Source organism: Dasypus novemcinctus, chromosome 4 (assembly GCF_030445035.2).
Source record: "Dasypus novemcinctus isolate mDasNov1 chromosome 4, mDasNov1.1.hap2, whole genome shotgun sequence".
In the NCBI taxonomy this organism is placed as follows: domain Eukaryota; kingdom Metazoa; phylum Chordata; class Mammalia; order Cingulata; family Dasypodidae; genus Dasypus; species Dasypus novemcinctus.
This window is the reverse complement of record NC_080676.1, coordinates 117,691,514-117,763,602: the sequence shown is the minus strand read 5'-3', so window position 1 is coordinate 117,763,602 and position 72,089 is coordinate 117,691,514. Positions and strand designations below refer to the sequence as shown.

Sequence of the window (72,089 nt, the reverse complement as noted above, 5' to 3'; positions counted from 1 at the left end):
TTCACCTAGATATGGATCAAAGACCTAAATATAAGATCCAAAACTATCAGACTCCCATTAGTAAACATAGGGAAGCATTTTCAGTTGTGTTAGGCAATGGTTTCTTAGGCTTTGCACCCAAAACACAAATAACAAAAGAAAAAAAAAATAGATAAATGGGACCTAAGTTGTATTTTCAACACCTAAGTGAACATAAGTCACCCTGATTAAACAAGTCAATAATTTTTAATGATTTCATTTATTTCTAGCTTAATAAAAATCTCTGAAATGGAACAAATTTTATCTTAATATACAAGAGCAATACTTAAGAGCAACTGATCTTTGTACTGTGTTGTAAAGCCTGTAAAGAAGGGATATAGTCTCCTACCCCAAGAAACATATTTTCTAGGGAAATTTTATTGGGAAGGGACTTAATATTGTAGAGCAGGATATGAGGAAAAATGAGAGATAAAGTAGAGAATAGGATTTCTCTTTGTCTGTCAGCAGGGACTCCCCAAGTTATCGAGTTATACTGTGCTATCCTTTAAAAATTAACAATATAATGTTATGATAAAATATACATGAACTGGCAAATCAATCTTAAGAAAATATAAGAGTTCAGAGTTTCCAGCTTCATCTGAGAATACCCAAATATATATGACCAAGTCCAAGGGTGTCATTTCTTACTTACTAATGCCCTAAAATTAACACAAGAAACTTGACAAAGTTGCCTAACCAACTTGCCTCATAATTTTCTAACCTGTACCTTAACACTTTACCCCTGAACTCCAGCCATGCTTGTCTATGTCTAAAATAGATTTTTAAGAACTCATTTAAAGCTGTCATGATAGCAGTCAGATTTTCTACCTGTGTCTTTGAGCTGAGTTTAAAGCCTTGAGCTGACTCTTTTTTTCAAGAACTTCAGAAGTACTTTCCCAAACTCTTCATTACTTGTAAACATTGTCACTTTCATAGTAGCAGAGTATAGCAGGTTACTTTGCATCCTAGAGTCTCTATAAATCAGGTGGTTTATATGCCACTGAGTACTAAAATTCCCATTTCAGTCTGCAAGGATATCATTCTTGTGTGCCCTAACATGAGAACAACTCTATACTACAATCCTTTCTTGAAGATTTATTTCCTGGGAGGACTACGTTTTATAGAGAGAATGGTATCTGCCACATTTCAATCAGGTGCTTAAAATAGCAAATTTTATATAGAAATTAGTCACACAGTTATGGAAGAGCTAATCCATCACAAGAAGAAGATGAAGCACCCCAGAGATTAATAATATTAGGAAGCCACTATGTGATGGGACAAAAGGGAGGAGCAGTATTAAGGGTCCTAGCAGGAGCTGGAGCTACAGAAGAGTCAGAGCCACTGCCAGAGACACAGATGCTGCCAAAGATGCTGTCCAAAGAAGAGCAGGCAGAGAAATATCCTGGCTTCTCCCTGTCTCCTGCCATCATCCTCCAATCTCTTACTAGTGCTAGGGATCAATCCTCCTGTGATATACTGTGTGGAACATTAGATCTAGGTAAAGATCTGAGAGCAAACAGTGCCCAGGCCTGTAAAGAAACTGATGTGGTTGTTCTTTCCAAAACCAAGCAGCTTACTCAGGAGAACATCCGCACATCAGAGGCAACTGCTCCTACCCCTTTGAGCAACCACCACTGGCCAGGGAGATGGGGATAAGGCTTGATGGGTTCAAACTATGAAAAGCTATGAAAACTATGAAAAGTGAAAGGTGAAAATTCCATCTGCCTTAGGATATTTACTGAGAAGGAAGAAATTGAGGAGAAATAGATATTTATTCCTGAGAAATAAAGGAAATAAAAAATGAGAAATAAAGGAAATAAAAAATAAAAAATTGCTAAAAGAGAATGTTAGAGATCCAAACACATGAAATATCCATACCAAAGAGATTAAGGATATTTTTAGGGTATGGGGACTCTTTTCATCAACTTGCTTTGTCTAACATGCTGGATGGCATCATGAGCAGGTAGCAAATGTTTTGGGATTATGATGAAAAAAATGTTCTTCCTGATGAAAGTGAGAATGACTATAGATATTATTAAAATTTGGACACAAGGAAATTAAGTAGTCTATAAAATGTTTATTGATAATGAAATGCATCCAACTAATAATTTCCCAGAAGAAGACAAGGAAGCCAACAGAAATTGTTAAAATCAACTTGTGTGATTATTGAGTTTTAAAAAGTGGCTGTTAACAGGGAGTGAACCTGGATAATCTGCTTCTTCTTTAATGATATGTGTCTGTAATTTTGTCTATTGTGCTGTGCATAATTAGTTCTAGGAGTGCTGTAAATGTTATGTTTTTGAATTCTGTATACCTTTTTTCCATTATTGAGTAATTCAAAACAGCATGTGGAAAACATAGGATGAGCAAAAAGTCTAAATTACACACAGGTTTGAATGTTGGCTCCTTGAAGGGTAAACTGTGTTAAAAATATAATTTCCAGGATGTCAGATCCCTAAGGGAGTCATGTCTCTTTTGCTTTGTTTTCTCCAGATTACATAAATACCAATGGCATTTGTTGCAAAAGGATTCTTTGGAATCTTTCTTTCTTCCAGTCTATACAACATTGTCATTATTGAATTTTTATGTCTCAGACTTCCATCAAAGTTGTTAAAAATATTTTCCAATTAGGTTATTCTTTCCAAACTATTCTAGCTCTTGGAAAATGTTAATTCTGATGTCTAAATAGGGTATGGTATTATATTTAAGGAAATGCATGTAGAATCATAGAACTTTTAAAATGAAAATCTTAAAACACTATCTAGTTTCAGTGTCTTTATTTCAGAAATGAAGAAATGCACCAAGGTGGTCTAGTGATTTTTCCAGGAGCACACAGATTGTTAGTGACAGAGATGGGTCAAAATTCCAATTATGCAGATAACATAAGGAAGCATTTTTTCAATAAGACTTCATTATTTTAACCACATGATATATTCTGGACAGTGTTCATGCACAGATATAAACATCATTTGGTCTTTTGTATTGTTGAGAAAAACAAAGACCACTTTGTTTGTGAGGATAATTCATTCCTCACCATTCTCAACTTCAGGTTATTTGCACATAAGTTCCTCAATTTAAAGTCATGTTACAAACTGCTTTCTCCTTGTCTATGTTGACTTCCTTCCAAAACTCTTTTTAACTTTCCCTTCTGCCTCCTTCTCATGATCTGAAGCCTTTTTAAACTTAGCTATTTATTTACTGTACAAATATCTTTTGAATTTTGAAATTACAGTTTGATCTATTGCAATAGAGCAAAACCAGAAAATTAAAAATGAAAAGAAACAAACCAATGCCCTTGTAAGTCAGAACTTTTTTTTAACATGGAGAACATGTTAAGTGGCACTTGTGTAGGCAGATTTACCTTGATGTTCGTTTGGTTTTTTTTTTTTTCCTTCTTTATTTTCTTTTAAACCTTGATGTTAATTACACTAAAGCTGGGCCCCTTATTTCAAATGACTCCTTACAAGATTCTAGGACGACCCCTACATATTTCTTCATATCAGCATACATCTTCACAAATTTTTTGAAAAACAAACTATTTTAACAACAATCATTCAAAAACACTGTCTCTTTCCACTCGGATGTCACACTATCCCAATTCTGGGTGGTAGGGATTCAGTTAAGAGAAAGGTGACTTAAGAGACAAATACTAGTTTAGAATTAGTGGGGTATAATTATACCTTTCTTAGACACTTCCTCGTGTAATTAAGTTATTACTAACCATCTCAGAGTACGAACAGTTCTGAGGAATACTGTTTATTGTGCTGTCTCAAAAGGACCCAAGAGTGTCTCACACTATGAGCAGGCCCTATGGGTGTTGCACTACCCAAATAAGAGGATGATGAAAAAAAAAGTAGACTAGATGTTCAGAAAATAAAGCTAGTTGTTGGAAAACTAGAATATTATATCATAGTGAATTTTTAAAAATATTACTATTTTTTAAGATACTTTAGATTGCATACATGTTACTTAAAAAATATAGGGTATTACCATATACCTCACCCCTCTCCCTCCCACATTTTCCCCCATTATAAACATCTTTCATTAGTGTGGTACTTTTGTTACAATTGATGAACACATATTAAAGTATTGCTACTAACCATGGTCTACTTTGCCAAGCACAATTTTATAGGTTTTGACAAAATGTATAATGGCCTGTATCCCTCATTGCGAGGTCAGAGAGAACAATTCTAATGTCCAAAAGTGTCCTGTATTGCATGTCTTCTTCACTCTTCCTCTCTTCAGAACCTCTAGTGACCACTGCCTTTATAGCAATGTTGCAAGTTCTTCCATTACTAGAAAAATAATAAGTCTACTTTAGTCCATAGTTGCATCTCCCCTTATGTTTATTCATTCCTCAATCTTCAGGATTTGGGGATGCTGATGCCCACTTTGTTTCTGATTGACAGGGGTCTTAGATTCCATGGGGCAGGTAGGTGGAACTGTCTAGCTTGCAGTTGTAGATACTGTCTATTTTTTGGGATAGGCACTGCCCATCATCATCCTTTCATTAGTTGTCCTGGGCAAGTCTAATGCATTGGAGAGTAGGTATTGGTTGCCTACCAGTACCTACTGGTACTGAGTTTCAGGGCTGAGATTCAGGGCTCAACCAGCGTATAAACAGCTAGAAGATTTAAGTCTCTGGGATACACATTTAATGGGTATAATGCTAATTATAGGTTCAAATAAAAGGGGCATAAGAATCATGTGTAGGAAAAGTATAAATGAGTCCAACTCTGATACAATGGGGGGAGAAGTGATCATATATTCCCAGGTCAAGCCCACTGACAAGGATTGTCTGCCCGGCCTATAGAGTTCAATTGTCTCTAGAGTCCTCAGGAGCCCCACTATTTGAGGCACTGTTTAATGGGACAGTCAATGAGATCCTCTTAAGACATGAATAAGCTTAACCTCTGAAATGAATTCCCAACTCACTTTGAAATCTCTTATCCATAACAACTCATTTGTATTTAATATTTCCCTCTTTTGGTAAATGTATTTTTTCCAAATGCATCACTAGTTGTCTCATTCCTGCAAGTTATGCCCCATATTGGGCAGGTGGCAGAGGAGAGGTAGTGAGTTTGTATGCTGAGTTTGGCTTAGAAAGAGTCAACATTAGAGCAACAAGGAGGCTTTCAAGAGGTAGCTCTTAGGTAATATAAAACACTAAGTTTCATTTTGACAAGAATAAAGTTCCTAAGTACAAGCATCAATATCAAGTATCTGGCATATTGGTCTGTCCTTCACTACACTCTAGGGATTCTTGCCTCTCTTTCAGAGAATGGAACAGGACTTCCCAGGATGGGAATTCAATATTCTTTCAGTTATTATGTGTACCTCCACCTACCAAGACAGCACCCCATTACCTATTGATCACATTCATATTCCATAAAGGCATGCCCCAAGTGCACCCCTCCCCACCCATCCCCCCACCACCAACACCCTGTACCAGTGATCCACCCGGCCACAGTTGTGACTCTTCTGCAACCCAAAACCTCTCCCAAAACAAAGCCAAAATATAAATAAATAAAAATAAAGTGTTCTTTATTATATTCATAGCAGTTTCTTAGGCAATTAATCACTAAAAATTTTATTTTTCTAAACTTGGTGCTTGTTATATTTATCAGCTTTTCAAAATATGTTGTGATTTTGTTTCTCATTCCAAATGAATAAAAATCACTTTTACACAATTTAGTGCTTTGTTTGTTTTTGCCTATTGGTATTAGGGCTCTAAGTGCCCATTTACATTTCAAATAATCCTTTCTTTTCCCATCTGTTTCTTTTTTCATTTTCCCTTCCCCCCCTACACACACATTTAAAAAACTATCGAACCTAGGTAGCTTAAGAATTGCTGGGAGGAAGAAACTCTACCATATTAGGGCATCCTGATTTTCCTTGGTATTCTCCCTGAGCTGGTGACCCTTGGGGTAACATGGAAATCTAAGGATGCCAAGATATTCACATTGAGGTAGAGTTGCTACAGACATTGTAAAACAACTGAGCACCTGTATCAGTGGTCAATAAATGTCTTCCTTTTCCTTAATACTGCAAATAAGTTAGATTTGCATATGTCCCTTGAGGAATTAAGGGATGTATTGGGAATTTGATTAGCATATGTGTCCCAGTGTCTGGTTTGGGCACAAAAGAAGGAGAATGTAGGTTTTTGGCAAATTCTCTGGATAAGCAGGCATTGCCAGGAGGGTGTGATGGGTTCTAAACTAAAGCGCCCAGAAAGGGGAATGGGAACTCACTCTTAGACAAGGGAAGTTTTGTCTCATGACTCAGGTCCCAAAGGACTGTTTAGGAGCTTTGCATATGTGATCTTCTTTTTCTAACATAACTTCAGAGCTGTGGTCTGCAAAACAGGCATGTTGGAGGATCTACTGCATATGAGGAGAAAATATTAGAATTTCTATTTTTATCTTGTCTTTTAAAAATTTCCTTTTTTATGTATGTTTTATTTTAGTAAGCATTATATACATAGAACAGATAAATAGAACTATATGTTTATCAGATGTACATGTACTGAATCATTTTTTAATAATTTTTAATAAACATTTTTTAATAATATATGATCAAAAAGTTTGGAGACCACTGTTCTAGAGAAATTTTGACACAATCTTTTGAGGTTTGCCATGGACTGTCCTCTGAAAGGTTCTGAGATATTGACCCAGATCCAACCAAGAAGAAAGGCCAAGCTTGTGTGGAGAACAGTAGCACAGAAGTTTTGGAAAAGGCTTGGTGGTGAGTGGAACTTCATTGTCCCTGAGAGGGAGGTCTCCAGGAACAAGAACTGGGATGATTGTTGTTTGCAAAAGTGAGTTGACTCCTCTGAGGTCACCTACCTATGGCTCTCTCTCACCTGCTATCTAGGGACTTTCATTTCATTCTTAAATGAGGAAAGGGAATAATATTTTCTCAAAAGAAAATCTGAAGAGGTGGGAGACCTCAGCTATCCTCCAGCATGATTGAAACTGGCAAATTAAAACCTTGCAGATGGTCATTGGGTGTGGCTCCTCTTACTGGTTGCCTAACAGAATCCCAATTTTGTTTGGGGTAGAAATGTGTTCAGCTGAAAACTCCATTCATCAAGGTTTCCTGAAGGGAGGATGAGCATATGATCATATGACCTGGCTCAGGCCAATGCGATGTCAGCTCAAGTCCCTGAATGGGTCTTACCAGTGTGATCTTTCTTTTTCTTTCTTTTTTTTTTTTTTTTTGGTTTTGTTTTGTTTTCATTAGAGAATTTGTCGATTTACAGGACAATCATGATGCCTATATACCATCCTACCATTAACACATAGATTAGTTTTCACAATTTTATGCTTTTTCTTAAAGAGGTTCTCTGAGTTTTTATAAGTTTGAGGCCCCACAAAACCTGCATTTGTCCTGGGGTGATTAACTTTCCAAAATTAAAACTCTCAGGTGGTTCAGACCAACCTGATCCTGCTCACTTCAGCAGCCAGGGCTCAGCAGGACGGGATAAGAAGGACCTACAGTGAGTAACCAAAGAAGTGAAACAGGTAAGAGTTCCCTCTGCATAGTAAAAAAGAGGTCAATATAAGAGAAGTCTAATTCTGGTACCAGGTTTTAAGGAAGTATCATGGGGCCAGAAAACACAGATAAAGTTCAAAAGCTTTGGAGACCCTGAAGTAAAGCAGAGCAAGGAACAGTAGTTGCATTTAAGAAAATCCCCATTTCTAAGTCTCATTTGTATGCTGCCTGAAAGGAGGGTAGTTTGGCCTATTTCAAAGTATACTGACACTGTATCACTGTGGAAATTGTCAAGGGGAAGGATTTAACACTCATGCAACTTCAAGACCAGGAATTCCTAGGGATTGAAATCACTTCTTTGTTTTACTTGTATTAGACTTGTTGGCATTTTTCAGTGGCCCTCCAGGAAAACTAAATGGAGAGGAGAAAAAATACTGGAGATCAAACATTATAGTGCACTTGGGAATGGGACTTTAAAGACAATTTACACCCTCTTATCGTAGCATGTCTTCTTTTAGCATATATTATCACACTCATGAAAACAGACATATTCAAATATAACTTACTGGACAAAAAGTCCAATACAGCACCTATTCCAGGTATGAAAATTGATAAGATGAAAAGTGAAAGAGAAAACAGGCAACTATGTCATTTTAGGTTTTCTTTTAAAATTTTATGTTTGTATGTTCCAGCCAAGTTTAAGAGCACTTCCACTGTTATTTATCAAATGTGGACCAAAAAGACCATACTAGTAATTGTACATTAGTTCCATGGTGTTTTCTAATGGGGAAAATATTTGTGACATTCTATTTCTCCTCCCTTTGTTCTCTTGGTAGGATTGCAATTCCTCACCTCCTTTGAAGTCCACCATGATAATGCGACTTTCTCTAGCCAACCTAGTTTGAGTGGAAATGCCACTAGTAATGTGCCCAGGCAAAAGCTTTCAGAACCAGTGCATACTTCACTTTGCCCCTTACTCCTGCATAATGATAAGGCACACTCTACAAGATGATAAGGAACTTACTGTCTTTTTCTGTAAGGAACCACAATGGGCATAACCTCCTGCCAACCTACACTGGAGGAATGTAAGCAAGAAATACATGTGTTTTTTTAAGTCATTGAGATTTGGGTTGTTTTTGTTTTTGTTTTTGTAAATGCAGCCTAACTAAGCCTATAGCCATGGTGACTGATGCAAGTTTTAATTAATGTCTTGTCTTCAAAATATTTGGAAACACATCAAACTTATGTCCTTTGTCCTATTATACACACACACACACACACAAAGTTCTGGGACGCAGGAAAATTTCTGCTCTATCTTCAGGGGATTTGAAGAAAGAATAAAATAGGGATAAATTATTTCCCTTTTTCACAAATTTATGTTAATCTTGTTTCTGATGCAGAAATTGGATGGATTTTTCAGTTCATGATATCTGAATCATGATATCTGAATCATGCCATTAGCTGGTCAGTAATTGAATTCAGAGAGCACAGATAGTTTGTGATATATGCAGTTTAGAAGCCAGACATCCAATTACCTGGAGTAGGGTCTTTATACTCTTTCCTAGTAGTTTTTTTTTTTTTTTTAGATTTATTTATTTATTTATTTCTCTCTCCTTCCGCCCCACCCCACCCCAGTTGGGGGCACAGGATTGAAACAAAAATCTCCCTAGTCCGGCCGGCTGTCAATAAACCATTTTTTCTTCTCAAAATCAAAACAAACAACAACAAAAAATGCAGCAAATAGACACAGAGAACTTAGTCGTTTTTAGATGAATGCGAGCAAACAGTAGGTACTCAATTTAAATGGTTTAGAAGATTAAGAGGCAGCTTGGCATATAAGAAAAGACCTGAGATTTGAAGTAGTACAGACTGAGCATTCAACACTGATTTTGTTTTGGGCATGTAATTTAAAACTACAACTTGGTTTTCTCATCCATCACCTTGGAATAAGGAAACCCACCTTGGGTAATGGTGCTGGAGATTTGGTGAGGTAACTTTTGTAAAATGCCTGGCTATAGAGATGCCTAATGATTGGGGCCATTATAAATTGATACATGAAATCATAAATTTCCTAGGAAGTCTATCATTTGACAGGCATTTGCACATTTTCTCCTTAAATCCAAATAACCCTAAAATGTAGATATTACCATCTCTACAAATAATCAGGCAAGTGGGGGGTAAGATTAAAACCAAATCTTTTTTCATGCCTCTTAGCCTTCTGATAGAGAAGCTGCAAGTGATATATATCACCAGTTAATATAATTGTCTGATTTTAAATGATTTATTCCATCACCTACAGTCCTGCCCCAACACATTCTGAGGGTGTGAGAAATGAGAATACTTCAAAACCTTACCTTCATTATATATGTTTTTAAAATCAAGATCAAAATGTAATTTTGATTTTTTAACAGATGAAACAAGAGCTTGTCGCTTAAAGATATTAAGGAGTTGACTTTTTCAGATGAAAAATAGGATATCAACACAAAGAAGTTATAATTCTTCAAACCCATTATTCACTATTTTAATAAGAGTTGAGGTTGACCTGAGTAGGAAAATAACCATAGTCCTTCAGACCAGAAAAAAAATGTTGAATGAATTGATTCTGTAAACCCCAAGTTACAAATAATGTTTTACTATTTCAAAGTCCATCCATAACTTTGTTTGTCTTACCAAATCCACTTTACTCTATTTGGCTGACCAAATTCCCAATGTATCCTCCCCATTTTAATTTCTCCTACTGTCTGTTTTATTCTGTCTCAGAAATTATTAGAATCTATTCTCAGCAAATACATTCAGATATGACAATAGCAGCAACATTGCGGGACAGTATAATGTTCTGAGATTCTTTTGGGGATTGGCTCTGTCACTTGTAGCTGAGTGCACTTGGGCAAATACTTAACTGCTAATATATCTTCAATCCTCCCATTACTAAAACTTAGGACTAATAAAATGATTTGTGTATTAGTCCCCATAACAACTATATGAAGCTGTTCTTTTTTGCTTCTTTAAATTAATTTTTTAAAGAAGCTATAGATTATATAAAAGTTACATTTCAAAAAAGTTCTTTTTAATAGTTTCATTTTACAGATGAGCAAACTAAGATTGAAATGGTTAAGTAAATTACCCAAAGAGATATTTCTTTTAAATAGCATCACTGATATTCAAATCCCCATTTTTAAAAAATATTGCTAACAGCCTCCCAAATAATTTTTGCTATTTGTGAGAATTAACTGGGATAATTGACATAATACTCATGATATATAGAAGACTTTTAATAATTAGGTCCTATCTTCTGTATCTCTCTATTACTTTTGGTTTTCCCAAAGCAGGTTTACAATTTCTAGTTCATTTGATCTTCAAAAAACCCTTCATCTAACAGATAAGGAAACAGAGGCAATATGGCACTAAATGAAATCAACAAATTAGCAGTGTAAGAGGTCCTAGGACCTAGGACTTCTCTCTTCACATTTGCCACCTTCCACCATTCCAAATTATCAGTCCATCAAAATCCTGTAGGGACTACAATTTTAACTTCTTTGGGGTCCCCCATTCTATGATTGGTTCTGAGCAGAAAGACATATGCTTATTTTCCTAACTGGATGAGTATCTTAATGTTATGGAACCTGATAACACGTGTTTAGAATGAGTGCTCTTTACTCGTTGGGATCATCATGGCAAGGCCACTCTCAACAGGACTTATCCCTCTCCTTGCAATGACAAGCCTTGATGGAATCTGGCCGGTGGAGTGTCTGGGCTGTGTGCGAGGCTGGTGTCAGATCAAGTCCAAGCAAGTTCTTCCCTGAAGCTCAGTCTTTACAACATCGTGTAACTCAGAAACATTCCTTCAAAGCACCACCCACCTTTTCCAGTGGGAATCTACTAAAATGATTTTCTTGGAAGCAGAGTGCAAGTGGGGGGAAGGGTGTTAAGTATGTGCTCTCGGAGAAGGAGATTGTGGAGGGGTGAGTGGGTGGAGACGAGGTGGGGGGGAGAAAAATGACAAGCAAAGATGGAAAAAATAACCACCACTGCCACCAAAATATTCTGCTCATGGATGAGAGAGTACACCCTACAGCTGTTAGCACTGTTCAGCATATTTTGCATATTTACATATACCAAGTATTTCCAAACAGCCTTGTGTTTGTTTTAAAATCCCACACGGAGATGTCTGGTAAAGCTTTCAGTGTGGAAAACTTTTCTTGGTGTTGTTTGCAAAACTCTTTTCAAAATTCTGCATATATATCACAAACTGAGCAGAAGAGTCAATGTAATTAACCACATAAAGTGAATTCTGGACCAGTCTACTCATCAAACAACTCAGAACAAAATAAGAGCAAAAAAAGTACCTGGTTGATTGAAACCAATTGTATTTTTTCAGTTTTGGTTCAACACAAAATGCAACACAGACCACCACCCAGTGATCCTTGCTTAATCCTGGAGCCATCTAAGTGTGATTTTCTTAATTGCCATTGACTCTAATCCTTGATTTAGAATTATTTCCTTGTAAGAAAAATGATCACACTGGGCAGATTTCTCATGTAGCCATTTTCTTTTGGAAACATAAAACTCCACTAAACCACAGATGGTTCATTTGAAAAAGATTAGGGAACTTCCAACAGAAGGAATGGGGTAGTTTAAAGCTATATTTTCCTTTTAGCAAGATCCACAAGAAAAGGATAGAGTGTCATGCTTAAAGGGGAACAGATTTTGTATTTTTTGGCAAGATATTAAATCCTCTGTTGCTAAATTTGGCTCTCTGCAAATAGGCTCTTGTACAAGTGCAAAGCAAAGATCAATGCTGGAGTTCTTCATTCAGCCACAGCCAAACTTGGTAAGGAAAATACAACAATTGTGCTGAGTGCTGTTTCTAACATAGCCTTGCCGTATGTTTATTGATCAGCAGCATTCCTGAGCATGGATACCTACTCTACACGTTAAATGTATCAAAACACTTTTGCTTTCTCATAACATTTCTCTGCTACTTAACTAATAGCAGATGTAATGATTTAATCTGGACAAAAGTGTAAAGCTTCACTAAGTTAATGTGGTCTCATTAGATATTAACGTAGTGAAGCTTTACACTTTATATTGGTATTTCAGTCAAATGTGTATAGGCAGGTCATATGAGATGCTTGAAGACTTAAGACATCCCAGGATGGGCATATGTTCCCGAAAAAGGAAATAAAACAATTAAATGGTAGTTGGTTGTCCCCAGAGAAAACATACTTCAGCTAGGAAGAATCCGCACCAGATGTCCTGCTCTCCGCCCTCCTGAGTGCCTGTCTTAAATAAATACCATATAACCCTTTGGATTCCGAGGTACCATAATAACCACATGAAATATTTGAAATACTGACGGGATTTCCTTCAAATGCAATTATTTAAGTGAATAAAGATTAACCTAACACAAATGCCCATGCAAATATGTCTTGCTAGTTCTAGTGAAACATTGAATCCCCCCAGATTACAAGGCTGATAAATGATTGAATTATAATCCTGATAGTGGTAGGTGAAATAATGGTCCCCCAAATATGTCCATATCCTAATGCCTGGAACTGTGTTACCTTAAGTGGTAAAAGGGACTCTGCAGGTGTGATAAGAGATCTTGAGAGAGAGAGACTGTTTTGGATAACCCAGGTAAAACCAATATAATCACAAGGGTCCTTAAAAGTGGAAAAGGATGTGGAAGAACAGGTAAAAGTGATGAAATGTGAGAAGGACTCAACCAGCCATTGCTGGCTTTGATGATGGAAGAAGGGGGCCATGAGCCAAAGAATGTGGAGGCCGCTAGAAACTGGAAAAGGCAAGACAACAGATTCTTCCCTAGAGGAGTAGGAAGGAACGCAGCTGACACTTTGATTTTAGCCCACTGGGACCAGTGTTGATTTACAGAACTGTAATATTTGTGCTGTTTTAAGCCATTAAGTTTTCCATAATTTTGTACAGCATACACAGAAAGCTGTCACAGTAGTATAGTCTAAATATGGTAGAAGATGTGGAAACCTGTGACAACTTATTTCACTGTCTTCTGGAGGGTCTACTTATTTAAATACTGATTCCCAGGCTTTTGCACTGCCATTAAAATTTAATCTAACTTAAAAAAAAAATAGAAGACCCATGTAGGGAGACTCTAGCTTTCTTCGTAATATATGGTCTTGGAATTCTCCATTCCAGGTGCACCTCATCTTTCTTGTTAATGAACTATAGCAAAGTTTTTGTTTGGTTTGGTTTAATTTTCCCATAGTTTTTATGGCAAGTCAGAGTACTAACAAATGTAAAAACAATAACATACACCTCTGCTAAAAAAGTGAATTGATAACGTTAGAAGCAATGTTTTTAAAGTCTCAAGGTTCCTGTTCTTGTTTAATTATAATAATACAGTCCATTTTATTTTCTCTTCTATTCTTTTTTTACCATATACACCCCACTTTAACATATAAATTCTTTGGCTCTGGAAATTTACCTCATTAGGGAAAAAACAAAACTAAAATGAGGCAATTTCCAAAGATATTTGTAAGTTCCCTTGTTTAAAAGGAAGGAAGCAAGAGAGATTTAAGTTCTTATCAAGAATTGCAGGTGAAACCAAAATGCTGCATTAAAATACAAACATTAAATTCACATTAAATTATTTATTGAACAAATTGAAGATAATAACATGTTTTATTACAAAACTTTCATCATCTTATATCATTGACACATAGTTGTGGCACCTGCATTCAAAGACTGAATAGAAATGAGAAAAAGTTGGGCCTCCAACCCCAGACACACACACACCCACACACACACAAACCTGAAAAAGAAAAAATATTTTATAATTATCATGAAAAGCCAAAAGTTTTATGAATTATGTATTTTCATAAGTTCAGAATGACAACATAGCTAAGATTACTTTCTCTTCCTAGAAATGTAAAATTAAGCTAGCATAAAAATGCTTATAGAACAAATCATGGAATTTCATTGCATTTCAATGCTGCAAAGTAATATTTCTATTATTAAATTTCAGTTTACCTAATCAAGTGACAAAGTTTACTCTACTGCACATTTTTATGAAAGCATTTCACCTGACCTAGATTTATCTGAATGAAAACAAATTGAATGTATATTATCCCACTCATTATATGGAATTTAAAATAATACAAACAATTCAAACAAAATGCTCCCCTATATTGTATATCCTGAAAAATGTATGGAATAGTATTTTTAAATCAGATATAATATAAAAGATTGTAAATATCCTAAGAAATTAAATCAAGTGTGTATATAATCACTATTAACTTTTGCCCTAAACACAGCATACAAAAAATGTACATCTCTATTAGTATAAAGAGATGTTATTAGAAAAGTTCACATCTTCATATACCAAAAAAGCTAATTGAAGTATCCTGTATTCTAAAAGAGATATTTTTAAGTCAAAATTTAGTAGTCAAAAGTTGTTAAAAAGGAAGGTAATTAATATATGGTGACCCACCCTTTCTTAGAAGGTGTCGCTGCTTTACTTACACAACAGAACTCATATATTAAACTTAAATCTATTAGTATTTCTTGGAACTTAAAAAGGAAATCCAGGAAAATTTATTGGATCAAATTAATTTGATTATTATTTCAAGAGAATATTAGTTTGATCAAGTATTTGAAATTTAAAAAATTTTTAAACTGTAAAAAAAGCACAATGGGCAATAAAAGAAACAAGAAAATTAAGATTTTTTTTAAAATAATGACTATTTCTACAGATTGGAAAAGTGTATAAGATGAAATTCCCCAAGGAGTGCTCAAAGAAAAAAACTAGTAAAAAATTCCAAAAATGTAATTTTTCTTTGACCAATCTCCATGACCAAGTTATCATGATAATTAACATTTTGAACCTATTGAAACTGAGGTTTTCTTAAAGCAGGGATTCTTAACTTTTTTTGTTCCATGGCTCCCTTTGCCAGTCAAGTGAAAACCACGGACCCCTTCTCAGAATGTGACAGTAAATAGTTTTAGGACATTAAACTAGCATTGGGTCTAACAATTACCGTAATTTCGAAATATGGATGAGCATAAATGATTTTTTAAGATATGCAACAACTACAATGTAATATGAAATGAATACTACTGTAATTTACTGTATACATTCATAAGTTAAGAAAATGCTAGATTTCAGTTAGAGGTCAGAGAAAATAAAGATAATAATTGATTTTTTCAATTCAAGCTCACAGATCCCTTGAAAACCTTCCCAAGGACCCTTGGTTAATAACCCTTGTCTTACAGGATCTACTCCATGCTCCAGTCAACCAGAACAATCCTCTTCTGTGTCATTTTGTTCTGTAATCTTCCATGTATATATTTTTGATTACAAATTTAGCCTCATTTTTCTGAATATTTCTACAATATTTAAAAGTACTTTTAAATGATCTTAGGCAATATTTTAAAAAAAAAATAGGTTGAATTTCATCAATTTGTTTATTTTTTCTTTTTGGAGATACCACGGATTGAACCTGGGACCTCGTACATGGGAAAGAGACAGCTCAACCACTAAGCTACACCTGTTCCCCTTTAGGTAATGTTTTTAGAAATAAATTCTAATTCCCTGTTGAACAAGAGTACATTACAGTATATAAAACTGTACATTAAGTTGTATGTTAAAGTTGGCTGGCTGATTTCAGTCTTCCTCTTGTATATTTTCTACTGTCCTTCCATCTGTTTCGAAGGTGATCAATCACAGGATTTCTAACTTCCATCAATACCCCTTTGAAACTGCAATGGTTCCAGTAACTCTTTCCATCTTCAATAACTGACAGTGTCATATCTGCTTCCAATAAAGTTGTTTCTTTTTTTCTTAGAGTAAATCCGCTGACTGAGAATGTAAAGTGTTGTTTTTTTACCTCCCCCTTTTCATATGTAGGATTTATTTCCACCATATTTTGTAACTTTTCCTCCAAGGCAAGTAAAAAATTTAGATAATTTCAAAAGCAATATTTTTACTCCAGGTGGCAAGAAAGCCCATAGAATAATTGAAAAATATAAACTTAGATAATTTAACAAAATGGTTGCCTTAATTTTAGAGAAAACAATACATAGGGTGCTTGGTAAATACAATTTTGGAATATGTAAGACAACTTGGAATTGTATCTATATACTTCAAAAATGGTTATCTACTTTCCTTCATAAGTGGCACATTGAACAAATGGGAGCTAATTAAGAAATTTACACTCTATGGCACATATTTAGTAGGAGGCTAAAATTCTCTTTACAACATTATTGATGGAAAAGCATAGCCATATAGATATATAGTCACACATGATATATATATATATATCAGTGCTGCAGAAATAGGATATGGAAAGAGGAAAGGGACACTTGGAAACTCAATTTTATGATCTATGCACTCAATTGATAGATTTGTGATAGCTGTAATTTATTAAATACCTACTAGGAGCCAGCTGCCCATTATATACCATATAATTTCTAACCTCCACAGCTACCCATTAGGCAGCATCACACTTTATTGATGAGATGAAATGAAGCCTGAAATCGCACATCTAATAGTGACTGAGCCAGAATTCAGAGTATGGCCTGATAGCCAAGCCAATGCTCTTTTCCATTAATCCATTCTGCTTCTCTATTCATTCCTCAGTATGAAAGAAGTCTAACATAAATACTTTCCTTTTCCACAACTTAATGCTACTGTCCCAATATCTTAATACCGAGCAAGTACTACACAGCAAAAGGGCACTCAAGAAGGGACATACTGCAGTTTCCTGAAAGACTGTTTCTGATGTCCATTTTAAATTACAAAGCTAACTTTAAACCAGATTGCAAACTCAAAAGCAAGAGGCTGTCATATATTCTGCAGGTCTTAAAACAGGAATAGGCAGGTACTATTTGCATAATGAACAACAAGCTCTTTACGGAACTCTTTTTTCTAGGGTCTAGAATTTATTTATAAAATGTTATAACATTACAGAAATTCCTCAAATATTCATAACCTACTAGTAATCAGTTCGTGTATTTAAGAGCAGTCTTAGCCATTTTTGCTTGAATATTGTAAATAATTTTAAGAACAGAGAGAAAGGAGAAAAATTAGAGGGTAAAGTTAGGAGGGGATGATTAACCTTAAGAAAGTAAATTGATTCTTAAAACTTGTAAAGGCTCTTTCCAAATAAGCAACGAGGGTCAAATAACCTGTTAGAACTCTAACTTGCCGACATCATGCATGCCTTAGCTGGTAATAGTTTAGTGGTAGAAGCATAGATTAGATTTAGAATAAATGAGATCATTTTCTAGTTTCTAGCTCACAGATCTTTACGAAGTTTGCATAAAGCCCAATCTGTAAACCAGTCAAAGGTAGAGTGGATCTATTCGAAATTGGTGAAGAGGATAGTGGAACCCTCAATGAAGCAATTTCAAAATTCACGAAGTTCAACAGCAACAGTATGATGTAAGATAACATGACCTGGAAAATGACAGCATTTTCAGTTTTAAATAAGTTCAGAATAGTGTGTTAAATTAGAATTCATTCTCTTTTATGACTTATGGTGACAACAGTAAGGAAGTCATAGCAAGGGGGTATCAGAAAAATATAGAGACCTGCTCATTTTACTTCTAACTTGGACTTTGATCTACTCCTTGGGTGGCAGTGAACCAAAAATACCTGGCTCTGTTCTTGAGGTGAGAGCTCACTTTGCTACATACATCAAAATTCAGATGTCTAACTTTTCCTGGGCCCAAAGAGATAAGAAATGCTTTATCCAGTAGTTCCCAGGAATGACAGAAAGCAGAATCAAAATTCAGGGTGAAGCTAGCTAGTTTTCTGCTTTCTCCTTCAAGTCACCTTACTGGGGAATAATGAAAGGAACAAATAGTTAATATTACATATCCTCCCCTCTAACTTAGGAAAAGCTAATTGAATGACTTGAAAGAGTTCGAGTAAAACACTCTTTTAAGAGAAATCTCAAGGAGAGTTAGCTGGTTCCAAGGGAAGAGAAAGTGTATAATTCCCAGTGAGCCATCCCATGGAAACTGCTGAATATTTGTCTTTTAAAACTTATGAGGACCCAAAACAAAGGCAGTTTTATAGATTTAGTCATATCTGTGCTTCACACATTTGGACAAATTACAAACAAAACAACTTAGTAAATATTTGACCCAAACAAATGCAGATAAGTTAACGAAGTCACACTCTAGAAATTTAAGTTTATGTAATTAGTAAGTGGGAAATACCTTAAGTTTGGTAAAACATTAGGTAAAAATGTGAATATTGTGCTAAGGAGGGTCATTGTATTATTTAATATGTTTTCAATGTTCACACACACAATAGACAATTTAAGATGGAATGTGAACTTTATATTTCATGTGGATGGAGAGACAGGTCAGGGGAAAACTTGAGAAATATTTCTGTCAATCTAAAACTTCTATATAATACTAACTTTTTATGATGACTCATCCCTGGGAGTAGTTGAAAGAACTTTGACTGTAAGTCCTGACAATATCAGTGACTGACTGCTGCTTTTATTCTAATACTTTCCTAACAGGGTCTTAATAATAATTCAAACTTCACCTTATTTAGATCCTGAGGGATATAAGTGAAATTCTCAAAATTTTAAAATTTAATCTATTTCCAATAATTGTGGCATAAACACCAATTTAAAGTTCATTTTCATTTAAAAAAAGAACAAAAAGAATTAACAAAAACCAGATTTAAACAAAGAAAGAATTGCAAAACCCTATGTTTAAAATAGTAGACACAGATATATTGATTTTTAGTTTACAATGATGGGTAATGTTGTAAGAAGAAGTCATTTAGATTTTTTTAAGTTATATAGTACATTGCCATATGCTATCCCTTCCAAATCTCTCTAGGAAAAATAAAATCCACTTAAAATAATGTCTTTTAAAATTGTCATGAATGGATAATTAAAAACAAGGAAACTAAGTTACTGGCACTCACAGGTAGACATGCTTAAATGATTTCCAGTAGTTGTATATAAACTCTGGTTCCATTTATCAAAGTTGGATGGACTAGAAAGAGAGGTATTATACTCTAGGCAAACGCTCTACCTGATTGAACGTTTATGCAAACTTTCTTAGTCAACCTTTAAGTACTCTTTGGGAGAAATTAAAGTAATGAGATATCCTTCTTTTAACATTTTCACTTAAAAAAACTTCCTTTCAAGCTACACATATGACTCAAAGTTAAGTGAGCTAGCATGGAATTAAACTTTCACTGAGATTTAATGCAAAAACAATACTGTATTGGCTTGGCAATGGTGCTACTTTTGTAAAAAGGAGAAATATCAAACACTTGAGGTAACCTAGAAAGCACAGAGCATATCACGGACATCTTAAAGATAAGCATTTTAAACATTTTGCCAGTGCTTCTCTGAGAGCAAGTTCTTTAAACAGAACTTAACAATTTTTACAATATAAAAAAAATACATCCCTCAAAAATAGCCCATCAATGCTAAATCAAACTTTCTGTATTTCTACAAAAATAGGTGCACATAGAGCTACAAAATGGTATTACTGAAAGAATGCACATTTTCATTTGTGATTCTTTTTTTCCTGACAAGGTGGTTGTTTCAAAAAAAAAATCAAAATGAAACAAATATTAAATCATGTAGTTAAAAAAGCAAGGGGAAAAAGAGTTGCACAGTTGGCAAAGGCTCAGATGAAGGGAAAACAAACAAAAATGCTTTTCTTCAATTGTTAGGGTCCATTCTGCTTTATCAACAAAAGGATCAAAACCAAAGTCAGCGGACTAACACTTTCTCTTTTTCTTCCATGTCTGTTTTGTCTCATTGCAGAATGGAAAATCCTGGCAGCATCTTTTCCCAGTGGGCCCTTGGATCCATGCTGCAACCTGACTTGCTAATAATGTGTGTTTCAGTACCACGATGATTCCTTGCTCTTGTCTTGATGCTGTAGACCTAAAAAAGATGAGAGTGGAAAAAAGCAAAAAGCATTAATATATAAAATGGCTTTAAGCCTGCAACACATTGGATATAGAAGCAAAAAAAAACTAATCCAGGCAACTGTGAGATATGACCTAAGGGCAGTCTCTAAGGAAATTCTGTGCTTGAGGTCACAACTTTCAAAAAGCCAAAAGATGCACTATGTAACTAAATCTAAAAGATTAGAGCAATGCTGGAATCCTACCAGCACTTTGGTACAGTATATGCAGTATAAATTTTATTTGGTTTCTAATTTCTTGAAGTATAATTGAATAGCAAATAAAATAATATAAAATGCAACTTTTTTGCTATTTCTAATTTCAAAAGAAGCTAAAATTGGGGAAAGAAGACATAATCAATCTTTGGGTCATTCAATTAATACTCACTAACCATGAAAATGATACTTCTGTACTATAGTTCTGAATCAAAACCTTTTTTCCTTTTGAATTTTAATCCTCGGTGGGATTACTACAAATTAAGGTGAGTAATTACACATGGCTAAAACTAATCTAGTACTATAAGAAAAATAAATATAATTGGTTTATAACTAATAGTGCAAACCCATATTCTATTGATTTTTTATCCTACCTGTCCCCAGAAAGTATTTAAGACAGCTTACCAAAAAAGCCCATACTATATAACAAGTAAATCAAACTTAACAGTTAAGTTTTTCAAAAGAGCAACAACAGGAAAATGATTTGAACATGTATTAATTCCAACTCAAGCTAAAAGTATTAGGAAGATATAACTCTGATCAGGGGCTAATACAGCTAATTGACTAAATTTCTGACATGGGAAACAGGTATAGCACCTTGTGCTCACAAAGTACCTAAGACAGACTTGCTTGGTTAGAGCAAAGGCTTAGAATAATGGTTGCCTCTTCAGTTGTTTAGAACCAAATACCAAATCATGAAGCAGAGCCCTTTAAAGAAATAGATGGAAAGGCAGTGTGATTTGATGACATAGGGTTACTGTGCTCTCAGGCTGTCTTCCTGACCCTTGATGGAAAATTGTTTTATGTCAAAGCTGGATGTCTAAAGTTGAAGAGCTCAATGAGCCAGCATGATTTAAAATTTTAATTGTTACCAAAAAAGCTGCAGTGAATATATCCCTTGTTTCATCCACTCATCAAAGAATTTGACAAAGCAATGGTTACTATCACAAGAACACATTATTTACCCTCCACAAGAGACATTGGCTAAATAAAGGGAGAAGAAACAAATAAGTAAGAGATAGTACGCCTCTCATAGAACGATAAATACTATAGCATGTCAGAACAAGTGCTGCGAAAATGAAGCTCTTCCTGAATGCCAAAAGATTGATTCTATTTTTTTTTTCAGTGTATTGATATTGTGTTTAGATGCAGAGTTAATTTTCCTTTTCCTTTTCAACAGAGGAGGAGGAGGATGAAAAGAATGAGGAAAAGAGGAGGGTAGGAAGAAGAATTAGAAGAATCTGGGATATATAATTCAAACTAAGTTTGCTTTATTCATTTTCAAATGATTTTGTGGTTAGAAAAATTTGTAACCTGATAGTCTCTGTTGGGTGACTCTTATAATCTAAACCACCTTTACTGACAATCTGCTGACTACATAAATATTTTTTTTCATTATTAAAATGCCTCATCTTCTGTATGACTCGGTATTTCTACACTTAAAGACTACATCAATCTATAGGATGTCAGCACTGCAAGTCATGAATACTATTTTAATCATCAAGTGGTTTTCATATCTTTTCTTCCTCCTAAATAAAGGCAATCCCTCTTTTGTCTTGCAAAAACCTTAGCCGCCTCCTAACACATATTAGCCTTTATCTGTGGATAAGGATTGCCTTACTTTAGGCAGCTCCGAAATTTTCAACCAGAATAACAGAAGTCATTCTCTCGTTAGAATGTCATCTCTTTAAATTTGTGTTTCCTTGTCCCTCCATCAACTCAACACACACCTAAAACAAAAAATATTTTGTCTCTTACCTGAGATTTATTAAATATTTAACGTGCTTGTGGTTTAGATTGTTAGTGGCGCATGAATCAGATCTTTGCTTTAATAGTCAGAAATCTATAGCTGCAAACTTCAGAATAAGTATAGGTAAACTGCACACACACACACACAAAATGAACTGCTAACAAAAGACCCTTCTAATAAGTTGCAACAGAAAATCGGGGCTATAATGTTTTTATTGGGTAATTGGTGAGGGTGGTTCATGATATTTGAGAGTTAGCCAGGGCATTTAGAAAAAGGTAACCCATTAGCCTTATTTGGTTTACATATATTTAGGATTACCCCAGATTTTATTTCCAGATGACAGAATCTGTTCTGATACACATTTTGCCCGTATTCGGGTTTTTTTGCTTCCTCATATCCCTACACCAAACCTACACAAAAGTAATTCTTAACATACTGTCCAATTTCCCTACAGGCTGTCTGAAATCAACTACAGTTAGCTTCGTTGTATTAGTAACCAGTTTTAGTTTTACTGCATAGTCTATAATATTCCCCATAAAAAGGAAATGAAATAAAAATGAGGTTGGCTAACATTTGCTTAGTGTGTGAATGCACCAGGCACCACGCTAAGTGCTGTAGATGCAATGTCTCATTTAAAGCCCTCAGCCAAGTTATGGTTTAGGTACCATAATAATAATGGAAAGTTATACAACTATTAGGTGGTGAAGCTAGGATTTACAAGATGCATGGATGTTCGAGTGGATGGTTTTAATCACAAAAGATATGCCTCCCCTTATCTTATAGACTATATTGGTTTAGGCTGAGGCACTGCCTATACTTCCCCTACTTCACAAATCGAAATCCTCTCATCAGAATCGGGTCATGGAAAAATTACTCAGTTTTTCATATTCCTTTTCATCCTGTTTGGAAATAGCCTGATTTAACAGTGCTAATAGAATTAACAAAATATCTCTCTTTGTAATATTTTTAAGCTATGTATCTGTAATGTTTTTCTCTATGATGTAGTGAACAATTCCATAGTCTTTGTTATATACTTTTGATAAGGACCCCTTAAATTATGTGATATGACTCCTCTGCTTCAAGCCTGCTTTAATAAAGAGTTATATTTATTGCAAACCTAAATATACACAACTTTGTGTCAGATTCTATATTAAAATATCCAACCTTCACCAACTTGCCATATAAACATTTACACATTGACAAAAGATCGTAAACAAAGAGATGCAAGAGACAGTCATATTACTTTCTCCTACCTTATGAAATTATCATTGTTAACAACTGCATTTGTTTGTCTGAGCTCTGGAACAATCAGCTTAAATTCTAGTTAAGAATTTCCAAATAAGATCTACTAGGGGGTAGTACTTTAACACTAACATAAGAGAATAAATAGGTTTAAAAGAGAGCTATCCAGTTTGGGGACTATAAATTTCACTTCAAGGGAATATCCATTTAGATCATGCATAACCACCATGGAGCACTCTGTTCTTTTTAAAACATCTTGATTTTCTCGGATTTCAAAAAATTAGAGATTTCTTGTTTAAAAATAAAGTTAAATCATAGTTGGAAAGTGAAAGTTCCACATAATGTCCCCTTGTTACCAGATAACCATACTTAATACTTTCAGTATACCTTTGTACATACCACAAGAATACTCACATCACAATTTATATTGTGCTGCATGTTGCCTATTCCACTAAAAATATTACCTTGGAAAATTATTTCATGTCAAAATGTGTAGATCCACTCTATTTTTCTGGACGGTTGCGCAATATTCATTCTGCAGTATACCTTGCTATTCATTTCTCTTTAAATGTACATTATTTGTATATACACTACACAGGCATACATCTATATGCATACTTGTAACTTGTATAAATATTTTAGCAGACAAATTTCTGAAAATTTGATTGTATAATTGCAAAGCCAAATTATGTGCCTAGTTATATATTTAATTGGGTGGCTAAATTCACTCAGGAAGTTTTTACTAATACACTGTTCATAGGATTTTAAAAATAGATTGATTATTAGATAAAAACTGTAACTAATTGTGTAAGTTTGCATTTCTTTCAGTAAAATAGTGAAGCTGAAAAACTTTTTGTGGAATTATGCTTTTTCTTCTTTTTTTTTTTCATCTTTGACCAATATTTTATATTCTATAAAAAATCATTTCCTCATTGATTTCTAAGTGCTTTTCATAGCATTTTCTCATTTATTGAAACTATTTTTGCCAATTTGGTGACTTACCTCCATACTTAGTACTTATATGTTGGGCAAAATTTTTTTAAAGTCATCACACATTGGAAAATGCATTCTTCTTGAACCAGACCAAAGATGAAACGACACTTGAATTATAATTATCCCCGTTACCATTACAACTTTTGCACACTAAAATAATAGTTTTGAGGTGCCTAGCTATGACAATGTGATAATTTATTAGCAGAGAGATTTTTCTGTGTGTAGAGGAAATTCTGGAGACACATTTAGTATTCACCTAAGATTTTCATGTGGTAGTCCTATCAGAAAAACAATGAGGTGAAAACTGTCTGAACTTGTCAAAATGTCTTTAAGTTCAGATCAAAAACAAGGGTAGAAAGGTAAAATCTACTGAACCTGACATTACTAGCAGATCATAATTTATTATGTTATTGTAAGAAGCAGAGCACCTGCATACCTGAGGCAAACCTTACAGGTGACAAGCAGTCAGTACCCAGGTGTTTCCCGTCGCTTTTGTTTTCCCAAGCCCAGGCAGCAAGCCACCTTACCTAGTCTCCCCTCTCAAAACTTCCCTCCCTCCAAAACCACAAACTCTTCTGTGCACGGAATCTCCAGCCTTTGCCTTTAGCAATGTCTATTTCCTCAGACTTGTGCGTGTTAAAATGCCCAGTTGGAAGGTAAATCCACAAGTACTTTAAGCATCAGGATATTGAGTTACAAAACTGAACCAGTCATTTTTAAAACTGTACTTGTGGAAAAAATATAAAGTATAAATCATAAAGCTAGGTACTTTTTAAGATCAATTTACTATGCTGAAAATTTTAATGTCAATATGATAGATAATCTCTTGGGTGATAGAAGCTGGGGGCCAGCAGGCACAATATAGAAATTGGACACTGCTTACCATTCAGTGGCCTCAAACTCAAAAGCAGATATAAAGAAACTTTGAAGACAGAAACAGAATAAAGAAAAGCAGGAGTGGAGAAGGTTGAAATGGAAAACCCTCTGTAATTTCTTCTACAGATTTCCTCCCAGAACTGGAGAAGAACAAGAGAGAGAGAGAGAAAAAAAAAAAAGAGCTTGGATCACTTTGTTGTAACTGAAACCACAATTTATACTACTCTCAAGAGATTCTAACTACCCAGACATCTGTTGGATAACGAATGCAGCCAAACATGCATCTTTAAAGAGGTTTCTAGGTTATGCAGTGACAGCTTTACGATTCAGAAAATAGATAATCCAACAAGAAGAAGAGCTAATCTGGATCCTTTTTTTACCCATAGAAACATAATTAGGGACTTTACACCAACACAGGAAGCACTGTACTTGGAAATAATGAGTTACTAAAGACTCCTACATTTAAAAAATCACTTCAAAACTTCAGATATACAAATGTATTTTTAATTACTATTCAGTTTAAGTAATCAATCTCTCCATTAAAGCAAAACATAATGGAAAATATTCAGTAAGAATGAGATACGTTATATCTGTATCTATTCCTATGCTGACATGAATAGCTTTTCATCTCACTTGTACATGACATGAACACAAGCTTGCTCTTTTATATTTTCCAGAAATGTATGTTCTATCTAAGCAAAACTAAATGGGACTTCAATGATTATAGAAACACTAGGTATCACCTGATACTGCTCCAGTACGCAGCCATAAAAATAAGTATTATAGCATATGTCTGGGGGCAAAAACTGTTATAGTCTCTAAAAGAAAAGTGGTCTATTTTGCCTCTCATCAGTCCCTTGTAAGACAGTTTTTGGTAATCTTTTTGTCAAAGAATTTAGAACATGTTGGCCACAGACTACTGTTTGTGAAACCTTATATTGTAGATAAATAGAATAATATGAGAAGAGTTAGGCAGCCTGAAAGGAAAAAAAGAATTAGTAAATTCCACAGGCCATCCAGAATTTTTGTGTGTAAAGTTTTGTAGCCTTTTTAAACACCGATGAAAAATGGGGACACATTCTGTTACAGAATTCTTCATGAGCTGCTCCTTTTAGATGTACCCCTATTTATGGTACCAGAAACAGCAAAACATTACTGAAAATATTTGCTGATACAGAAGACAGTACTTCCTGAAACAGGCCTTTCAGTCATTTGAAGCAATGATTTTCCCTTCAGAGTCACACCAAAATGACCTATGAGTTTTTTCAACTCTATAGCTCCTCTTCTCCCAGGAGAGCACATCAGCTTCACTTGGGAGCACTTGTAGTTTGGAAAAGCCCCCAACTCCTAACAGCAGCTGGTTGAAGGCAACTCCTTTAAGAAAACAGCAAAAGAAATCATGGCATTTATTCATTTTGCTGCACTTTCCAAGAAAACATTTCAGAAAGCAAGAGATGCTATCTAATTTATATAGCCACCAATAGACTCTCTTTTATAAAATGAACGTTGGATGGAAAATGGATCAGGTTTTGTTCACAACTTTTAAAAACTAACATGTACTAATGGAGTTTTGGAGAGTAATTATATGTGATGACTAAATTCTTCATTCTGCATTTAAAATTTCCTTTTGATCTACATGAATGACAAAGAAGAATATTTCAACAGTACGTAAGTATGTTGGGCATGCTTTTAATACCCTCTTATTCCACATGGCAGAGTGTAATATAAGGGAAACAATAATATGTTCAAAAATGTCTTAAGTTATATACCCCGATAAACCTCCAAACCCTTATCTCCCTTACTCTTTATCTGCACCTTTCCTATGGTCTGTCCAACCAAAGCAAAAACACCTAGTTTTCATCATGTGATAATTACCGGCAAAACACTACTATTGGGAAATCTAGAGTTATATTGTGCCAACTATCGTAAATCTCCAAGAACACAAAATAATATAGCTACAGTAAGAAAGTGGAAAAGCTTGCATCTCAAGTATTCATGATGCCTCACGTTTCCATTGTGATTTGTTTCCTTTGAAATGCATATTAAGGACAATGACAGCATCAGTTCTGTACCATGTGTCACCACCTAGAAAACACCTCCTCATGCATTAGTGCATTGGACTTTCCAGGCTTTGTAAGAGTAGGTAATTTCTCCATTTTGCAAATAAGTAAGATCACTGAGAGGTTTCAGAACTTTCTTAAGATAATACAGCTAATAAATGGTGGTATGGGTTGCAGAATCTACTTTCTGGTTCTTTGTTTTTCCCATACATATTTCTGGATACATAGCTCTATATCTTTTTTCAAAGTTTAAAGTTCCCTAAATTGACCATCATTTTTCTGGGCCCCTAAGTGACTTTGGGATAAAGTAAATTACTAATAAAATCAATTACTCTCTCCTATATTGCTTTCTCTTTGTCTCTTTCGCTTTCACAATCTTTGTTTCACACATATACAGGCACATATGCATCTATGCATAAACATACATATATAAATATATATATATATGAGAATACTGGACTGAAGTTTATGAATGTTTTTAATTTTAATGCATTTTCCAGTTTATGTTTTATAAAGGCTACATCTCTTCAAATTTCTACTAGCAAAAGAAAAAGAAAAAACATTTCTACTAGCAATATGTGAGAATAGCATTTTCCCTTAACCAAGACGCCCTACAAATATTAACATTTACACAACCACGATTATTCATATTATTATCGAAATGCAACCTAAAACATTCACAATCCTCACAGAAGGCCCCTGCAGGTAGGAAGAGGATGTGTGGCAAAATCCCTATGTTTTGGCCATTGCGACATGACAGCACCATTCTACGGAGGAAAGCTCAGGGGACAGCATGGGCCTGATCTCCCCATGACCCTGAGTGAGCATGAGACATTCATTTAGTTCCCAAAGAATCCAGCTATGGATACTGGAAACTGACAGCAGTACTCTGGACTGCATTTCTCTCCTCTGATTCACCAGCCAGTTACTTTTCATGTAGATCTCACTATCTGGCTGAGATCGCCTAGCGTTTTGCATGTACCTCAAAAATGGTTTCCATTACCCTTCTGGCCACAAAATTGTCAGGCTGGACATGTGCCCTATACAACAAACACCATTCAAAAGTGTGTATAAATATTTTAACATGTCTTTCATGTTTTTGCCCTCAGTGGAAAACAGACTTTTAAGCCAATAAAAGAAGAAAAGTTTAGCAAAAGTGTGAAGCAATCAGTGATTGATTACTAGAGTTCTTTACTGTCACCAGATCATAAAGAACTTAAAAAAAAAAAAAAAAAGTCCAGACAAGGGTATTTCCATTAGTTCTTAAACATTCTGCTTATTATTTTTTCCATCTTCTTTTAAAATCTGTGACCATTGCCTTGTGAAGTTTGAGCTATCATGAGAAAATGCTCTCAAAGTGGATGGATATACAGGAATATATGAATCTTTATCGAACAGTACAACTTCCACTGAAAAATTATATAGTCCTAAGATCAGCCTCTATACAGAACTCTATATAGAAATGTTTTAATCTGTCTGCCCTGCTTAGATGAAATGATTAGAAAAAAAGGCTCTATTTTTTTTTTTTTTGAGGCGGTATTGGAGATTGTTGAACCTGTGACCTCATACATGGGAAGCAGGCACTTAACCACTGAGCTATACCCACTCCCCTCTTTTCTATTTTTCAACAACCACTAAAGAAAATTTCATAACTACCTCAGCATTTAAAAAACCACTGAAAGGGCTTCATTGTAAACCTAACTAACACTCTTGTTTCAGAATTCAGATGACGGATATAAGTTCCATGAGAAGAGATGAAACGAAAATGGGGGGAACTGCTTTTAGCTGAACACCTATAATATACATTACTTTAATGACTCTTCTTTTCTAAGGTGAAAAATACTTTAGTGCTTTAACATTTTAATATAAAGCATATTGTTGTTAGTCATTATTGAGGCTTTCATATGATTCCTCCCAAATTTACTATATCCCTCTTTCATTGTAAAGACTGGAATTAAAGCAGTAAAATATTAATATTAGAGGGTCTTGGATTAGTAAATCTTGGTTTGTTTTAGTAATTTTTGTAAGTGTAAATATTTAGAGATAGGAATGATTTCCAAGAATTTATTAATTTTAAATTAAAGTCCTTAATTTTAACCTCTTTAACACCAATGAAATTCAAAAATTAGTGACATTTTAAAAATGGATGTGAAAATACTTTAGCAAGTTTATTCTGAGGACTTTCAATCAATCACAATCTGTTTTGTTAGATTTGTCAGCACCAGACCACACACAAGAAAGCAAGGATCTTGGGATGTAATTCAGAAAGAGGCCAAACTTACAAACTGGATGGAAAAGCAAGTGGTAACTAAAGGTACACTTCTCTTTCATGGAGAGAAACTGCTTCTTGATTTACCATTCTAGTATATTAGCTCTTTTTCACACTGCTTTTTTATTTCTTTTGTTTGATAAGACAAATATTGATGTTGACACTGCTAGTTTCATTGTAAAGCACCCTCAGAATATTGGAAAGGACTGGTTGGTCATCATTATCTTAATCGCTGAAGTATTTGAATTAACTTATTTAGAGGGATTACCACATAATGCTGAGCAAGAGTAATTACTGCTTAAATTCCATAAAATACAATTTTTGAGACAAGTGAAGGAGTTTCCTTTCATTAAATGTTCAAACTAAACCAGAATTTTTAAAGAATGTAGTTTACTGGCTTTACATCTTTCAAAATTTAGAAAACTATTTCACATTATCCTACTTTTATGATACCATCAGACACAAATTATTTATAAAGTGACAAGAATAAATAAAGAGGATATTTGTTTCTCCCATTTCTTCTCCCTAGTGCCCAGTGCTCCCTATCTAATAACATAATTTACCTTCTCAGGGAAAATTTTCTAGGGTTTCTGAGCAGAGAAATTCTATTCACAGGTTAGAGAATCAAGCCTGCTGGTAAGAAAGTCTCTTCAGAAATAATTTAGTTTCTACCCCAACATCTAAAAGAATACTAGAAAACTAGCCACCTGTACTTAGAAAAATTTTCACTACCTGCATTTAGCAAGGAATTTGTGGACTCGGTAGTTAATATTGTTTTTTTTTTCTCTAGCTGGCAAAGACCAATGTGCCTTTGTTTGATAGACAATCTTGATTTCACTTGGTATCTGAACATGCCTTGGATGGTGAGATGTGAAACATACAACATTTAATATCTGACTAAATGCACAATTTGGGGTGGGCTCATATAATGATTTGATTCACCTACTGAATCCACTATTAGATAGCTACTTATAGAATGTTCTGTCTAATGCTCATAAAATGAGTTTTTTTAGGAGACAGTCCGTATATCAACACATGTGAATTCCCCTTTAGCTCCAGGTTTCCTGAATCCATGGTATGGGAGAGAATGTTTTTTTGTTTTGTTTTGTTTTGTTTTTTAACTACCTAAATGGTAACAAAATCTTAGCAAAAAGAACATATATACGTCAACTCTAAGTTTTTTATGCATATTATATATTGAGTTATTAAGACATTCCTCAAAGTATAAAAATAATTTTATAACAAAATTGTTACTAAAATAACATGAGGAATCCTGAGAAAAATAAATCTGTGGATTTACAGATGAAAACAATCTCAAGTCATGAGCAGATTGTGTTTATAGAGAACAAGTCATACCACAAAGCCTGACTCCTTTTCCTGTGGGTAAATTTAAATATAGTGGATTAAGTGGAACTTATAAATAAAGTCAACTTTGTGTTTCAGTAGAAAGGCCTCATTAACTAATCTTTGATGGAAAAATTAAATTGGCCTGGATGTGCAACATTGTATGCCTTATGTTAGGTAAATTATTGGCAATAAGAGGAAATGAGAATGACTCAGCATTTCAGTGAAATGCATTGTATGGTTATGACCACAGAAAAGTGAATACTAGGTCAGAATTTATTTAATATCATCACAAAAAATCCTGGAATAATAAGAAGAGTTATATTCTTGCATTCATATATGCAAGTCTAGTAATACTTTGTATTGCAATCACAAACAAATATTTTCACCTTTAAATCACTTCTTCAGGACACATAAAGGGGCATAGAACAATACTCTGAGCTTGCTGTAGTCTTTCTTCCATGTCCTGTGACCACCTTTCCTTCATCATTCTCCCCTTCTGGATGTTACTGTTGCTTTTATCTTTCTGCTCACGTTTCCTTCCTAAGCCATACCACTTCACTATAGCTTAATGCAAGGTAAAAAGTTACTGATAAAAGTTACATTTAAAAAGCTAGGGATTTATTATTAGGAAAAAAAAAATTAAGTGAAATAGCATTTCCCAAAGAGAATTCTATGATTACTTAATAACTATGCTAAGAACAAAATGTACCCATAAGAAAATCAGTTTAGACAACTCTTACATTAAACAAAATTTTACATATTTCTTTCCTGAAAATGCATAAAATCCCTTTATATGCTAAAGAGATTTATAATTTCTAAGAAAGGTATACAATAGGCAATGTTAACAAATTCCTTTTACCATAGACCTTTTTCCAACCTAGCTCCTATTTTCACATCCTGGAATTACTGTTCCCATGGAAAACATGGAACCCAGTTTTGAGCTTGCTAAGGGAATGGGAAGAAGCCTGAAGTGGGATTTGTGTTAACAGCCTCTTGGTACACATGAGCATTTTCTGGTGGAGGGCAGGTACAGAAGTGATCTTTTTTTTTTTTTTTTTTTTTTTTAATTGACTTTGTAATAATATTACATTAAAAATATATATGTGAGGTCCCATTCAACCCCACCCCCCACCCCCCCTCTCCCCCCCCCCAACAACACTCGTTCCCATCATCATGACACAAGAAGTGATCTTTTTAACACAGGGATCATTCCAAGGTATCTGCTTGTAATACCTGTTCAACAGACAGAGCAATAAATGCCAGTGAATCAGGAATGATAGAAAAGTAGAGCCAGGACTAGGGTGAGATGAGCAAGGCACCCAGCAAGTAAAATTTAAGGAAGCCTTCACTTATATGACCTTGATAATTACACACGTCTTGATATTTTGTGCCTTGGGTACTTCACTGACCCCATCTTGGCCCTTTAGAAAAAATGGGCCATCTCACTTCATTCTTATGGAAGAATGTTGCCTACTAAACCTCAGACTCTATTCTTCTTTTAAAAATTAATTACAAATATAGTAAGTGCTCCTGAAAATAACTTCAAAAAATAGTGTACTAAATAAAGAATGAGCAGTTCCACACTTAGGTATACACTCAAGAGAACTGAAAAAATAAGCTCAAAACAAAAAACTTGTACATGATTGTTCACAGCAGCACTATTCATTAAGAGCTGAAAATAAGAAACAAGCTAAAGGTCCACCAATTGAAGAATTGATGAACAAATGTGGTATATCCATACAATGGAATAATTTTCAACCAAATAAAGGAATGAAGTTCTGATATATGTGACAACGGATAATATATCTTGTGACTATTATGTCAAGTGAAAGAAGTCAGACACAAAAGTCCACATTGTATGATTTCATTTATATGAAATGCCTGAAACAAAAAAACATAGAGAAAGAAAATAGATTATTAGTTGCACATGCATGGGGATGGAGGCGGTATTGGAAGTGACTGTGAACAGAAATAGGCTTTCTCACTGGGGTGACGGAAATGTTCTGGAATTAGCCAGAAGATGTTTCCACATTTTGAAAATGCCAAAAACCATTGAATTGTACACTTTAAAATGATGTATATATTTTTAATATGTGAATTACATTGCAATAATTTTTAAGGTAAAAAGAAGTGAGGGTCTGTCTACCGTCAGTTACAGAGCTAGCTAGCATTTATCATGTACCTATTATGCACCAGGCACATCTGCCTCTTACTCAATTAACTCATCTAATCTCTTTAACAACCTAAAAACAGATATTTCCCAGAAAAAAGAAGAGATGTTAAATAACTTCCCCAAATTCCCACAGCTAGTCACTGACAGCGCTAAGATTATCAATACCGGTGGTGGTTCTAGTTTCAAAGACCAGATCATCCACTAACATACTAGAAATTGCTATCATTAAAAGTTGATGGTTTATTATACTTCCAGGTAATTGTATTGAGTGTGTGTGGCTATATGTAGATAAACAATGATTATACACATGGGACTGTACCAAGGGTTGGTAAACTACCATCCACAGGCCAAATTTTGTTCACCACCTATTTTTGTAGAGTCCATGAGTTAAGAATGATTTTAACATTTTTAAATGGCTGAAAAACAAAAATGAGAGTAGTATTTCATGACACACAAAAAGTATATAAAATTCAAATTTGAGTGCCTATAAATAAAGTTTTATTGAAACACAGCCATGCTCTTTTATATAAGTATTGTCTGTGTCTGCTTCCACATTATAAGGGTCAGATTATTGGAGTTGTGACCACATAGCACCACAAAGCCTAAAATATTTCTATCTGGCCCTTTACAGAAAAAGTGTCCCTGTATTATGCTATACATGATATTCCAATAATATAGTGTTCCAATAAACACTATATTATGTTAAACCTTCCAGATTTCCATCAGATGTCCTTACATTTTTAAATGGCAGCAAAATTATTTTAACTATTTGTCTACTGATGAAAATTTCATGGCCTCTACCAAATTACTCTCAAATTGGATTAATTTATTTACTTTTCAATTGTATGTGAAAATGACCTATATTATGTTGGCCTAGGCACTGGACTTTAAGAAGTTTGGTTCCTGACACTCTCCTTGGTAGCTCAGGAGCTATTCACCACTGATGCTGATTCTTGACCTAGTGACTGTTCTGGGCTGCAAAGTCATGGAAATGTGGCATAGATTGTGAAGAGGAACCCAGCTCTTGCTCCTCTCAACCACCCTATCTTTTCCTTGCCTGGGTCTATTAAACAGGAACTTGTGTCACTTTACAAGGAGCTGGAAGACTAGAAGAGTAATTACTACCCTTCTCATTGTTTTCCTTGTAGAGATCCTTTCCCCTTCAGGATGATGGTGTCCATTCTCCCAGATGTTAGTAGCTCATGACTTTCAGTTGTTTCTCATTTTTGGAGTTGCCATTTAGATGAAGTTGTGCCCCCTTCCCAATCTCAGATAACACCCAATAACTTGGTCAATGTAGGGCTATAGAAGTGCAACAACCTTGAATCAAAGCAGAACTACTATGGAGAGCAATCCAAACTCTTATTTTCACTGTAATGGAGGCTGTAACAGTGGAATAACAAAGATGTCTATAGGACTCTTCTCTAAAGTCCATATTTGCCCTTGGATTGGGCCTCCCAAAATCTAAATTATTTGAAGGTACTAGGAAGTCCACCCATGTTAGTAAACCTAATCTACAATCTACAATTCTGCCTGATCAATAACCAATTTTTTCTCTATCTGCTTAATTCTTTTTCTTAGTTTTTTTTTTTTTCCAATTTGGCTAAAACTCATTGGATCAGGATGAAGTATAAATATCATTCTAAGATGATACAAAGTAGCACAATATCCATCAAAAGGGAGAATCCTTTCCATTACTAACCATTGTAGCAGCTTAATTTACCTCTATATACAGGGATTTGCTACATCAGGTTTTATCTAACCTCAGTTCAAATATTAGCTTCAGCATTTAATGCAATTTAGATAAACAGGTTTCAAAGAAGGAAGTTAAATTTCAGTTTATTTGTAAATGAATCCAACAAGACCCATCTCAGGTATAATATAAGGATTAAGAGCAATAATATATACTTCAAACAATGAATTATATAGTGGATACATAGTAAATGTTAATTCATAACTTAGAATCAATAGCTATTTTATTAAATACATGTTGGGGATTGAATCATGTCCCATACACATGAAGAAAAGTGTTCAGATCCAAACCCCCAGTCCTGTGGATATAAACGCATTTGAATATAAGATCATTGAATATGTTATTATTTAAGGTGAGGCCAAAACAAATGAGGGAGGGTCTTAATCCATTATGACTGGAGTCCTTTTAAGGAGATGCCAGAGTGGGAGTAATAGAAACTAGTGGAGGAGACAAAGAGGCAGATCACTATGTGATGGAGGCAGAGATCCAGCCACCACTAGAATGCTACAGACTTCAGAAAAAACATGGCCTTCTGATACCCTGAGGTTGGAATTCTAGCCTCCAAAACTGTGAAACAATAAATCCCCGTTTAAGCCAGCCCATCCTGTGGTAATTGTCATAGACAATACTCAAATGGGTCCTCTGTAGATTTTTCGGCAATAATAGAACAAAAATCCTAATAAGCACTTAAAAAACGGGGATAGTGACTTTTCACTCCCATAAAACAATGAATCATTGAAGAACACTCACACCAAAGTTCCAAGTACAAAAGTAGGTAAAACGTATCAGAATTAGAAACATTTACCCGTTTATATAACCCCCTTGCCTTCAAAGACCATTATAATCTGGCTGCATGGTACCACAGAAATGAAACTGCTTGCCCGTGACGCCGTTTACAAAATCAGGACTCCAATCCAATCTGGCACCTGCCTCAGCCAACACTGGAGTTTTCTTCATTCTGCTAATATGCGGCAAATGAAGAAGAGAAATCTGGGATGGCTAGCTCCATCATGCTCTATTCTCTTAGGGAGGGGAAAACAAAGCAGCTTGGGATACACAGACTCAATAGGAAGCTGAAATAAGTGGCAGTGACCAAAATTAGGAAAGCTCAGTGAAGAACAGGTAACCAAAATAAGAATGCCCCATTTATGTCAGTGGGAATACAAATTGGTGAGTGCAAATTGGTGCTGAGGGTTTATTATTTTGGGGAGTTCTCTACTGTAAATCAGCATTCAGAGTGAAAATCTTTCCTGCCACAGAAAAACTAATGGGCAGAAGAGTTTCTTTAAATGTCTGGAAATGAATTTCTAGTATATCACAAAGTCTTCCAGGAAAAGAACCTGGAATTGGAAGTGGGTGACTTTGGAATAGAGACTCGGGGGATGTAATCACTGACTTAATTTGTCTTTTTAGTCTCTGGTGTCTGTGATTTCATGAATTTAGAATTATTAATATGACTAGCCCAGTTCAAAAATCAAGCACAAACAATTACATTATGACCTTTTGAAGTAGTGATTTCCAGTGAAGAGCTAAAAACTCTGCAAAGAAATACTTCTCTAACTAGTGTTTTTCTTTGAAATACAAACTTTAGAGCAATTTTTTGGACTGGTATTATTTAAATCAGAGAGAAAGAAGGGGAGAAGAGAAGAGAGGAGAAGGGGAGGGGAGAGAAGGGGAAGGGAAAGTAGCAAAACCCATTTCTTTAAAATGTGATCCATAATTCTTTCTCAAAAGGATAGACTATGGACTATATTCCAGAAAGCACTTTGTTCTGTTGATCATAAATAAGAACTCACAAAAAAGAGAGAAAGAAAACTTAATGAGACATAATACTTTCTGAATTCTATTAGATATTACACATGGTATAGTATCAAGCACAGAAACATGGGGAGATTTAAGGAATGTGCTCGATTCTTTGTAAACATAAGGGACCAGAGACTCCAGTTCAGAGGAGTAGATTACTAGCCTAAGAGATGGGAGAAACATTCTGAGATCTTTCTCAGGCTGTACTTCATGAGCTAGTCATACCAGTTTCCACAGGAATGCAGGAACTTCTGCAAAATGGTTAGATTTTATAAACATATAGTCAAAGTGTAATTTCACATGCATGAGAAAAAATATTTCCAAGTATTCAAAATGTCCACCATTTTTAGCTTTTTCTCTTTTTTATGGCAAGGAGGAGACCCACTGGCTTACCTGTTTCAAACCCCACACTTGGCACTATATCCACTGTTCCGTGGAAGGCTCCAGCCCACGCTGAGGTAGCAGTGGTGACTGTGGTTGGATTTGTCTTTGTGATGTCACACTGGGGAGCAGGAATCCTGGCTGCACGCACTGACGGCATCAGCAGGGGCCCATAGGGTGGATCCAGGGCAGAGCCAGCCGAAGGGTGGTGGTGATGGTGGTGGTGGCGGTGGTGCATGTGGGCATGGGGGTGGTGGTGCCGCAGGTACACATCATGCATGTGGCTGTAGGATGGGCTCACCTGAGATGCCAAAGGGTAGTGCCAGGACTCAGACACAGGAGGGGGAGGGGCTGTGCCAGTCTGATGCAGCCCGTGTCCTGGCCAGGGGCTAGGGTCAGCTGCGGTAAAGGTACCAGGGGGTGCCGTGACCTGGAAGTCAGGATGGACTCCCCCCAAACAGGATGCAGGTGGGGGCTGGTAAGAGCTGGTCCAAAAAGAAGTTGGGAAACTACTCCGTTGGCTTGAGAGAGCTGAGCTGTCTGAGAAGACAGAAAAAAAAAATATTTACATAAGATTCACTTGTGGGATAGACTTGCCTTTACTTGTCCAATAATATTTTACAAGCAGGCGAATTCATATGCCCTCTGTTTCGCCACACACGGGAGTGAAATGATACCAGGTAAGCCTTTGAGCTCCCATGTCAAGTCAAGGCACAGGGTTGAAAGTGGTGAATGAGTCCCCATCTCCTTGCTTGGCTTAGTCTGTGATAGTCTGTGCTGAGATTTGATAGTGTGGGATTCAAAAGCTTCATTTCCTCCTTGGTACCTTGCTGTCATCAGATCTAAGCAGAAGTCATAACTACATAGTTCAAATGTAATGAAAACTTATGACATAGATGTGGCTTAAAGAGTTGGAGATTGTTTTTTACCAACTTTTTAAAATGCAAATATAATTTTCATTCAAACAGAAAAAGTCAAAGCAAAAAGTAACAAACAGAAGTAACACCACATTTAATTATACTCACCAACACTCATTTTCCATCAAGATGACTGTATTCCAGCTCATTTTTTCTTGGAAATCTGGAGAGTCTCTAAACTAAGAGTAATCCTAGCTAGCATTTAATGATAGCTAACCAAATGCCCAACAAGAGGCCAGAGACTTCTCATGGATTACCTCATGGAATCCTCACTTCAGTCCTGTTAAATAGTTATTGTCATTAGCCCATTGTATGGATGAGAAACTAAAGATAGAGAAGCCCAAGGCTTCATAGTTAGCCAAAGTACAAGACTGGGCATGATGGCTAATTTCATGTGTCAGCTTGGCTAGGTTATAGTGTCAAGTTGTGGTCAAGTACTGGCCTGTTTCTTACTGTGAGGGTATTTCACAAACTGCAGTTTTCACATACAATTGATTGCATCTACAATCAACATTGCCCTTGGCAATATGGGGAGTCTTCACAGCCAATTTATCTGGAGGTCTTAAAAACCAGAACTGAAGATTTCTAGGTAGGAAAGGAATTTGGACTCAACTTCACCATTGGCCACTGGAATTTCAAGACAGATAATTCCCCTGGGGAATTTAGACTAAAGACTAAAGCATCACTTTTATTGGAGTTTACAGTTTTCAGCCTGCTCTACAGAGTTCAGACTTGTCAATCCCCACAGTCATGTGAGCCAACCCCTTACACACACACACACACACACACACACACACATTCCATCGGTTATTTCTCTGGAAAATCCTAATACCCTAGATAACCTACCTCGAAGGCCAGCACTCTTCATACTCTGCCACAAGAGAGGAGAATTGTAACTATAACCTGAGCATGTAAAATTTGGTGAAAATTCTGTGGGAACTGAGTGGAGGATATTCTAGTAGTGATAATGGATTTGAGGGAGTGATGGGAGGAACAATATCAAAGAATAGCACTTAGAAATGAATAAGGAAGAAAGAGAGAAGACCTTTCCCAACTGCATTGATTCAATTTCTCCATTCAATCATAACATTTATAGATGATTTACTATGTACTGAACACAGGGATTCAAGGATGACATGGTTTAAGTCACAAGTCGATGGGGGATAGAGAGGTGTGAAATGTGACATGGTAAGTGCTCTCACAACCAAAACACAGAGAGATAGCACCAAACTGGCCTAAGAATGTGATGGCTATGTTGAAGCCAATTGGGTGAGTAGAGGCTAGAATTATGAAGGGGTAGAGGAGAGTATTTTAGCCAAGCAGAACAGCAAGCTTAAAAAAAAAAGGCCATAAATTGTCAAGGAGAAATGCAGCATTTGAATAATAAAAAGAGTTCATTTGTAGAAGGTGGTAAAATATGAGACTGTTGGCCATGACATTGAAGGTGGGCTCTATCCTGAGGCGGATTGCCTATTTGTGAGATATGCATTTAGAAGAGCAATACCTCCAGCTATAGCCTATTGCCTACAGTGTGGCAGAGTTAAAGGAGTACAAAACTGGGAGTCTAGGGAGCTTGCTCTGATCATTGCTCTCACCCTATCTCATTTTATGATCCCAAATGCATCTGTTGATCTTTCTTAATCTGTTTCTTCAACCAAAAAATGAGGCATTTGATCTAATTTAATTCCAGTTATTTTCTAGCTCCATACTTCTCTTATTCTGTGAAGTGACTATGGATTACTTCTATCTACAGACAATGATAAGTTCCTAAAGATATTAGACGTGCATGTACAAAAGACAGATTGTCGTAACAAGTTCCACATAAAATAACCTTACTAGATATTTCCATTGAATAAAGAAACCCTAAGAAGTACTTTGAAATAAAAATATTCAAAAAGTCTGACAAATCCATGTTCTCATTTTGTAAATATCCAGGACAAAATTTTATTGCCTCGGGGAAAGCTTATATAACTTGAATCAAACACCCCACATGCCATTTGACTAACATAGTCAGGCTATCATTGCGGTGTTCAAACATTTCCTTTCTCCAGCTTCCCCAAAGGCTATGGCACTAACACTGCAAACTCTCATTCTCTCCTCCGCCAGTCCTACTCCAGAGCCATCACCATTCACCCCATTTATCCTTGGAAAACAGCAAATCACAGTCTCACATTCAAGTCTCTCACAGTATCACCATGGATCTGAAAACCCTTGAGAAAACCTAAGAAATGATGCTCCTAAAGAGTTAATGGATGGAAAAGTCATTCTGTCCTTCAGAACTTCAAACAGTCTGCACAAAACTTTAATAGAAGTTCCCTTTGTCACAACTGCAACCTATCTGAAAATGGCACTTAAGAGGAAACTTACTGGCATGAAGAGCAAGATATGTTTTATTTAACAATTGTCTTCATTTGACGTATGAAAAAGGACTGCTAATGAGAAGGACAATTATAGAAACTGTGAGAAGAAATTTCAATTTGCCTTAAATGATGACAATTTGAGAAATATTTCTGTCACACTAAAAATAAAAGTTGCTAATGTTTAAAGTTTAAACCCATAGAGGCTCCTCATATTACAGTATGGTTTTGCCACCACCAAACAACCATTTCTTTGCTCTCACAGCTCCAAATTTTGGGAATAAACCCCTTGTTCTCCTAATAGTTTAAATCTCCTAGTAGGGTCAGAATCCCATTATGAAAACTGCTGAACCCCAACCCACAAGTATCTGCCAGAGAAAGAGTCTTTCAATTAAATGTCAGGAGTATAGAGAATATGTTATTTCTCTGGATATTTTCTTTTTCTTTTCATTTATATATACATGGAACCAATCCAACCTATCAGATATGAAAACACAAATGTGAATAATGGACAAATTCCTTACCAAAAAAAATGTTGTCTTATTTATGAGGTATTGTAATGTTATTAGTGAACATATTATCATTTGAAGTAGAAAACTGTTTTTTAAAGTATAATCCATAAAGATGGAAAAAAAACATTAAAATACCCCAGAGAAAAATAAAATTAGAAGCAACTTAATATTTCCCATTCGGTGTGTCTCCTGAGATTAATATAAAGTTTGCAGAAATCTATTTCAAAAACACTGCTGCATTTTACAAGTGAGTAAAACAATACTGAATAGAAAATATGTTCATGAACAAGCCTATACCTAAAAACCACTATTTGTTATCCTGCTAGTTTAGAAAAAAATCTTGATACAAAGGAACAGATGATCTGCTTTGTTGCATGCCTGAGAATCAGTGCACTTATTTCATATGTATGTAAATTTTTTCATTACATGACTCTTTGCTTACAAGTACTTAATCACAGCCACATTTGTTGGATGAAAAAGCATATGAAAAACCGTGCAAGATATATTTCATGCAATATTACTTTTTAGGTTAGGGAAATTCAGAACTGAATGATATTAACAGTCCCTGGTGCCATTGGGTCCAATGATAGTCAATTTTCAGATGATAATACCATCTAAAATGTATAAAAATCCTAAGTATACTTTAGTTCATTTTGCATTTAGGATTTTAAATCATCATATACATACACACGCATGCATTCGTGCATGCACACAGTTTTATTTCCAAACAACAAGAAAACAAAACTGAAACACTACCCAATACAACCCAAAGCATAAACAAAGCACCTTATTTATACCAGCAATATGTCTTATGCACGTGGGAGAGTATGACATGGATCATCAAGTGGTTCATTCATTTCCAAAGTGACTGGGATACAATCTATATTTACCCAAAATGTTTCTTTGAACAAATCTAAAGGCAAACAATTTAATCAAGAAAAATTTACAATTTAAAAATTAAAAATTTTGCAACAATGAAAAAAAGTAAAAATTATATTTAAAGTACAAATGGGGCAATAAATTGTTGTAGAACTTCTATTTTAAGTGATCTTAAAAATTTATTCTAAGAAGACATTCTTAGAATAAATACTAATTTAAAGAAGAACAATTTTAAAAGATAACATTTACCATTTTATTAAGTTCAGCAAAAAATTTCTACTCAATGATCAATCTAAAGGGTGGGTGCTTTAATCCCCATCCTCTTGTTCTGCTTCCTGTGAAAATAAATTGTTGGGGCATAGGTAAAATCACTTGTGTCCCTACTTTTTCTGTCACTTAAGAATTACACATTGCTATTCTATACAAAGCTTGCTCTCTAACTTGTGCTAGACTTTCTTCAAATGGGCCACAGGGTTCTAAAATGAGTTTCAACAGGTTATGTCAGACCCCATACTCCTTGGAGGGAGTAGGATTATGTAAGTCAGGCTTCACTTTTCTCCCAAGCATTTGTCTTAAACTTTGTAGCAGTGATAACTTTCAGTGACTTCTGCTAATTCAGCACAATCTCCTTCACAATGTCAGCCAGCTCATGAAACAGAACCTCCTTCTTTACTTTGTCTTTCTTTTCTGCTGCTGTTTAAGGTTAATACTCACTTTGAGAGATTTTTCTCATAAGAATTAGTTGCCCTAAGCAGACTCTGTAGATCAAACAACCAAAAAATATTTACTTTGCAATTACAACAAGAAAAAGAAAAAACAGTATCAGTAACTTTACCATTCAGTCTTTTTTTTTTTTGGTCAGTGATATATTTTGCTTTGCCTAAACTACTCACACACACTCACACACATATACTTTCTGTAATAATATCTGGGTACTGAAATTGATGTGTCACTATACAGTTTCACTAGATTTTCTTATCCAATAAACTCTATTCAATCTCTGTTGGAATGCAAGGTAAAAACATGATTAACAATAATTGATGAGATGCGCCAAATGAAGTACAAATAATAAATTGTACTCTATTAAATTGTTGGCTTAATAGCTGCAAAACACCTAAACAATACATACTCAAAATATGACCATTAGTTGACACACTGTCCTTTGTCTAAAGATTATAGTGGAAATATATTCTGCCATAAAACTTAATTCCATTTTTAACTCTTTTAACGCTGCAGCATTTGTTGTAACACTTCCAAAACTTAGAACGTTTCCTTTAATACACTTGGTCCATAGCTTCTGTATCAAATATTGCTCTGCCTTCATCAATATTATCGATAGCTTTGAATGTTTACTATCTCCAAGGCCTTGTGTTGTGTTCCAGAAATACAAACTTCTAGAAAACAGTGTTCTTGATAGACTCAAGGCTTGTTTTCTATGAGAAAAGTGGATGGAAACTTGTGTAAGAAAGGGAGAAAATGCATGTGACCTTAGTTAAGCACTTTGCGGCAAATCCTGTGCTAAATTCTTTATAGTCATTGTCAAAAATTATAATAACCATAGGAAATGGGTATTAATAAACAAAAATCTATAGTTAAGGAAGTTGAGGTCAGAGAGACTTAAAATAATTAATCCAAGATCAAATCATAACAAGAAAATGATAAAGCCAAACTTGAACCCAAGATAACCAAACTCTAAAGACAGTACATTTTCCAAATGTGTGTACCCTTGGCCATTAATATTAAATTATCATTAACTTTCTTTTCTATACACAAAAATCTCATTTTATTGTAGCTCTTCTTTAAAAGATTATTGTCTAAACCTTTAATTGCATTGCATGGTTCTTCCATGAATCTTACCCAAATTTATATATTTATCTAAAGCTGATTACTCAAAACCAGAGACAAATATGAAAATATTTTGTTCACAAATGGAAAATGAATAATACATTTGGAATCACAGAAATTTACAAGAGAAAAAATTTCAGTAATCATTTAATTCAACATCCTTATTTTATAAATAAGAAATTGTTCCCAAGGTTCCATATAACTTATTATCAATAAATTCTCTATTAAGGATATTTTTTGTTTTCTATTCCTAGGTACATGGTTTGAATATGGCTCATTATTTTAGTCATTTGATCATTGAAGTCATATTTATTTCAGATTTGCCATACAGAAATGTACTGCCGTGAGCATCAAGAAAAATTATGTAAGATAACTAGATATCTTTGTAACTTAGTGGGGGAAGGAGATGGAAATTAGAAATTGAAGAGCATGCAGTATTTGCCTTGGCTGCTCTGCTAAACTAAACTAGCATAAAAGCTCTAAAAAATTCTGGTCTCTACTCTTCATTTGACTCTTCTTAACCAGCATTTTTTCTTCTCATTGAACTCTCTAAATTTAATCCTTCAGAAACTTGGTACTATTTGGTACTATTTGCCTAGAACTATTAGATAATCACATGATAAACATCCTCATTTCCTTCAGGAAATCATATGACTAGCTAGAGGAAAAGAAATGTAATGGTCTCAGAGAGGGCTACCATTGTCACCCTAAATAAAATAGCACCACCTTGCATTGCATTATATATTTACATATTTCCTGCCTTTTCCCCTAAAACATCAATACTATGAGCATAGAGACTTGTAATGTTATGTACATTCAGATAAACTTCCAGTATCCAGAACAGTGTCTAGCACATAGTAGGAGTTTAATAAATATTTGTTGCATAAGTAAATGAAAGAAACAGGAGACAGATTTGAGGACTCCATTTAAGACAATGCAAAGAAAAATCAAATAATAGCTATGAAAATATTACATTGTCCACCCTTTCAAAACTTATGTTTGGCATCTATTCAACCAGAAATCTTCTCTATTCCAACATGCAGATTATGGAAAAAATGCTGAATTTTTGTAGGGATTTTGCACATACACAGCACCACCTCTAAAATTATATTGATTATGATAGTATAGACAATCATTCTCATACCTAGGTATAATTTTGAGGTCTAGTTCTAATTCTAGGTTGAAGGATCACTAGGTTGCATGTGCTAATATGCTGAAAGAATTGACATAACATCTATTATTCTCCTGGGACTGATTATCCTGATAGTATGTATTATTGATATATCATACTATTTCCTAAAGCCAGCTAACTCAGTGAAATTTCTCTACTTTCAGCCTCCATAGATTATTAAAGTATTCCCATGTGCTCCCAAATAGGACACTGATATCATGGGCATCTTGGGCTTCCAAGGACTACATTCTCAGTTCCTGTACAAAGTAAGTAATATTTACTAATCAAATAACCAGTATGCTTCCCAGTTTGTTACCATCAAGGTCTCCATCACTTGAACTTGTTTATACCCTTTGCCTTTAAAGTAAACACTGATCTTTGTGTTTTTCATATTTAATAGAAAGAAGGAAAAAAAGAGGGGTGAGAGAAAGAAGGGAAGAGAAGGGAAGAGAAGAGAAGGGGAGGGAGGGAAGGGAAGGAATGGAAGGGAAGGAAAGAAGGAAATATTTCATCTACAGCTCAAGCCCAGCAATTCCATGTGTAGGACCTCTGCTACAATGGAGCTTCTTGAAGAACCATTCCTCTGAGGCTGAGTGGCGACCACTACTCACGGCTCATCTGCCCCTTTATTCAGTGACCACCAGCCACTGGTCAGGCTTTCCTAACATGGGGCACTTGTAAACCATGATTCCCAGGGCCCTTCTCTGGAGATTCTGTCTCAATAGGTCAAGGGTCAGGGGACCTACAACCTATATTTTTAACTAGATCAATGGTTATCAAACTTAAGCCTGTATCTGAATTACTGGGAGGGATGGTTAAAGCAAAGATTACTGAACCACACCCCAGCATTTCTGATTCAGTAGATCTGGGATGGGACCCAAGAATTTGCATATTTAACAAGTTCCCAGGTGATGCTGAAACTCTGGTCCAGGGGAAACACATTGAACAACATTTTACTACACATTTCTTATGAATGGTTGAGTTCAGGAGACAATTCTGTAACACATTTTTCTGAAACAATCATTGCAATATGTTGCTTTTCTTCTAACCTTGTGGTTATCCCAAATGAAATGTTGCCCACAATTTTCTGCAAGCCAGAAATCAGATTCAAACACCTCAGTTCAAACCACTTCTGTGACCTCCACATAGAGACCAAAAAAAGGGGGGCAGGGGGGATGGGGTGAGAAGAGGCTCAGTCTACTGTTTTACTTTACTTAGGGTAAGAGCAATAAACCATTTGATACAACCACTAATGCCTACAGTGTATACTACAAAGAGTTAATATTACAACAAAGAAGGTACAGAAAGTTGTCAGGAAAACACAGAAGGCTTTTTAAAGTCTGTATCCCTGGGTCAGACTCAGATCTCTGCTATATCACCACGTAGCACATAGTGGAATGAATAAGAATGAATTTTTAAAAAGCTGATTCAGGCACTCCTATTACACAGAGATCCAAACTGGGCCATCGGGGCTTCAGAAATGGTGCTTTGTAGCTCGATCCTGCCACTATAAACTCAGGACCGGTTGCATCACTACTTTCCATGAGGAATTTAAGGGGTGTGACTGCATCCTTTCCAACCCTGCATTCCACATTTGACAAAACTGATCCAGCTGTTTGTCTGAAAGAAATTCCTTGCTGTCCTTAAAAATTAAAAAGCAAGTGGATATCCATCCTCCTGGGGCAAGTTTCCAGCTGGAACCTGGTACAGGCGGTTGCAAAACAGAGACAGTGCCCGGGAGAGCATCTGCTTTGGAATTCTTACCTCGCCATAGGGGGGTTAGCCCCATCTTGCTTTTTGAAATGGCAGATTCTGGATGGAGGGTGCTGGCTTGGCCCAAAGCTCTTGAGAAGTGTTCATCCACTACTGACCCAATGTCTCCCTGGAAATAAGTGAAAAGGACACAGCGAGAGTTAAGGTACTCCATCTCGGCAGGCTGGTCTCTCTCCTCCTCCTCCTCATCCTCCTCCTCCTCCTCCTCCTCCTCTTGTTTGCTGGGAAGGGTGACTTCCAGAGAGTCCTGCATCTTGCTGTATACCGCTAACTTCTTCTGGGATGGAATAAACAAAACACAGTATCAAAGCCAGTTTGTACAAAGGCATTAACTATTAACTTCTAACTTTTCAAAATGAATCTAAAGAGTATCATACGGCGGCAAACTGATTCTTCTCCATCTGCTTTACTACATCTTTCCCCTCCCCAAACCAGCCTTCACCTTCCCACTCTATGAAAAAAAAAAGTCTGTTATTCCAAATATGGGGGAAAAAATAGTCCATTATCAAATGGTATCCTTTCAGAGTGTGTAAGGCAAGTTTCCTTAATCCAGATATATTAAAAGAATGGCTTTTTTTTTTTAAATTTAGGGACAGATTCCTTCTATTTTTCTTCCCCTTTTCTGTTTATTTGTGAAGATATAATATACACCAACTTTATAAAAGCAGAATAGGGAGGCACGGGGGACAGAAGAACAAAGTGTCTGCGGGAGGGGTGGAAATAAAAAAGAGTTTTTCACAAATGAAATAAACTAAAATAAAAACAGGAATGTAGCATCTTATGAAGGGATCTGGCAGATGTGCCAAACTTATTTCTTAAAAATCAAACCAAAATGAAAAAATAAATCTGTATGAAGATCCATTTTGCATGGAACATATTTTTCAGATGCTCCATTTACCACCATCATCATAGAGGGAAAATATAAGTTATTATTATGGCTTACTGAAAATAATACAAGAAGCAAGCAATGACTAATTTTTTAAATAAAAATGAGAAAGATATGCTCATTTTAAAATGTTAAAACATAAGAGCATAACTTTAATAATAGTTTATATTAAGTCAAACACAGTTCTAAAAATTATTTATTATATCATTTAATCTTCACAATTCTATGGTTATTACTATACCTCATATTTTAAAGACAAAAAAACTAAGGCACAGAGAAGTTAAATAATTTGTCAAAGGCCACAGAGCATGTAAGACAGAATGCATAAATAAAAATATCCTGGCGTATATATGTGTGTATAAATGTAAGGTGTACAGTGGAAGGCGGTGAAAGGAGATATATTTGATTTGGGAAAAAAATCAAACTATTGTGCATTGTATTGTTTTTCTGGATGGTAGATTTGTAATTAATTCCTATATTCTAATTCCTGCTTTTCAATATTCCCAAATATTTTTCATTGAGCTCATATTACATTTATTATCAACAGCTTCAATGTAAGTTATATATATATATATGAAAATAGTCAAAAGATTATAAAAATCATTATCTAATGACCAAAAGGGCTTTCTATATCATCTGTATATCTGCAAAGGCTGATCCTTTTAATTTCCTTATTTCAGAAACAATGCATATTGGAAAACGAATGTGAGTAGAGGAAAATAAATCATTTTAGAATACTCAGTAAACACATAGTTTTGCAAATATCAAAACACCTAACCTGACTCTACATTTCTGATGCTTTTAATAGCTGTAAAACTGTAATCGCAAATTATAAATGGATCATTCAATAAATTAAACCCTTTTCTCCTAGCTGTGGGTATGTTGCTCTTCTGTAAAGTATATCCTGAAATGTTCAGACATATTATAAGCTTCTGGTTACTATTTAGGAAGCGTTATTTATAAATATGCATATTGTTTTTTATTTAATATTTATTATATATTTATCACTTGTTGATAAATAGAGAAGCAACTTAGGTTAATGAATATGGCTTGCTGATGAATAGGTAATTGTAATGACTAAGTAGTTATATGTCTCACAATCTGCTTTTGCACATATTTTAAAATATTTATATTTAACGTCAATAGTAGAAACACCACAGTAACATAGGTTATGTATAATTAAGGATTTGAACTAAATTCCCTCTAAACTTCTAGTTTTTAAATTCCACTATAAAATTAAATTAATAATACAATTTATTAGTCAAATCATAGTAGTATTTCTCTGTGTGTATGCGTATTTACCCAAAATATATGCCATTTTAAGCATACACACACACTTCCTGATAAATCGTCCAGCTTTTATATGGAAAATAATTTAAAGCTGAGCTTCAGAGTGACTTTATTATTATCTATGAAACTAATTCCTTTCCCTGTTGAAGTCAAGCTCAGCATCAGTTTGTGAGTATTGGACTTTGCATATAATTGTTTCATTTATTTAATTTTGTTTAACATTTATACTTTAAATGAAATAGCCCTGGTTGTGTTAATTATTCAAACAAAGGCAATATTTTATTGTACCCACAACTGAAAGCAACTAACTCTTAGATTAATTACAACTAATTAAGACTGTATGTATATGTAAACTATTTGAAAACTGTAATTCTTGTTATAAATGTAAAATAGTATTATCCTCAATAATAGCAATAACAAAATATCTTGCATTTTAAATAATGGCAGTTGAATTCAAGCTACTCTATAGATTTTCAATTTATTTAATAATATACAATGTTTCCAAATGCCACATAATTTTGCCTTATCCTTTTTCTACCAATTGCTGAAAGATTGGACACAAATTAATCCAGAAGTTAAGCACTTTTCAATCTGCAAACTCTGTATCAAAATACCTATCATTAGTCTTTTTCCTAAAAATCATTATTCCATAAACAGATGCATTGATTCTTTATGTTTTTATAAATGCATCATATATGTACATAAATATGTATAATGAAACATTACTTTTTGATATTGTGAATACCTGCAGTTCTATAAAAATATCTATGTTAACTCTTCTATTTAAAAATACATATATTTGAAATGATTACAAAGTGTACTTTTTTACTCTCTCCCAACTCTTTAAGGCCTGTTTTCTACTAATTAATAAATTTGCTTGGAGCCTATAAGAAATAAATTGAAAATGAAAAGCCTATGATATACCTACCAAGAGACAGGACATAAGGCTTATCTATCATTACCCTCGCACTTTGTTCAGATAAAGTTGGGTCAATTTTCACAAATTGTAAATAGTGAACCTGTTTAAACATGTAAAAGTGCCTCTGCAGGTAGAGAGAGATTCATCATTTAAAACACCGTAGCACACACACATATACACACACATATATTTATAGCTTCACCATCAGTATCACCGATTAGAAGAATCCCAAAGTACCCAAAAGGCCTGAAAACTACCTAAAAGGCTATGAATGAACTCTCATACAATTTTTACCATTAACTTTGAGCATCAAGCAAACAAAAACATAGTATTTAAACAGCAATTGATTCACATTCTGACATTCACATCATCCTAATTTTCTTCTCCATAGACTCTTGAGCCTTAACTACTTTCTAATATCTATACTTTCATGACTGTAAATCAATTATTTGCCTTACCAAAAAAAACTAAGTGTATTATTCATGTACATTTTTGCCATATTCTGTTTTCAATTGATGTTTGTTCCTTGTAATGAAATTTCCCCAATACTACATTCTTTCTTGGGGATAATATATAAAATTCAAAGTGTTAAGATTAAACCTCAAAACATTAAAACCTATCTTTCCTGAATCAACTTCAAAATGTAATCTAGTTCACATTTTTTCCAAGGTGCAAATTCACTTCCTAGAAATACCCTAATCCCTAGAAAAGATCATGTTTTTCTTAGGAGACTGAAGAATTGTTAACAAAAATAAAGAGGTCATTAAAAGAAACTTCAAAGAATGCAAGTTTGTGTATTTAATGTACATTAGCTGGCTCATCTCATGTAATCAGAGTGATGATAATTTTTCCTCAAGTAAAATGACCCTCAAGTTTGGTGAAACAAAGAACCAGTTAATAGCCACAAAGCTAAAACTCTCTCAAGAGGTTAGAGTGTGAAGGAGCATCTCCTAGGCTGTGCAACTACCAACTACCTCAGAGCCTGCCAAAAGGCACAAGAGAAACGAACTTTAACAGGAATGTGTCGGGGAAAGGATTTGTCTGACAAGAGAAAGACTTCCATGTCAGGAGCCAAATACCACTAACTCCCCAAGGCTTAAGTCTACAAAATTCCAAATGATTACTATGCATATGTGGAAACTTTTTTTCCTAAGGAAAATAAAAAGTATTGTAATGAATCATTGAATATTATTTCCTAGCTTTTTTTTTTTTTTTTTTAATGTCTACTGCCTATCTTCTCTAAATGGAATGCTTTTCTGTTCAAAAACATGGTTGGAGTCTGTAAGAAAGACCCACTAGGGTGGATGTTATGATCAATTATAGCTAGGTGTTTCAAAATTATAAAGTCCATTAAAATAGCATATTATTCTGATCATATTTTTTTCTTAATTTATTTGCATAACAGACATTTTAAAATAGCTCAGAGAGATTTAACATTTTGATTCTTAGCCTATTTGGAGGGGGATGAAAGGAAAATCTAAGTCAGGGAGCTATATCACAGACTTTATATATATTTTATTACACTTAACCCACGCACTCACAAATATTTTGTCAGAATAATTATTTCCAGTGTTCATATGCAAAAACTGATTTTCTTGTCCAAGATCACCTAGGTAGTGACAAAAGAAAAGCTATTCATACAATTTAGGATCTCACAGCTTTATTGAGAGATTAATGAATCAGGCAGCACCCCATTCAGAAAGTAGAAGGAAGCTCCATGGAAGGGTGAAAGCTGAGCAAGTGAGGAAGTGTTCTGATAGGTTGACATTGTTTTCATTTTACTTAGGGGTTGTCTTACAAAATGGAGAGCAGGTGGTTGCTTAGGAATGAGGAAGTTAGCTGGAAATAACTGATCAGCTGTATTTAAACTTGGTTTCCTGGTGAGCCTTTAGAGGAAATAGAAACTAGCTGAGGTTTTCAGTTTAGTTGGTGTGGGTCTTAGCATGAGCACCTCCATTTGGGGCCTACTAGGTTGTATTTATTACTAGTAAATGGCAGAGATGGAATTAGAACCCATTTCTGTCTGAATACAAAGCATGTGAGAAGGAAATAAACTAAAATGGAATGAGCGTCTATATAACCTTTATTTTAACTGAATGAACAAACATACCCCCACAGTCAGCATGGCATCACATGCTAACTAATGATAGTCTAAATTTATTGATAACAAAATCTTTTTAAAGATGTAAGCATCTATCAGAGGAACAGCATATAATGCAGTGCTGATAGATAGGTAGGTAGGTAGGTAGGTAGGTAGGTAGGTAGGTAGATAGATAGATAGATAGATAGATAGATAGATAGATAGATAGATAGATAGATAGGAAACTTAACTTCAATATCTAAAATGTATTGCCCCTTGGCAGCCAGATACATAATAAAATTGGCTACAAATTACCTGGAAATGTTATTTAGGAAATGTCAGTAGAGCCAATCTGTGTAACACAATTAGTCACACTTCAAAAATTTGCATTGTTTTTGTGGTTTTTTTAGTTTTTTTTAACAGGGAGGAGCAAACTAAAAACAATATTATTTAACATGATCAAATACTTTTGCGCACACTTGACTCTCAATGATTCTGGTCATTATCAAATATCAAACCCACCCATCAGAAGGATGAAAATTTTCCCATTTTTGAAAACGTTCAAAAAAATGTGCTTAGAGGCAATTTCAGAATTTGCATTCCCAAAATGTTTTAAGCAATGATCACATTATTAGGGTATGTGTTCTTTGTTTCTCAAACTGACTACTTTGAATGAAACAACAGTCTCTGATGTATAAATGTCCATTTTGTTTATATAATCCTCCATCTAGACTTAGGGTATGATTTCATTTTTTAAAGCTTTATCTATTATCCATTCATCCTTAGACTGTTCAATTAATTCCAATTTTGTGTCAGTAATTGTGAAAAGACTCGGGGACACAAAGATGAATAGCATAGCCAGTTACTAAACTCAAACTGCTCATAGTTAGTTGAGACATCATTTAAAGCACAATGGAAAATAGAGACTTGTGGTTCTAGCAATAAGGATAATTGTGTTATTTCACCAAACAGCTAATATTCCTAAATTTAAAAGTAAGAAGAGTATGAAGATAACATTAGGAGAATCGCTAATTGTTTTCATGTTTTTAAAGAAGCCCACCCGGAAGGGCACACGGTAGAAAGGAAATGGCAATGGGAAAGAGGATTTGACCAGACCTACTTCCATGAGTCTAGGTAAGTCACTGAAACTTCCAGCCCTGAATTTCCTCCTCTGAAAATGAATAATTTTGGCTTAGTTATCTCAGAGTTTCCTCTAACTCTACATACTAATAAACAATATGCCAGAGCTCTAGATGAACTCACAAAATTTTGTTTCCTACATTGGCTGCCTATTCTAATTCTGCAGGAAACTAACCAGAAAAATCCTGCAGACCACTGAAGACTAATTCATGTCCAGACATGGGTCATCTAGCCCAATTCCTAGGAATTAGTTATGGTACTTACTTTTTCTATCTTCACATTAGTGAGAAAAGACACATCCTTAGATTCTCTCATTCCATCCCCCAAAGACAAGTGTTTCCACATATTAAAATGATGTAGTTTTAAAGGGAAAGGACACCTGTTTCGTTTAGGTCATTCTTTTTTCTCTGTCTCACTGTTCTAAAGCAGGAGACAAGTGAAAAATAGTCCAGTTACCTCAGTTCAGACCACACTTGTAAATTACTGGCATAAATCTAGCATCTACTAAATATCAATAAATATGGCATTTATGAGTTGTCTACCAGCAGCTGTTTGTGTCTAATGGTTCAGCGCACTCTTTGAGTTCCCCTAAATGAGTAGTCAAGACAGGAAACTCACTGCTTAAGGAGGTGTGCTTGAAAGGCTCAGAGCAGAGTACTGCCCAAAATTATTCCCTTCACTGTCTCTGATGTAGACAGTGAAATTCCACTCTTAGAGAGTTTGTTTCTTGAACAAAACTGTGGAGTTTTTTGAAGATAGCACATTAAATTATAACTGATTATTGATTATATTAGATTAGAGAATTGTTCAAAGTTAGCTTTAAACAAATCCTCTACATATGGGATCCAAAATAGCCGTCATGTTTTCGAATATCAGTCTCCTACTTACAAGTTTGCTTTAGGATCTCTTTTAGGCATCATGAGCATAATGTTTTTATTCTCATTGAAAATTCTCATTGCACAGATAGATTTAACACAGAAATACACTTATTGCTCCTGCCCTGGATGGCAAGGCTTTACTCTCTTTACTCTCTACTCTTTTTTCCTTGCTGTAGCTTCTGTCTCTGCCATTTCCATTCACGTGAGTTGTGAGATTTACTAAGTGGTAGGTGAAGTAACAGTTCCTTTTATTTAACCAAAATACCCTTCACTTAAATTCCCAAAGGTTGTCTTCTTGACCCAGCATTTGGGGTCTTGGTAAACATATCCTCACTATGCATGATTTTATGGATTTCAACCCTGTCCTTATCATTATTAGTATAACCTCCATTCTGGCTGATTAATAGAGACAAAAGTTCAGTTTAGTTATTTTAATGCTTAACTTTTCCTCCAGCTTTGAATTTTCTGGTTGGAAAGTTCTTAGGAGCATGAAACTCTGGGACACTTTAAATGTCTTAGGTCTCTATAGACAAGTTAATTTGTGTAGTGTGGAATTATAGGCTGTTCTTGCACAAAGATTTTTATAAATCCACTTAAGTCCTTGCTTACAATTGCAAGAAAATAGGATCCTCTGACTTAAGTAAGTTGAATGTGATTTCAAACTAGTTAGGGTATAATTGTATTCTTTTCTCTTAATGAATCTAAATTTATGTTGGAATAGGAATGATATATGGGACACTTAAAACTGCATGCCAATATCACTTCCTCTATTTTAAAAAATAAATAAATGTTCATTTGCTAAGTGGATAGTCTGCCTCATCAACAAAGGATGCAACATGGATAGCAAAAGTCATTAGCATAATACAAATGCTTGCAAAAGGCCTTTGGAATGCTTAAACTTAAAAAGTACACTACCAAGGACTTGGAAAGAATTTCAAGCTCCAAGGCCAAAGGATCTACTGCGTATTAATCTTTTTCATAAAAAAAAAAAAAAGTTGATTCAGGGTGCTAAAGACAAAAATAAGCCTATTGTGCAATATCAAAGAAAAAGCCTGGGAAAATGATTGACACTGTGGAAAGACTGAGGAGTAGAAGACCTGGTGGTCTCAATTTTGCCACCAAATAGCTTTGAATTCTTTAGCCAGGCATTCCAGCTCTATGAACATATATTTTCCCATCTGTAAAAGGGGTTGAGCTATGTTTTTTCAGGGAATTTCCTGACAAACACAATTTCAGAGTGGTTTTATGGCTTAGCCAATGTGGCCAAGCCCAGTGAAAGAGTCTGAAATAAAAACTCCTTAGAAATTTAAAACTGGAGTACTACCTCCCAAAGGGATTTAACTTTTTTAAGTGAAAGCATGCATGCGTATTCACTCAGTTGTCACCCTTAAAAAGGACAGAGTAAATATTCCTGATCTGATAATGTGAAGCCCAGAGTGTGACTGTTAGAAACCCTTTGTACAATAGGAAGGTAGTGATTGTTCTCTGCTTTTACCACCTCATCTATAAACTACACTATTCTGAAAGCTTTGCTAAACATATATTTCCAGCATTATCATTGTGAAAATGGGAGGTGGGGGTTTAGACAAGAGCAGAGAATATCAGTGTTTAAGATGAAAAGTCCACTAGATAGGATGTGTATCTGATTTCATGTTATTTCTGTTTTTCCCAACACATATTTCAAAATTTTCCGTTGGTTCCTGCTGTCACTGCTAGAATGCAAGTACTTTCCTTGCACACAGTCTCTAGTGCCTTCATGCCTTCAGGGTCTGTGCTGGGGTCTGAGTCAAGAGTTCTCCTGAAGGAGATGTTAGAGACTAGAATACTAAGGCTATGATGAGACTGTGGGCACAGGGAACAGGGAGCTTTAGCACTCCTCAAAAATACCTGTGCTTTCTAAACAACACTGTAAGTTTTATGCCCAGTCACACAGTTTCTAGGGATTAACATAAGGCCCTGTAAAATTTACTCTCCAGACACTTTGACAGATTCCTTTGATTCATTCAGCTTCTATACATCTATGTAATATATCAACAAGCCTGTCTGATACATATGCAGTTAACTGTGCTTTTAAAGTACTCCCTATTACCCACCTATTTTATAAAATATCTTTGATTAAAAAACTGAACTTAAGATTTCGCATAAATGTGTGCTTTTAGGGAAAAACAAGCTGAGAGTACACATGCCTGGAGTATGGAATTCTATTATTTTCAAAAAATTTTTTTCAAAGTTAAGAGGAAAAATATACTTGTGTTGAAATACATCATAATGAACCACTTTAATATACTAATTTACAAAGACTGAGGGCTATTTTAAAAACAAAATTGTTTCAAAGATACATTGCTACAATTGAGTACAGAAGTTATAAAAATCCTTAATGTGCTCTTTCCTAATATTTTATAAATGACCTTTAAACTCTCTTGATTACTCTATCACTTTTTCTGCTTCTTTCCTTTCCTTTTTTTTTTTTTCTGTTCAACAAATAAAATTTTCAAATTAGGAGTCGTAGCCCATATTTTTGTCTCTCAGGCAAGATGCTATTAGGGGTCACTTCCCATGTACGGAGAAAACAATCCTCATGGATAATAATGATAAAACCTTATGGAATGCAAAAACAACCAAAATATGTATTCTCAGATGACTGCATTAGGGCCAAGTCAATATTAGTCCCACTTCACCCACGCACCACATAGTCTAAAAATGTTGTCAGCCTGATAAGAATTTCCTGATTTACTCTTTTTTCCAGTAGAAAATATAGGTCATCAAAATAAACTTCTGACAATAAAAGAACCATAGTTGCACTGTCAAGTCTCTTGCCATTTCTCTCACTAGTTATAGTCAGAGTTTCTTTACTTGACAAAATCATAATAATAATAATAATCTCAAGCCATTTTAGTATTAGCAACATGAAAACTTCCAAGCACGCTTTTCAACTAAGCCCTTATGAGAGACAGCCCAAAAACTACTTAAGCCATGTCTACAGAAGCCCAAAGTGTAGTAGAAATAGATCATTAGTTGCCGATATATACGAATCATCAATGTGGACAACTCACTTAAAAAAAAAAAATTCCTAAGTTTGTTGATGGTTCAACAAAAGAATAGAATTTGGAGACCAAGTGTCAGGACTATTGTAAAAGTTATGTAAAGTATCGGGGTCGTTTTTTATTGAAAACTAAATTTGATGATTGATCATTTATGTATTCCTGGCTTGAAATTTCATTTCCAGCTCGAAAAATTTTTAGAATACTAGCCCCTCATAGATTCATATTTTAGTAGAATTAATTGTATAATACTAGAATATAAAACCTTATTCACAGCTTCTTATATTAGTTCAAGTCAGTTTTTGAGGCAGAAACTAGCTTCCTGAATATTTAGAAAAATTTGAGTCTTGCTGGTCCACATTCCAACTGATAATTGGCAGTGGCCTCTACATTCTCTAAGGCAGAGGAAAGGAGGAAAGGGTGGTTCACATGGAACTGCATGTTTATGAAGCACACAGAACTTAGAAGCAGGGTGCCTTTACTTTAGTTGTCTGTCTTGTACCTAATCGATTTTCTCCACCTCTTGTGATATCTTTTATATTTAAAGCCAAAGAAAAACAAACAGCATAATTAAGCTTGTTTTAAAATGCTGACACTGCTGAAGATAAATAAATCAATGAAAGGAATAGTGAGAAAGTGGAGCTCCTTCCTTTTTTGCCCTAATTGTTGGTCCTGACCAAATTTATACTTTTAGGAAATAAATCTGGGGCATGTATCCTTCCAAAATTGGCTGAATTTTGCGGTTCCTAATTTTTAAACAAAAGTTATGATTCCTTTCGAAAGAGTAGGACTATAAATCCAGCAAAATGACAAAAGTAGAAAAAATACAGGAATTTATTTAAGGCAAGATTAATTAAAAGGCCAAACCCATATGGCTGTAATAAGGTTTATGATTCCTAAGAAACTAAAATAATCTATCAAAAATTCCTTCATAATCATATCTAATTCCCTGATAGGAGTCTTCACCCTAGAGGATATAAATTGCAATTTTTTAAGTCTCATCGAGTCAACCCATCCTAATTCCAAGAGTCTGAAGACCCCTATTTCAGTACAGCCCCTTGCCATGTATTCACGTTCTTATTTCATGTGGAGCTAACTAAGCCTTGATACAATTTCTCTGTGCACAAGGAATGTCCAGGGGCACCCAGTGTCAAAATTCCCCAGAACCATATCATCCCTTCTAAATTCACTCTATTTCTCCCCTCGTTCCTGGTCCTTTTTGTTTGTTAATTTTACCCACAGCATTCTCAGTCCTTCTGAAGTGGTGGAGATCCAACACTAAGAGATTCCAAGGTAGCCTCTTAACTGGGAGACACCCTTTCAACAGTCTGAACAGGTACTGTAGCAAACTCTGTGATGTTTTTCTTGGCATCAGAAAATGAATGAGGAACCAAGGGACGGGTTCCTTCTTTCTACATCACAGTAGTGGGGAGAAAAGACTCTAGGGAGGGCAAGCGGCTTTTGATAAACCTTACGCTAGAGCCATGTTCCACCATAAAAGTCTCGGAAAAGTCATTCCACTCACTGCCCATGGTGCTCTCCTATCTCAGTGGCAACTCTTCATCCCCTTAATCCAGAAAACTCTGAAACACTGCACCTTTCCCAAGGAAAAAAGTATTGGGTTTAAAGGAAGTTTACTCACATAGTCCTAAGACAGATGCCCTTGATGAGCTTCAGAGACCTGAGCCCTAAGAGCTACGGTGGCTACGAGGAGTAGTCTCTGAGCTTCGGTGACGACGCGCAGTGAAGCCCCCGGCCAGGTAAAGCCTGGAATCCCCACCCCGTCCACCACCGCTGTTCTTCCCTTCCGGAAGCCTCCTCTGCTCACAGCTGATGGCTTTCTGCTCCAGGGCGCTCCCGCAGGTCCCGGAGCATCCTCCGCGCCACCAGTCCCGGCGGGACGTCGCGGGAGCCCCAGACCGATACTCCCGGTGCCCCTCGCCCCCGCCCCCGCCAGGCTGCCTGGCCGGTGACTCACCTGCTGGCCAGGTTGGGGCGCCGGATGGTAGCAGGCTGTGGGGCAGGTTGCAGCTGCCACAGGGTTGGGCAGATACTGGGGCGCTCCATACGGCTGGGGGTGATACATCACCTCCGCACAACTCATGGCAGCCGGGGCAGCGGCGGCCCCCGAGCTGCCGCCGCCGTCGCTCTACGCGCTCGCGCAAGGGGCGCCGCCGCCGCCGCCTCAGCTGCCGCAGCTGCCGCCTCTGTCGCCGCTCCAGCTGCGACTGCGGCGAAGGCGGGTCCTCGGCGGCCTCGGGCTCCGCGCGCGGCGCGGGCTCGGGAGGGGCTGGCAATCAGCGGGGGCCCATGCGCGGGCACCTTCATCTTCAGCCCCTCCGGGTGTCCCCTTGCCCGCGCCTATACAGCCCCTTTCAGGGACGCCGCTGCCCGCAGCACCGCGGGGGCAGGACGGTACCCGGCTCCCGCGAGGGAAGCGGCGCCCACTGCCGCGCCAGCCGCAGCCCCGGCCCCGGCCCGGGTCGGCCAGAACTGGGGAGCCGGGGCTCTGGTTTGCGTATACACACGGCGCGCCCGGGGCTGGTCCTATCACCAGCGCTCCCGGCTGGGCGAGGACAGGGGTTGGAAGTTGCGGGGAGGGGGGCCCTGGGGAGGAGGGGGGCACTTCACCTCCCCAGGCTCCGACGCGGAGCTTTGCAAACTTTCTCCAACTCGGTCCGTGGCAGGCGTGCCGTCCAGCAGGGGGACCCTGGGGAGGGCGAACTGCGGATTGGAGCGAAGTTTGAAGCCCTCTCCGCCTCCAGACCGTGCGATGGCGGTGGGAGGGGAAAGGTTTTGTGAGACGCTCCGCGCTCTCCGAGATCCTCGGGTTCCCACCCTCTCTCTGTCACCTGGCGGCCTGGACGTGGGCTTCCCGACTCCAAGGAGCTTTTACAGGGAGCAGTAACTCAGAGGCCGGAGCCGAAGGGAGACCAGATGTTCAAAGAGGAAAAAGAGAGCAGGCGCAGAGTAAACGGGAATTAGCTCCCACATTAACTATAACCATAAGTGAAAGTTAACATTATTGCAAGTGCGCACACGCCAAGAATGCAATACAATTTTCCACAAGGAATCTCCGCTTTAAGCTTCATGGTATGGCATTCTTATGGGACATCAACCTTTTCTGGCTGTTTCAGTCTGGTTTCCATAGAGAATAACAATTGGTGAAATCCATTCAGATACTTTTTAAAAGTTTAACTATTGACAAGTGGCTTGTAACCCTCTTCAACGTGAAAAAAAAAATCTGTCTGTAGGACTATCATTGTATTTTGACATAATCAAGTAAAGAAAAAAAGAATTTTAGTTATTTTATACATGAGCAAATGCTAGTGCTGACCTGTAACAAAAACTCAGTCTTTTAAAACAGATTTCCACTTCCATGATATAGAAAGATCTCCTTTATTTTAGCAGTCTAACCTTTGTCAGAGGAAAAATCAGAATCTGTATGTTTAATTCCTCTTCTAGTCCACAGTACTAATAAATTGTAAATTTTGGATACATGCACACACACAAACTCTCCCTCTCACAAGGGCTACACTTTGCCACCATATACAGTTTTTATTTATTCACTTATTTTTTTATACATTAATAATTTAAATAATATAAGACTGCAGCACAAAGTGTAAGCAATAATGTAAACTATAGACTTTGGTTAGTAAAAATGCTTCAATATTGGTTCATTAATTGTAACAAATATACCACACTAATATAAGATACTTAATAGAGAAAACTATGTGTGGGTGTGGGTGTGTGGAGGGGGTACATGGGAAATAAATACATTTATTTATTTGGTAAGGAAATATACAACTTCTACTTTAAATTGTGCTTTTTGTTATGTGGAATATTATCCTGTCAATAAGATATATAAGAATTGATTTTTTAATGTCATTGCTGCCTTTACACAAATTTACATCCCCTAGTCAGAAATCTTTCCTGAGATACAGACTCATCTGTACAGCTTCTTTCTAGATAGCTCCACTTGGATGTGTGTATGTGTATATATCTATATACATAGATATATACACACACACATATGAAACTTGGCCTTAATAACACTAATCTTTTCCCCTATATCTGCATCTTGATACTCAGCTTTTAAACCCTATCTCAGATATTGAAACTTCTACTGACCAGTTGCCCCAGCCAGAAACCTGGAATCATTCAACCCTCCTTTCTTCTCTTCACAGTTCCCACATCTGGTCATGGAGTACAGATTATTCCAAATTTTACATTTCTCCCAACTCTCTTCACTCATCTCCTTATCTCTGCTGCTCTAATCCTTAGCTTACTCAGTATTTCTCACCCCAACTCCTGCAAGAAGATTTACGGTGATATCCAGGCCCCCAGTTTTACCCACTGCAAATTCAACAGAGTAATGATATTTCCCCCCCCGTTCAAAATCTGATCCCAGCCAATGTTACGAGCCCCTACAATTGTCCATACAGCCATCTGAATTGAGACCTTCTGTTCTGGAAAGGAGTTGTAATCCCTCCTACCATCAGGCATTTTTACACATGCACAGAACATCTGCATCAACTCCCGTACCTTCTTCTCTTTGTTAACTCCTTGTTCTTTGAGGAATCGTCTCTAAAACATGCCCTGAAGACTAACTTTAATACTCAACTCTGCAAATTTTGAACCCCATGCATTCTGCTCTCATCATACTAACAACCAACTACTTGATTTGGAGTTGCTTGTTTGCTTGTCTCCCCAACAGGACCATGGCTTTTGAGAGCAGAGATTATGACTTTTATATTTGAATTTCCATTATCTCATATAATGCTTGGATTAATAAACATTCATTAAATAAATGAAATATTAGAAGGGGAATAAGTATATTTTTAATGTTACTTATATGAATTTGTGGGTATATATATATGTATGTATATATAAAACTTCTTAGAAGAGCTTACAAGCTTGTGAAGAAGCTAAAGCATTCATGTAATCATTGAAGTTTAGAATGTGGAATACAGTTGCAGAATCACTTTTCCATTGTATGTTGTGATGTGAGAGCTGGAGTGTGAAGTAATTGAATTAGGCCACAAAGATAGCTAGTGAACCCAGACTTTCCTCAACACCAGAGTACATTAGGGCCTCTTATTATAAATAATCAGTACCTCCAACTTTTCCCCCAAAGAACTTAATTTGTCTGCAGTTAATTAATTTCAGCACAAGTATGTGTTCAATAGCCATCCTCCCCATTAGATGGTAAGCCACATAAATGAAGACTATTTATATTTTGCTGCCCTCCATCTCTAACACTTAGAAGGTGCTCAGTATATGTTTGTTGACTGAGTAAATAATTCCAGAACCAGTTCTAACATGTTCGTATAGTGATGGCTACATCATCTATGTGCCATCCATCTCTTCCAGCACTGTACAAATATTTACTGTATGATAAAGATGAAAGATGTAGATCTTGAGTACTAATAAGTCATGGACAAAATGCCATACAATACCTTTGTTTCAATACCTTCCTTTGTTTCTTTATTTTACTGATCAATGAATATGAGAGAGCAAAGATAAATTCTGGCCAAAATTAGAATATAGAAAAACAATGGTCAGAGTAGAGAGAAAATACCCTGTTAAAGACTGAAGTCATTATTTGCTCATTAAAAATTTCAGGGAGGAGACCTTAGGTGTGGTTTGTTAGGAGGGCAGATTCACCTGACTGCCCTAGGTAGAATTCTAGAGCTGTAGAATGGAAAACAATTGAAAGGATCATCTCATCTGAGATATCTTCTTTCATAGATAAACAAATATCTAGTCTAAGTAGTCTCTTATGGAACTGGTGGCAGAACCAAAACCAAACTCAACTCTCTTTCTAACACCCCATGATGAGGATATGTGAACAAACAAACACATATCTTTGTTAATATGAATACTTACATTAATTTATGCACATACATGAAAGAAGAGGTTTTACATTGATCGTTCTTATGCCATGCTGGAGTGGTGAGAAAGGAGTGGAGGAAAAATGCAGGCCAAATGCATTTAATGACCAGATCAGAGAATGTGATCTGACCATGGGAGGATATTCACTGTCATGTCTATTATGTATGGGTGTCATGTTTACCTCAGAAAAAATAGTGGTAGGATGGAACTTGATGATATGGGCTTCTGAACTGAAATCCCTCAAACTTCACCCTTTTATATTTTCTCCTCTGTCTTCCATACTTCTCCTGATGCAGAACCAGATCCTGTCTCTTTGATCTTTATTCTCCTACTCTTTGTATCTCAGTCACCACAATTCCAATAGAATCCCCAAATAGCCTTAATTGTTCCCACCTTTTGAGTCAGGGGTTTACAATCACTACATTTTGGCCCCATATACCAAATTTCCCAGAAGGCTCTCAAATTTCCCAGCTGGAATTTTGTTAGGTGAACCTCCAAAACAAGTTTTATTTGGAGAGGTAACTTGAAGTGGGTGTTGATAAAATCTTTTAGGATAGAATGGGGCAAAAGTGAGTGGGGAAGATGGAGGCGGACTTTTTTGAGTGATGACAGTCAGGTCTACCCTTAACTTGGGGTCCACATTCAACAGAATGTTAAAAGTCTTCCTTCCAAAGAATGCATGTAGAAATCTTGATTTATGCAACCAAATCTGCCCATCCCCACCCAAACCATGGAAGAGCTGACTCTTAGCCAGCCCTCTAACCTAAGGTGAGCCAATGGCAATGTAGCCTGCCCTAAGAATCATGGCTCTGGTGAGGTGACCATGGGGTCACCTGAGCACAGAATCCAGATCTTGAGTATAGAAACATGGTTGTTGTAGGTAGAACAATGGCTCCCAAAGATGTCCACACTGTAATTCCAAAACTTTGAATATGTTAAAATACAAGGCAAACTCCAGGTATATTGCAAACGGAATTAAGGTTGTTAATGACCTTACTTTAAAACAGGGAGATTATCCTGGATTATCCAGGTAAACCCAATTTAATCACAAAAGTCATTATAAGAGAGAGGTAGGAAATAGAAGAGTCAGTGTAAGATTGATGGTATGTGAGAAAGGCTCTCCAGGCTATTGCTGGCTCTAAAGATGGAAGGGTTGCTTGAGACAAGGAACACAGCCAGCCTCTGAAAGCAGGAAAATGAAAGGAAATGAACTCCCTTAGTATGGTCTGCAAAAGTAAATACCCCCATGAAACACGTTTTAGGTTACAGATCTTCAGAACCATAAGATAATAAATTTGCATTGTTTAAAGCAACTAACTTTTTGGTAATTTGTAACTGCAGCAACAGGAAGCTATTACAATGGCTTAAAGGGGGAGGAGATGGCTAGATGGGAAAGCACAGGCTTTAGATGAGAATGTCACCCTTGCCCAGCAGATTTCTCCTTCCCCGGGGGAGTGGCCCTATAGGAGGAGAGCCAGAGAGGGGCCCTTTAAAGAGGCTGGGGAGGTCCTCTGGTTCTGGATTTATAATGATACCAGTTACAGCAATGGGATACAAGTGAAAATGGAAGGCCAAAACTAACATGTAAAGCAAAAAGGCCTCTTCACTCAGTTATCCTTCATGATCACTGACCTTAAATGGGCCCTTTTAAATGCCCAGAACTTTACTATGTTTCTCTAGCATGCTCACCCACTTCCTCTGCATTTACTTCTTCCTGTCTTCTCCACCTTTCTAAAATCCCTCAAATCCACACCAAATACTTTCTAACCTACGTCACAATTTATTGAGAGAGCAATAGGTATCAGACTGGAATTTTCTTATCTTCTTATTCTCATTCTCAAAAAGTTGCCTCTATCTGCAGCTATCCTGTATTCTTCCCTCTTTCTACAATGGATAGTATGTCCTTCATCCTGTCAAATTCTAAACATTGCTCATATGTAATGTGTTCTATCTCTGCCTGCCTCCTTGTGGAACTTGCATCTTTGGTTTCCTCTTCTATCTGCTTTATTATAAATATCTTCCATTTGGTCATTCTTTTTAGCCTTCAAACAGGCTGCTATATTATTTATTTAAATCATCAATAAATCCTTCCTTCACTTCCATGTACTTTTAGTTATTATCAACCTTTTATTCTTAGCCAAGCTTCTTAAAAAGTAGTTCACATTAGTTTTCCCACTTTCTCCTTTCACAGTCACTATTTGAGCCACTACAATCAAATTTCTGCCTCATTGTGGTTGTTTGAGGCTTTTGTGGGCTCAAGAAAATATGAACTGAAATTAATCAATCCATTCCTGTGAGTGTGAACCTATTGAGAACCTTCAATTAGATTAGATTCAGTTAAGAGTCATTTGATTAGATTCTACAGTAAAGTGTAGCCCACGGTGGGTTTTTATCCTCTGACTGGCATTCTTAATAAACTGTATGTGTGTGTGTGTGTATACACACACATACAGAAAAACAGACTGCAGAAACAGAAAGAAACTCTCAGATGCTAAAAGAATGGGTCCCAAAGGCCAGAGTCTGGAATCAGCAGAACAAAGATGCATGAGAGAAGAACCCAGAGAGGCCAAGAGAGAAAGCCACAGATTGATTAACCCCAAGCTGAAAGCAACAAGGCCCAGAGGAACAGGAAGGAACGAGACACTGCCACAAACCTCACCATGTGCCTTGCCACATCAGAGAGGAATCCAGGACCACCGGCAGCTGGTCCTCAGGGAGGAAAGCATTGCCTGATGACACCTTGATTTGGACATTTTCACAGCCTTCGAACTGCAAGCTTACAAGTTAATAAGTCCCCATTTTAAAAGCCAGCCCATTTCTGGTATATTGCCTTGGTAGCCTTTAGCAAACTAAAACGCTCATCATTCCAACAAAATTATTAAGGTCATCAGTAAAAGACTTATCAACAAATTCAATGCTTATTTTTTAAACCTCATCCTAACTGATGCCTCATAAATGTTTCACATTTTAGATCAATCCTTCCTTAACATTTTCTTGTCTTTTGGTTTCCATGGCATTGGCCACTCTTTTACTGTTTCTTTTGCCTATTTCTCTTTTACCTAAACTCTAAATAATTGAGTTTCTTATTGCTTGGCCCTGGGTCTTTTTCTCACCTTACTCTATGCTCTTACCCTCAGATATTTCATACATCTTTAAATCACCTGTGTGTTGAAATAAGTCACAAAATTTACCTGCAACCCAGAGCTCTCTTCAGAGAGCCATACTTGTAGAGTGGAGTTGATTTTATTTGGGGTTTAGGTTCTAAAGTCAATATACAATGCAAAAAACATATGTGGCCTAAATTACCACTGAAAATTTATTCAATTCCCCAAAATGAACTGGAGACACATATACTATGTAACCGTAGGTTAAACACAGACAATTTGACCTCCAGCGTTGAAAAGACTGCCTTTTCTTGGGTTGTCCAGCAGGTAAAGCAGATGAAGGATTGGCTCGTGTTTAAGAGCCATGCCTTTTTAAAAATGCTAATCTTTAACTATGAAAATCACACTTAGATTGGTAAGATATGCACATAAAGTGAGAGAGGCATGTGGTGCCTTAGACCAAATGAAAGCATAATAGATTCATGTCTCTCATTTTTGCCCTTAAACACTCAGATATATGTCCATAGAGTTGAATGGTGAACATAGTTCTTATTTATTGTAAATTCTCTCTTATAAGTTCTCTCTTGTGGATTCTCTCTCGTTCTCTAATTCTCCCCTCTTTTCCTCTCCAATTTACCTCCAAACCTCCCACCTATTTCCTCCTGCCCACCCTGTGACTTTGTTCCAGCACATGTTCATCCTTTCATTAGCTTCAGTGCATTGAACTCTCTCCCTCAAGGTCTCTTCATGCACTATTTACTTAGAAAATTCTTCCCCTACTCTGCCTGGTTACCATCTATGTCTTGCCTCAAACAAGCTTCCTCAAAGATATTACCCAATTTAAAGTGCACTCCCACCCTGATTTTTATTCTCTCCAGTGACAACCTGTTCTCCCCCTTCCTAACATTTACCATAATTTGAAATAAAGGTGATTTGTCAATTTTTATTTCCTATCTCCCCATTATGATCTATGAGGGCAGAACACATGTATGTTTTATTCACTATCCTAATACCTAATATTGAATAAATTAATGACCTTATGCTTTATTAAGGAATAATTTTGTCAGGGTTCAACATAATCTACTAGTATAGATAGGTTTTATTCTCAGGAATATTTTCACCACCCAACATGCAGGTTATGAATTTGTTGGTTTATGTAAAGTTTTGTTAGCATGTGCACTGATGAGAGGATGAAGGATAATGAAGGGAGATTATGAAGATCAGGTGTTTATGATTATTGTGTTTTCATGGAAAAAATGATGATAAAGAGAACTCATTTTTTGACCATCTGCAGAGGACTAGGCAATTGTGCTAAGATTTCATAGCTCTCACCTATTTTATTCTCACAGTAACTCGATGAGGTAATTAACTACCAACAATTCAGATGTGAAGAAGCTGAAGTTCAAAGAAATGAAGTGTTTTTTAAAAGATCACCTGTTAAGTGGCCGAGCCAGGATTTGACCTCAGGTCTGATTCTAAAACTCCTGTGTTTTATTTTTTTTTTTAATTTTTTAAGACCCTACTTATTTTTTCTACTTTGTATTTAATTAACTTAATTAAGTTTTCAAATATATTTTCCCCTGCCCCCCTCCCCCTCCTGCTGTTTCCGCTGCCTGTGTCCATTTGGTCTTCTGTATCTATTTCTTTTTGTCTTCTCACCTTTCCCTCTAGGATTCACCAGGATTCAATGGGCGCTCAGCTCACCATGCAGGCACTCAGCTTGCCACCTCAGGCACTCACATGGGCACGCGGCTCACTGTGCAGGCACTCAGCTCGCCATGTGGGCACTTTGTCACCACGGGGGCACTGGCTTACCACACAGGAACATTTTCTTTTCTTCTTTCTCACCGGGAGACCCCAGGATCAAACGGTCCTCTCATATGGTAGGCAGAGGTCTTATCACTTGAGTCACATCTGCTTCCCTGTAGTTTTTGTTTTAAATTATGTTTTCACTATATCATTTCATTACAAATGCTCACTAAGGCTAACAATATGGTATGTATATATGTTGAGGTTAGCATAGTTAATTCAGGGGGTAAGAAGATAGATTGACCAAAGTGTTGACCATAGTCAGAGAAAACTTCCTAGAACAATGATTTGTCCAATGAGTCAATCTAACTAAAATTTCCTGCTGAGTCTGGGTTTCTGGCTTTCAGGGCCCATTTGGAAAGGAGTGGATGGGGAGTACCTGAAAATTCCTGAATTCAGTATAAAATTTAACTGCAAGATTCAAAGTTTTCCTTTTGGGTAGAATTGAGAACTTTTCTCTCCAAAGTGTTTCACTATAATTTTTCTTATCTTCTTTGGTTCCTTTCACGATCAATTGAAATTTGAATAGCATTTGATAGGGGCTTGTTACAAGAAACAAGGCTTTGGTTTCAGGAAACAGGGAATGAAGATGGAATAAAGAGGAACAGCAGAGTAAGCAGAGGACCAGGCAGGAGGTCAGAAGTAACCAGGAGGTAGAGGCCCTTACCAGGAGGGCAGACACTGGGTGAGTCCAGTGTCTGGTGAGTCCAGTGGTGAGACCAGTAACAGTAGGGTTGTAAGTGGGACCTCAGAAACTAGTATGAGGAATGAAAAGAATACACATTTCGGCCTCAGGCAAAACTCTGAACTTTAGGTTTCTCACATGTACATGGAGGTAGTCATATTCCTAGGCCTGCTTTGAGGCTGAAATAAATAATGTAAATAAAGCTCATAACAGGGAAACTGACACATATTGACATTCAAAATGCCAAAGCATCTCCCTGTCTTAGACTCACCTCAGCAAATTGTAGACACAAATATGGAACAATTAAAAATAGCCTCATTATCAATTGTGAATACAGGAAGCCCCAGCCTGGGATCATTTAGATGAGATATTCAACTTGTAGCAAGCACCATATGCTCTAACCTTGGAACATTACATAAAAGAAGTAAATAAATCAGAGGAAAGACCACTTTAGAGATGTTGAAAAACCATCAGGAAAATAATTGCCACCTAGAATCATAGTACAAATAAGATTACTGCAAGGAACACTAAGAAATTCTTGCATGGATGTTTTCAAAATGATTACAAACTTGCCCATTAAATCTTACTGGACTGAAGAGAATAAAATAATGCAAAACAACAGGCATGTTGAGCTACGCATAGCTATCACATATTCTCCTCCCTAGATTGTCCTTGAGATTGTCTTTGGAATTCACAGGACTGGAGGGTCGACTTGTACATTTTTAGATCAAAACTCATAAAAAGAAAACCATGTTAGCTTTTAAAATGTTTTAGTTGTCCTGTGAGAGGTCTTTTTCCATATTTGTGTCTACAACTTGCCAAGGTGAGTTTGAGACAGGGAGATGCTCTGGCATTTTGAATGTCAACATGTGTCAGTTACGTTATTTATTTCAGCATCGAAGAAGGCCTAGGAATATGACTACCTCCATGTATATGTGAGAAACCTAAAGTTCTATTTCTCGCTAGAAAGTGTTCTCTGGAAAATTATGCATGCTGTCTCTATGGTGTGCTCTTTTTTTCTTTTGTTATCTTAGCAGGATTGTCAGGATACTGTATATGTAATAAAGATTTACTAATAGAGGAATCCAGGTTGGGGAACAGTGCATTCTGAGTTGAGGAGAGAAGATGTCAAGACACTTAGCTGGTATTCAAAAATAAACAAAGAGTAAGTACTTAACCATATATTAGGATTCTCTGTCCTTAGGGAACATATTAACTACAGACATTCAGTTCAGTGTATAACTTAAGCTTGTTGTTTGTTTCTTTGCTGTTTCCCAGTAATAATGACAATCTAGGCTAATCTAACTGCATTCTCTGTCAGCCTCTGAGAAGTGGAACACACTCACGTGAAATCTGGCCTGGGTGTGAGTACACTTCTTTGCCCATGGAATGGAACAAAGCTACATAGGCCAGGAGAGATTAAACCCTGGTCTTGGCATCATTAGCCCTGTATTCTAACCCACTGGGCTAACTAGCCACAGACACCACCAATTGGACTAATAAATCGCAGCAGCCAGAAGAATCTGTTTTGCATTTATTTCTCATTTTAATACATTAGTTTTATAATTTGATTTAAATATTTTAGAATAAGTGAAGCCAAGGAGCCATGTTGCTGTCATTCAAGAGACTGCAGAGAGGAAAAACTATCCCACATGAATCCCAAGCAATCACTAGGCACAAAGCTGCACCATGGGTTGTGTTCTCACTTTGTACAAGAGGTGTTAGCCTGGAATGTTGAAAGTAAAACCCAGTTCTTATAAGTAATTTATGTTTAGTGAGCACAAAAGGAATTTTCTATTTAAGGAAACCTTTGTTGGACCACTTTGAAAGCTAACAACTTCTATCAAACAAAAAATTACCCTTATATTACTTCCCTTCCCCCTCATATTTTTTATGAATTGTGTTTGATGTAAAAAAAAATGAGGTAGGCAGGTATCCTCAAACCCTAAAAGTAATTTAGCTGTATCCCAGCTGCCCACTTCACTCTCATTGTATAAATAGGTTACAGGGGAGGATGTCATAGTATTATGTTCCCTACAGCTTTACATGCCTGGAATAAATTCAAAATTCCACCTACTTCCAAGGCCCATTATAAGTAGCATTTCCTTTAGGAAGCATATCGTTAACATTTGAAAATTGACTTCCTTTATACCATTATAATTTTTATGGCCTGCACTTTATATTGGGGAACTTGATTGCATGTAATTATCATTATTATTGCTCTTTATTTTGTGCTAATCATTTTAATTAACAGAATTGATTTCCTTTTAAAAAATAATTCTATGAAGGAAAGATAGAGTTAGATATTTCTTTGTTGACTCACACAGAATGAAGCATATAGCTATGTACGAAGTGTGGGCTTGCTGAACAAAATTTGAATCTGTGATCTCTGAATGTTGTGGGAATCGTTAATTTATAAACACTTTTCCTTTGCTCTTGTTAGGCACCAAATAGGAGGAATACAGATGCCAATTATTTTATGTAACTTTATGAAGAAAATATATCTTATTGACCTCTAGGTAGAAGACATAACAAATAAACTTTAATGGGGCTAAATACCACACTTAATCAGTCTCTTTTGGACATTTCCAAGAGATGTCATATCCAGGCTGTACTGGCATAAATGAGCTTAATACTAAAACTTGATGTTTTAGTTTCCTAGGCTACTTAAAGCAAAATATCATGAAATGATTTGGCTTGAATGATGATAATGTATTAGCTTGCAGTTTTGATACCAGGAAAATGTCCAAATCAAGAGCATCATCAAAGCAATGCTTTCTTCCCAAAGACCAGCTGCCACTAGCAAGGCACATTGTAGCATCTACTGGTCTCTCCCATTTCTTCCGGGTTTTGTTGATTTTAGTTTCTTGTTTCCATGGCTTTCTCCCTCTTTGTCTGAATTTCATTTCATTCTTTTATAAAGGAGTCCAGTAATAGGATTAAAATCCATCCTGAATGAGGTGGGCCACACCTTATCTGAAGTAGAATTATCAAACGGTCCTACTTACAATGGGTCCATGCCCACAGGAATGGATTACATTTAAGAACATAGTTTTCTGAAGTCCATATAGCTTCAACCCACCACACTTGAAAACTATAAACATTTAATTTTAAAAAACAAACACAAAATAGCCTCCTTTATGTGCTTGTAGTCTATGGTCCAACATCTCTGCACGTTAAAATTTAGGAAGCACTGCACTAGAGTGTCTCTGTCAACTTGGACCAGCAGAATATCTCAGTCTACATATAATACCAGGAGTTAAAAATGCTTTTTGACCTGAATAAAAGGGGGAAATGGAAAGGACAAATGAGTTTATATGACTATGAGTCTCCAAAAAGAGCCAGGAGGTTAGCAGATGGGTTGCCCTTACGCACACCTGAGCAGAGTCCCAGAGACAGATAAAAGTAGATGCAACCCCAGGTATTGGTTCTTCTGAGGGCTACAGAGACTCACAGGTTCTATGGTCATGGCAGATGGAGTTCAGTGCCATGTCAGTTGGCCCTACTTTGGAGTTTGTGTTTCTGTGTGATGGAGCTGGACTCAGATGTGATCTTTGTCCACGAGCCTCTCCAGTTACTTTTACTGGACCTGTAGTTGGTGCT

General features: G+C 36.2%; 1 protein-coding gene across 4 annotated transcripts; it reads right to left on the bottom strand.

Moving 5' to 3' along the window:
- Positions 1–14,126: 14,126 nt before the first annotated feature.
- VGLL3 (vestigial like family member 3) lies at positions 14,127–59,704 on the bottom strand. Of its 4 annotated transcripts, none has more exons than XM_023592006.3 (4): positions 58,972–59,704; positions 46,751–47,033; positions 37,318–37,845; positions 14,127–20,420 (listed from the first exon to the last, which is right to left on the bottom strand). In XM_023592006.3, the coding sequence occupies exons 1-4, from the start codon at positions 59,095–59,097 to the stop codon at positions 20,377–20,379; spliced, it is 981 nt and encodes a 326-aa protein (XP_023447774.1). In that variant the 5' UTR covers positions 59,098–59,704; the 3' UTR covers positions 14,127–20,376. The 4 variants fall into 4 exon arrangements, with proteins under 4 accessions (XP_023447774.1, XP_004448642.1, XP_004448643.1 ...); XM_004448585.5 differs by having other exon boundaries at positions 46,751–47,036; positions 58,972–59,702; XM_004448586.5 differs by having other exon boundaries at positions 46,751–46,868; positions 58,972–59,693.
- Between the last annotated feature and the right edge of the window lie 12,385 nt (positions 59,705–72,089).

Coding starts and splice junctions, on each gene's coding strand:
- VGLL3 (XM_004448585.5), bottom strand. CDS start 59,097: ATGAGTTGTGCGGAGGTGATGTATCACCCCCAGCCGTATGGAGCGCCC. Junction 47,037..58,971: donor CGCCCCAACCTGGCCAGCAG/GTGAGTCACCGG, acceptor ATTCCATCCCAG/AAGAAGTTAGCGGTATACAG. Junction 37,846..46,750: donor GCTAACCCCCCTATGGCGAG/GTAAGAATTCCA, acceptor CTGTCTTCTCAG/ACAGCTCAGCTCTCTCAAGC.